The sequence below is a fragment of the Carassius carassius genome, chromosome 31 (assembly GCF_963082965.1).
Source record: "Carassius carassius chromosome 31, fCarCar2.1, whole genome shotgun sequence".
NCBI classification, from domain to species: domain Eukaryota; kingdom Metazoa; phylum Chordata; class Actinopteri; order Cypriniformes; family Cyprinidae; genus Carassius; species Carassius carassius.
Genome location: NC_081785.1, coordinates 12,591,251 through 12,663,339, shown reverse-complemented (window position 1 = coordinate 12,663,339; position 72,089 = coordinate 12,591,251). Strand labels below are relative to the sequence as shown.

The 72,089-nt window shown below is 36.8% G+C and overlaps 3 protein-coding genes across 3 annotated transcripts; 1 reads left to right on the top strand and 2 right to left on the bottom strand.

The window, feature by feature from the left end:
- Nucleotides 1-34,078: 34,078 nt before the first annotated feature.
- On the bottom strand, nucleotides 34,079-37,170 carry ctsl.1 (cathepsin L.1). The gene is made up of 9 exons (XM_059519008.1): nucleotides 37,027-37,170; nucleotides 36,757-36,857; nucleotides 35,900-36,042; nucleotides 35,445-35,642; nucleotides 35,145-35,336; nucleotides 34,886-35,051; nucleotides 34,665-34,770; nucleotides 34,454-34,556; nucleotides 34,079-34,290 (listed from the first exon to the last, which is right to left on the bottom strand). Exons 2-8 carry the CDS (start codon nucleotides 36,854-36,856, stop codon nucleotides 34,457-34,459), a joined length of 1,005 nt encoding a protein of 334 aa, XP_059374991.1. The 5' UTR covers nucleotide 36,857; nucleotides 37,027-37,170; the 3' UTR covers nucleotides 34,079-34,290; nucleotides 34,454-34,456.
- A 7,743-nt stretch (nucleotides 37,171-44,913) lies between these two features.
- Nucleotides 44,914-52,554, bottom strand: LOC132111581 (transcription cofactor vestigial-like protein 2). Its single transcript, XM_059519007.1, has 4 exons — nucleotides 52,256-52,554; nucleotides 51,039-51,366; nucleotides 46,963-47,382; nucleotides 44,914-45,801 (listed from the first exon to the last, which is right to left on the bottom strand). Exons 1-4 carry the CDS (start codon nucleotides 52,340-52,342, stop codon nucleotides 45,758-45,760), a joined length of 879 nt encoding a protein of 292 aa, XP_059374990.1. The 5' UTR covers nucleotides 52,343-52,554; the 3' UTR covers nucleotides 44,914-45,757.
- Nucleotides 52,555-59,937: 7,383 nt separating this feature from the next.
- Nucleotides 59,938-71,041, top strand: LOC132111580 (YTH domain-containing family protein 2-like). Its single transcript, XM_059519006.1, has 6 exons — nucleotides 59,938-60,183; nucleotides 60,346-60,370; nucleotides 61,946-62,025; nucleotides 63,412-65,034; nucleotides 69,586-69,648; nucleotides 70,398-71,041. Exons 1-6 carry the CDS (start codon nucleotides 60,157-60,159, stop codon nucleotides 70,419-70,421), a joined length of 1,842 nt encoding a protein of 613 aa, XP_059374989.1. The 5' UTR covers nucleotides 59,938-60,156; the 3' UTR covers nucleotides 70,422-71,041.
- The last annotated feature ends 1,048 nt before the right edge of the window (nucleotides 71,042-72,089 follow it).

Here is a 72,089-nt window from a genome sequence, read left to right as displayed (position 1 = left end):
TCCCCTATACAGTTTACCATGTTGACACAGAATGGTCTCACTCTCTAGGTTACAGATCAGATTTTGGCAGGTTTTGACAAAAGGTCACAGGGTCATGTTCAAAATGTTCTTATGTTAGTTACGCATACATTTGCATGTGGAATGAAACGCTCAGCTAGACTGGAAGTATCATATTTGTGCATGTTTATGTGTGTTTACTGTGTGTGTCAGGCAGCTGTATGTGTTTTAGCTGTTGTTCGTGGGCTCTCAGCCAGCTCACTCATAGACAGCTCCCCTGGCTTAATCTTTCTCCCGGGAGAATGTGTCTGTCTGTCCCTCTTGGCAGGATGCAAATTCTGTAATTTGTGAGTGTGTTTCTCTTCTTTTGAGGCAAGACCTGCAATTAGAAATGAAGTTGAGAATTAGTTATCATTGGTTTAATGCAGCTAGTTGCACAGAAATGACACAAAACACCTTAACACTTAACACAAAACACTAGTTCTAAAACTGAACCAAAAACAACCCTAAATCAAATAAAAATTGTTTTCGCTATTTAAAATAAAGCTTGAATAAAATTATATATATACATATATATATTGAAAATGAAAAATATGAAGAAAAGAAAACAAATGCACACACCAAAATTACTGAAACTTGAACTAAAATTTTAAAGAAAACTGAAAATGTAAAAATAAAAATTAATTCTAAATATAAATACTGTAATAGTCTACAAATAATAGTTAACAGGCTGTCAGTCTGTAGAGATTTTTCAGTGAATCTTTTTGCAAGTAAAATTGTTATGCCAGTAGGCAACAAGAGACTGTATTAAGAATGAGATATTAAATCAAACTATTCAAATGATCCATTCAAACAATCTCATTCATTCAGGAACTTAATATATGATTTTATAAAGAGTGACTAACTAAATCATTCACCCAACCCATTAGTTCTAAAGCTGATTAAATCAGGAATAAAGCATGTGACTGTTTTATGAGTAATGCTTTGAATCATTCACTCAGTTAGTTCATTCAAAGGCTGATTCATTCAGGAACAAAACAGCACCAATGTGTCATTTAGATTCTTGTAATAATAATTCTGCATTGAAAAGTGAACTATTTTCTATGGTGGAAGAAAAATAGACAAAGTAACTGGCAATATTCTATCAAAAATGTAAATTACTCAAACTGTTCATTGAATTGCTGCATAAAAACAACATCCCACTTACAATCATGCTGATGATCTAAAAATCGGGAAGTGATTGCTTGCAATAAATTGTGCTCTTTTAACAAATCAATTCTTGCTCTATTTATTGTCCCTGTTTGAATATTCATTTATAATTGTGACTAAACAGCAGATGCCAAGAATTCACTGACAGGCTGTTTCAGGGTGCATAAGACCAAGTAATGGATCCCAACAGGATTTTCTCCTGCAAACTGTGTAAGAAGACAAAGGAAGAGAGAGTGAGACAGAGAGTGAAAGAAAAAGAGAGCTCCTTGCAGATTTGTCTGCCTTATTGAATGCTTGAATGATAACTGGCATTATCCTCACCAGTGAGGATAACAGACTGTATTTGATCCATGCTACATACCCACACACAATCATATTCAGTGCCTGCCTGAGTCCAACTAGTCTTAGGTGGCACATTTTGTCAAAGATCTGGCTTCATGAGACTAGAATGGATGAGACAGTCTTTAAGTAAACTGGTCAGGGAAATAGAGAAAAACAACCAAAAAACAACACAAATGGAAAGAATCAGACAGAATAATTGTACAACTGCTACCATGATGATCAGATAATTTGTGTTTCTACAATCTGCAGCAGTCGGTCTCTGAGCAGGGGTCCACTAGAGCCTCAAATCGCTCGGATGGCGTGTTCATTTCGGTTGAGCACCGCTCTAACATATGCTTTGAGCTGGAGAGAGCACACACTGCTCTCCTGGTGTCAATACGGGAACGTTCAAGCGATGCATTCAACAACGCCATTATAGACTTGGCTGCAACATGACAACGGACAGACTGAACACATGACGGGTAAACACATGAGATTACTCATTGTGCCATAATTGTGAGCCAGGTATCCATTTGCAGGAAACTATTGTGAATACCAACTGTGGCAGTCATCTAAATTGGACAACATTTTTCTAGCACTATTTTAACTACACATTCTATGAATACAATTCAATAGCTAAATTAAACATTTTTAATTGCATTTAATAGGTAATTTGCATTTAAAGCAAATTACCACAATAATAGCTCACTGAGGCTTTCATAGAATATCCCAGACATCTCAAAGGAAAGATACATACCCATTCTGAGGCTGCATCCTCCTAAAGGCTGCAAAGGTTGAACTGAGCGTTGTAAAAATGAGACTGTCTAGCCCAGCGCCGTTGTTGTTTTTTTTGTGTTGGTGTTGTTTTTGCAGGCAGCCTGCAACTTAACAGAATAACATGTTTTTGCAACACTGTTCTGTATATTTGGATTCTCAATGCACATATTCTGTTACAACCCAACCCTGTCTATGCTATTGTATCTGCTAGTATATCTATTATATCTGTAAACATGAGTACAATTTTGCAGATTTTAAACAAGCCAAAAATACAGATGATTCACCCTGAAGATTTTTGAGTAATCAAATGCAAATTTGTCAATTCATGGGGTCTTTTAAGGTCCGCTCCCCCCTTTTTTGTAGCAGTTTGCTTATTATCCCCTCTATAGAGCCCAAAGACTGAATCTTTCCAACGCCCAATGGACTAGTGCTTTTATTGTGTTTTCCTTATAAAATGAAAGTGCTGACAGGGATTTAAAAACATAGCTCTTATTGTTCTCGCTTGAGATGCGCAGAGATGTTTGTCCTCCAGGAGGATTTAGAGGAATGAGCTAAATAAAATTTATTCTCTTTAAATAAGGAGAATGCCAACATGCATGAGTTGCAGCGAGGTCAATATGACTTCTCTGAACAAAGGAATGTCCTCAGTGTTCAGATGGAGAAATGGAATTTGTTTCTATTTCAAAATTTCATCATAGACTCCAAAAACCAAAAAGGTTTTAGGCCAAAAACTCGGTCAAGCAAACCTTGATGATATGGTATTTTTCCAATTTTCTCACAGTGCAACGAATGTGGTCTTAGTGCTCCTTAGGCAGTTTCAGATTATCTGGGGATGTTTGCAGTGCTGGTCTAACAATTCTGGGTTTGCTGACCAAAACTTCACCTGTGAGAGCCAAAACTAATCGGAGAAACTTCTTGGAGTATTAACAACACTGTTCACACAGACAGCGAGAATGATTCTCTCTTTCATTTTTTACACTGTGTGCAGAAAATATCCCTGCCAGAGCCATCGTGATGTACACTCTATTTGATTTACGTTCTACTGAACCCACATCAGAGCAGTTTAATACTTTCATTCAGCAATTTTCCAGTAAGCAACATTTTAATAAATATTGCCGAGATCAGCTGTTATGAAGAGTCAGTTAGGTTTTCCTCAGGGGGATAAATTGTCTGTGAGCATCACAGAGCTCTTATTCAGTCAAAGTCCAAGCAGGAGGATTTGCATCGAATGTGTTTTATGCACTGCCCTTGGAATCATTATCTCTGTCAAAGATGAATTCTACTCTCTATTCATAAGTTGTACTATGTTTATTCAGCATTTAATCAACCCTCAGACCTGCTTAAGAGTCATCAAGACAGAACAATCAACCAGTCCATTGAATCATATAATATCTTAAATATTATGTGAACTGATGTATTTTACAATTTAATAAGAATGTAACGTGGATTTTATGTTTAATGTGGATTTCATAGCCAATGCTCTGCTTCACAAAGCAGCCTTTGAATTAGCGTGGATGCAGGTAGACCCATTCCATCATTCTCTCCCTCTCTCCCTCTCTCTCTTTCTCTCTCTCTCTCTCTTTCTCTGGCTTTGGCAATAAGAATATCTGTGGCAAAAAATAGACAAAATGTTGGTGAGAAAACACTACTTTCAGGCACCTTTCTGGTTTCTAAAAATTTCTCCATGGTTACTTGCCAGGAAAAGGGCCAAAGGCTTCACTTAAAAAATTATTGTCTGAGGTGTTTGTGGTGTAAAGGTATAAAGTTATTTTTCCCCCCTTACTTTCAGCTCTTCACAGTGTTTGTCTTTAAACACTTTTTGCAAAAAGTATTTTAAATATATGCAATTTGTTAAAAAAAAAAAAAAAAGAAGAAGAAGAGGAAGAAGAAGAATCATTTGATATGCTTTTTTTAATATATATATTGCATTGTAATATTGCACTTAAAATTGCATTTGTTAAAATATCATATATATAATCTTGCAGTTAACAAATATGAAGTTTAGAGAGATACTGATGTGTGAAAGTGGAAGATTAATTCAAAATATATTGTGTGTTTGCTTTGGGCCGCCCAAGGCACTTATCCACTGAAGCAAAGCCGTGAAGAGTGTGCACACTTCATAATGAAAATGATTATTAAAACTTTTAAGAGTTCCCCTCAGGTGGCTGTATTTCAAAATTGAACAACCAAACCCTGCAGCTGTTCTTTAAAACTAAAAGGTTAATTGCTCCCTTTGGAGCTCTCTTCTTAAAGAGATTTGTTAAATTTATCCATTTGTTGAAGCTTTGTACAAGCCATGTTTGCATCTTCATCGCTTCACTCAGTAAACACACTTCACAAACGATTACACAGATAAAAGGGCCTAAATTAATAAACCTTCACGTCTCATACGGCTGCTTTTCTTTGCCTTGGCATGAACTCAATACAGCGTTTCCTATGTTCTCTCTTTCTCTTTCAATTCCTGCCCAATACAATCCCAGAATGCTTGGCTTCCTCTGTTTTTATTTATTTATTTACTTCTTGCTGCATCATGAAGTCTTTAAAATATTAATTATCATTTCTGCAAAAGACTTTTGGGACGCTGGACTGATTCCATTATAATAGCTTATTTGCTGAGATAAAACCTCTTGTGTCTAGACGCATACAATTTAGAAAAGTTCAAGACACATTCCTTGGAATAAAATGATTAGGATATTGTTTGTTTTGGTTTTTATGCTGAAAAGACAATCACAAAATACAATATACTATGCTGTATAATAAATGACTGTGTCAAAGTGACACATGGCCCTTTTTGAGGTTAAACTGAGCATTTTACCATTATTATTAGTAAAGTATTTTTCACACATTTAGTGGGTTTGATTTGTTTATTATATAATGTAACTAAATGTATGATTATACAACAGTTAGTTTGGGTCCTTGATTTCGATTGGTGAAGGTCTTTGTGAGTGAATTATTCATTCAAACAAGTGAATTTCAGGAATGGCCTTGAAAATATTTTCACTGGCGGAGCAAAAATACATGAATTGCAATATCTAAAATGTATATTACTCAATATTAATTTCAATCTCCAATCACAATCATACTGTTAGTCTTCTCTTCTCCAAGGGATTTTATTAGCTCCAGTGAAAGGCTGTAGCTACACCTGTTTTATTCAGAACATCTGTTAAATAATTTGCATTCAGACCTCAGGCATTTTCACTTCTGTCAATTTTATAGATAGAGATAATGGGTCACACCTGTTTGAGACTTGTTAAAAGATGCATGTAGAATTGCTATTCCAATCACATACCCTTTTATTGACGTGTTTTCCTCTGTTACTGATTTAATTTGGTGGATCCATCAGAAGACACCATTTAAAAACATTATTCCGCTGTTGGCTAGGCTTTTACTGCTGCAAACATTTTAATTGTTCGGTTTAATGGATGCAATTTGATTAACTTCGTGCATTTACTGTATCAACAGTGTTTTGTTATTCTGGTTTCATTTCAGTTGCTTTTGTTGGCTTCGGATAATGGCTTTGTATAAAGTGCATATTTCCATTAGAAAGATTTTCAACATTAGCAATGTAACTGGGTAACTCAATATTTATATTTTCAGGATTTGCATTATAGATTTTGTAAAAAATAATAATAATAATAACCTTTTGGCTTCTGTACATCTCTCTACTTTCTCACACACACACACACACACACACACACACACACACACACACACACACACACACACACACACACACACACACACACACACACACACACACACACACACAAGAATGGCTGTCAGCTTAGAGTGTTTTTTTTTTCAGTCCTTCAGCTACCCTTATGTCTAACCCTCTAAGTTTTCAGTAGCTATTGCTATTTCATTTCTGATCTACACCTCATGGGGCTCAGGGCCATGGGCCGGATAAGATAGTATCTTCCCTGATCCTGCTTTTCTGTCCCAGAATCCTCTATCCCAATGCCACTCCCAGCGATTAATCTCCTTTCTCTGCTTTGTTTACAGCGGCCCATAAGTCAGACCACTGCCTGACAGGGTCATCCCTCTCCTTCTACAAGATAAAACTTTTACAGGGCTGCAAAGATAACAAACTGCAGCTACTGCCATGAGAAGACAGGGCAAGCGAGAGAGGGAGAGAAGGCGGAAAGAAAAGGACAAATAGCTGCTTGCAAATTTGTCCTGGCAGCCTGTCTTCTCTCAGAGTTTCAGCTAGCTTGAAGCTGTGCTGAATATGTTTCGCAGTCGGTAGGCTCAATATTGTTATAAAAAAGACAGATATGTGTTCTAAATGTGTCCCTCAAAGAAACAGTTTTTTCTATTTTAATATTTTCATGACCACATTATTTAAAATGTTTATTAAGCCTTTTCCCCACAATATGCATGATTTGATGCTTTACTATATTTCTGGAGACACAATATAAGCAAAACCTGACCCAAACACACACACTTTATCCCTTTGGTATTACTCCAGTAAAGTGCATTAACATGCAAAGTACTGAGTGGTTTTGGGTTGCTCTGAAAACAGACATTTGGGGGTGATTATCTTTTTCATGGCCCAATAAAAGCATTGGTGTTCTTGTTCTTTCCATCTGCTAAAATGGCATCTCAAATCTTCAGCACTGCATTGTACTAAAATAAAGCTCAGTAAATACCCATAAAGCTAGTTTTGCCCACTACACTCATACTAAATGTGTACCCACAAGGCAAAATACGAAAACAACAGCTGAGCTTGTGTTGTAATTAAATCTCATTATCATAACCACGCTGTTATCATGTGTTTTCGAGGGCATATTGGGAGTTGGTTTTCAATCTCTCTGCACTTTTTTGTCTTTCAGATCGCCCAGTGGTGCACTGAAACGCTGCCCTGGCCCATGCAAATATTCCAATTTGGACACAAACAGATCAGTTTTTCATGGAATTTCTGATGAAGCGCTAGCCTCAAATAACTGCTTTGCAGAGAATTGAATGTAGATTCATAGCATGGGACATGTGCCTCACCTGTAGCAGAGTCTACTGGGGTGCGATTCCCAAAAGCAACTATGGTCGCAAGTTATATATAAAATTGGCCGTTTTCCTATATTATATGCACATATAATATAGGAAAACGGCCAATTTTATATATGTCACATATATTAAAAACCTATATCAAAACCTATATTAGGTTATTTCCATGTGGGTGGACTTTTCTTTACTGGAGTGCCGAACCTCAGAGTTCGTGCAAACATCCACATCACTGTAATCAAATGTGTTCTTATGAGCTGCTTTTACATAGTGGTCCGTTTTTGTTGTGTTTATTTAGTTATTGAGAGGAAGGCATGCAATGTATATTTACATATTCATCCAAACGCCGCTCAGCAGCCTCAGGAATAGACAGTAAAAAAAATGGACACAGCGACCACATTGGATTCCACGGAGACAAGTGAAGACAATTAGAAGCACGCACTTCCTGGGGGTCGAGCGTACTGCGCAGACTTAAACTGAGCTTGATGACGTAGATGCCACGTGAGCAACCTGTCTGACAATTGTAAGTCTTCTAATAGCTGTGCCAAGAGAAATCTGAATCACCCACCGAATCTTGCAGAGAAGGCGAGCGTGAACAGGAGCAAATTTTGGTAAGTATTCTGATTAATTATAGCACTTTACTTTATGCCTCCGCATCCCCCGATTGCCTCATAGACAGTAAAAGATTGTCTGCGAGCTTCTCCTCCAGTCCATACGGTAATTTCTCTACTGTGCGACAGAGAGTTGCAGGTTATGATGAAATCGTTAGCCTATTTTTACAAAAACTGCTTCTACGGGACCATAAGATACAAGGTAATGGAGCCTTTTATAGATTTTCGTGTTTCTTTAGAAATAATTAATGGACAAATGGAGTCTTTAAACGCCTCAGATGTAAAGTTATTTGCTGTCAAAATGACACCAAAATGAATGGGAGTCAATGGAATGCTAACAGCAGGTGCGGGTCCGCTAGCCAATGGCGGTGCCCAGGGCTGCTTCAATAAAATATGAAACCCTGCCCCCCTGGCCTCAGGTTAACTGAAGCTCTGTCTTCTTCTTTTGAACTGAATCAGGAGAGCTGTAATACAGTCTTGAGCTACAGCGCCACACTGGTCAAACCGCATTATTGCATGCTCTCACATTAGGTAGATACGAGAGCATACCACTACTCAAAAACATTTACCGACAATTGGTGTCGATAATGTCGACTAATTGTTTCAGCCCTAGTATATATATATCAACCGCTTAAAATAATCTATTAGCGGCGCAATAAACCGATTACACAATACTAGAATGCAAAACAAAAGCACCCCAAAACAGAAACTCAAAGAGAAATTAAAGATTTTGACTTAACACAAGGAAAACTTTAGATTTTCTCACCTGACTGGTACTTCTTGCTCTGACTGATGCGATTATGTGGCATATATACACATATATGCAGCATATCTACATATATATACAGTACAGACCAAAAGTTTGGACACACCTTCTCATTCAAAGAGTTTTCTTTATTTTCATGACTATGAAAATTGTAGAGTCACACTGAAGGCATCAAGGGCTATTTGACCAAGAAGAAGAGTGATGGGGTGCTGCGCCAGATGACCTGGCCTCCACAGTCACCGGACCTGAACCCAATCGAGATGGTTTAGGGGTGAGCTGGACCGCAGACTGAAGGCAAAAGGGCCAACAAGTGCTAAGCATCTCGGGGAACTCCTTCAAGACTGTTGGAAGACCATTTCAGCTGACTACCTCTTGAAGCTCATCAAGAGAATGCCTAGAGTGTGCAAAGCAGTAATCAAAGCAAAAGGTGGCTACTTTGAAGAACCTAGAATATGACATATTTTCAGTTGTTTCACACTTTTTTGTTATGTATATAATTCCACATATAATTCCACATGTGTTAATTCATAGTTTTGATGCCTTCAGTGTGAATCTACAATTTTCATAGTCATGAAAATAAAGAAAACTCTTTGAATGAGAAGGTGTGTCCAAACTTTGGGTCTGTACTGTATATATATATATATATATATATATATATATATATATATATATATATATATATATATATATATATATATATATATATATATAACACACATATTAGAATTTTACCTTTATTCATTTTCATTTTCTTTATTTTTTTACACTTTTTGTTTAGTTTTGTTTGTTTTTTTCTCTCTAGTATAGCAGTATGTATTCCATGATGTCCAATCGATCGGTTCAGGGAAATCATATTTCCCCCCTCTCCACTTTCCTTCAGCAATTTAAATTTGCTCCTAACTGTCCCAATGCAGATAATTAGCTGCCTGTGGTAGCAAATAGCAAATTTACATTTTTATAGTTTTTCAAGTTAATTAGCCTGCTCACTCAGCCAGACATTTCCTGTTTATGTGTCTTCTGTTTTGAACCGTCTGTTTCTAAACTATTCTGGCAAAACAATGTCTCTTGATAACAGAGCTGTGACAGACCCTCAATATTTACAAAATGTGATATCATGAATGATATAATAACATAAAGGAAATCTTGTTTAAAACATTGATTAACAGATGGATATTAATCTCATTTACTCACCTGGCTCACTCTTCTAAATGCCTGTTGCGTTTCACTGTAAGCACTCCAGTTGGTCAGTAGGATAAAAATATTAGGGAGAGTTAAGGGGAAACCTTGACACTGAATCTGTTGGTCAAATTCTGAGTTTGAATATAAATATAGCACCAAATACCAAACTGAATGACAAAAATAATTGTTTAAAACTGCTCAAATCAACAGAACAATGTGACATCACCCCTCTGCAAGCCCATTTCAGCACAGTCAGAATGTGTCTGTTTATCACTGAGGAAAGAGAAAAATCCCTCTGCCTAGTCACATGAACTGTCAACCCAAAGAACAGTGAGTGATGTGCCTCTCGGTGACGGATGCTTTACACTTATTGTACACTCATTTCATCTCTGTTTTACAGTACTGTCATCTTTAATTAAACATTAAGATGCCCTATATTTATTTATTTTTATCTTATCTTTATATTTTGATATATGTGTGTGCATACTATATATATATATATACAGTACAGACCAAAAGTTTGGACACACCTTCTCATTCAAAGAGTTTTCTTTATTTTCATGACTATGAAAATTGTAGAGTCACACTGAAGGCATCAAGGGCTATTTGACCAAGAAGGAGAGTGATGGGGTGCTGCGCCAGATGACCTGGCCTCCACAGTCACCGGACCTGAACCCAATCGAGATGGTTTAGGGGTGAGCTGGACCGCAGACAGAAGGCAAAAGGGCAAACAAGTGCTAAGCATCTCTTGGGGAACTCCTTCAAGACTGTTGGAAGACGATTTCAGGTGACTACCTCTTGAAGCTCATCAAGAGAATGCCAAGAGTGTGCAAAGCAGTAATCAAAGCAAAAGGTGGCTACTTTGAAGAACCTAGAATATGACGTATTTTCAGTTGTTTCACACTTTTTTGTTATGTATATAATTTCATATATAATTCCACATGTGTTAATTCATAGTTTTGATGGCTTCAGTGTGAATCTACAATTTTCATAGTCATGAAAATAAAGAAAACTCTTTGAATGAGAAGGTGTGTCCAAACTTTTGGTCTGTACTATATATATATATATATATATATATATAGAGAGAGAGAGAGAGAGAGAGAGAGAGAGAGAGAGAGAGACACACACAAACACACTCAGCGGCTACTTTATTCGGTACACCTGTTCAATTGCTTGGTAACACAAATTGCTAACCAGCCAATTGCATGGCAGCAACGCATTGAGGCATCTAGATGTGGTGAAGACAACTTGTTGAAGTTCAAACCAAGATTCAGAATGGGGAAGAAAGGGGATTTAAGTGACTTTGAACGTGGAATGGTTGTTGGTGCCAGATGGGCTGGTCTGAGTATTTTAAAAACTGCTGATCTACTGTGATTTTCACACACAACCATCTCTAGGATGTAGAATGGTCCAAAAAAGAGAAAATATCCAGTGAGCGAAAATGCCTTGTTGATGTAAGAGGTCAGAGGAGAATGGGCAGACTGGTTAGAGATGATAGAAAAGCAACAGTAACTCAACTAACCACTCTTTACAACCAAGCTATACAGAAAGCACTTAACGCACAACACGTCAAACCCTGAAGCAGATGGGCTACAGCATCAAAAGACCACACCAGTTGCCTCTCCTGTCAGCTAAGAACAGGAAATGGAGCCTATAATTTGCACAGGCTTACCAAAATTGGACAACAGAAGACTGGAAAGACATTGCCTGGTCTGATGAGTCTCAATTTCTGCTGCGACATTCAGATGGTATGGTCAGAATTTGGTGTAAAGAACATGAAAGCTTTGAGCTATCCTGCCTTGTCTCAACAGTTCAGGCTGCTGCTGGTGGTGTAATGGTATGGGGGATATTTTCTTAGCACAATTTGGGCCCGTTAGTACCAATTGAGCAGCATTTAAACACCATAGCCTACCTGAGTCTTGTTGCTGACAATGTCTATCTTCTGATGGCTACTTCCAGCAGGATAATGCACATCATAGATGTGCTATTATGTCAGTATGTACCAAAATCCCTGAGGTATGTTTCCAACACCTTGTTGAATCTATGCCACAAAGAATTCTGAAGGCAAAAGGGGTCCAAACCACTACTAGCAAGGTGAACCTAATAAAGTGGCCAATTAGTGTGTGTGTATGTATGTGTGTGTATATATATATATATATATATATATATATATATAACCCCTCTATCCCAGGTCCTCACCGCCACACCTCCCACTCGCTCCGAGTGGGCCTCGAACCTAGGTCGACGGCATGGGAGGCGGATGCTCTAACAAGGAGGCTAAATGACTGCAGCCACTAACGTCTGTCATCAGTGCATCTCATGAGACCGTTATATATATATATGCGTGTGCGTGCGTGTGTGTTTATTCTCTTCAGCATCACATTTTTCACCACTGTAAACCTCAGTGCATCAGTCTGTCAAATGCATCCCTCCTGCTATCTCATGGGCTTTGCTATGGGATGGGGGGGATGTCTGTTTTAGACTTGCTGTTCCCCTCATTTCCCTTCTCTTAATTAGCAGCATTCACAAGCCAGCTGTTTATAATTAAATTTATACGCAGTGGTGAATAGCCAAATAAAGGGAACAGATAGTTCTGTGTGCTCTAACTAAAATGCAGAAAGAAAACAGTGCTACTAATTAAGGGGTGCAGGGTGTTATAGGAAGGGAAGGGAAAGCTTCAGGTGAACTTCCTATGTAAACATTGGTAGGCTGTACTCTTTATTTCTTCCCAAATGTTTGCTTTATTATACTATATTTATATGTGTGTGTTTCTCAGTGCTTTTGTAAAATTATCAGAAACCTCTGAAAAGGAACCGTGCAGATTGAACAAGCTTGTTTTTGGTGTACTTTTATTACTTGTTGGCTCTTTGGCTCTTTTTGAGAATAGTAAAGATAGACAGAGTAAATTTTCCCTGTGTGATGTTGCTGTAAAGTCCCTTTCCAGCATAGGTGTAATGACTCATCAATGGGTAAATAAATTAGAAATATTCCTTTTTAAATCTAGAGCATAAAAAAGGGAAGAATTTAATGACTATGCAGTGAATAAAAGGTAATTAAACATTAACATGGAAATCATTGTCAACTTGAGGGAGAAATTTGACTTTCACGTCAAAATCTAAAAATTTTCACTTCACAAGGTTAATTGATGGATTGGAGTCGCGTGTATTATTGTTATGTTTTTATCAGCTGTTTGAACTCTCATTCTGATGGCTTCCATTCACTATAGAGGATCCACTCTTGAGCAAGTGATGTAGTGCTAAATTTCTCCAAATCCATTCTGATGAGGACACACACTTATCTTTTCTCCATAAATGTTATCTATTCAAAATAAATCCATTTGTTAGCATGTGTGCAGCTGCATTACAGAATCAATTACAGAATTACTTTAATGCTTTATCTCTGAGGACAGAGATCAATAAAAATAAACATCAAAGTGTAAGCATGCTTACCTTGGGGATGGTCTTCCATATGGTTCGGTCACACTATGGTGTATTCAAGCTGAAATATACTTAATAACAGCTTTAATTAACTTCTGTATGACAGATTGAGACTTGAGACCACATACAGTGCCCCACCCCACAATCATCTGAGCCCCTAAAAATGAATTTAATTGGTTTAGTTAAAATATACCAAACCAAGTGCAACAGAAAACAAATGATGCTTTTAGACTAACTTTTCTGAAATATTTGCAAGGACATTTGCCCAACTGTTGTCAAGGTGATTTTTCAGTGGATATATGTGTAGCTCCTCAAGTTCACAGGTGTCTTTGCAGAATAATCACAGGTGAAGTTCAACACATCAGTTATGGACTGTGTTTCATTATTGTTTTACAGTTTTGTCTTAATTTTAAACAATATATCGATTATTTTAGAATGTGAAACTACTGTTGCTATATTTCTTTAAAATACTGCATGTTCAGTCAGGCTGAGCAGCAATGCAGATGTGAAAATGTGTAACGATCGATCACAGGAAACGAGAGATCCAAGTGCATTGAGACAAAATGCTGGTGGTCCAGTCTCTCACTGTGAAAGGAGAATCTGGCATGGGCATGTGTCCTCTGTTTCTAATCATCAGACACAGATGTCAGCACTCCTTTTGTCCTTGTCGTTGATGAGCATCAAGAGACTGCAGCTGTGATTGGTTGACATCCAGCCAGCCAAGCTGCTTTAGAGTGGCGCTGTCCATGGTGCTGCAGCACAGTAGACAAGAACTAAGGTCTTAGGGGTTTGATTTCTCTTTTGCTAATCTGGTCATATTTGCACTGTTAACATTTTTACATTCTCTTCTTTCAATTAAAAACACATTATATATTAAAATGTGTTTTGCTATAAAGGTCTGTGAGTTGAGGAAAGATAGACTCCTCCCCTTCCTCACACTAAATAAGTATTGACCAACCAATAAGAGAAGAAGAAAAGATTCAAAGTCCAATTTCAAAGGTTAAAGTTCAGGAGTGTCATTTGTTTCTTTAAGATCTGTTGAATGATGGCAGACTGTCTATATATCAGTACTCATTGCTAGTATCAACTTGATGACCTCCATAACCTCTGCACCTGACTCCTCAAAAGTAAAGCACTTCACAACTAATTCACAGGAGAGTGTGGCAAAGAGCATAATTTCACAGAACAATCAGACAAGCAGAACAACTTGAACAAACAAAATTGAATGAAAACCTGCCAGTTCGAAACCTGAATTTGTATGAATTTTGGATATACAGTCAGACTGAACAGCTGAGCAGCAGGAGTAGCCATGAAACTGGAGTGGCCCCCAGGCTACAGTATGAACTGCTTATAAATTCATTGGACTTCACCCCATCTGATAGAACAAACAGCGCCAGACCTATAAGCCAAACTTATGGGCCTATTAACTCCTCTCCAGGTCTGTGTTTATCGCAATACTGGTAGTGCAGGATAGTCCCCATGGACACCAAACAGCAGCATAAATCCACACTTGAAAAACTCTGTGATATTTGACAGCTCATTCTCATGCACTAAACGGCTTTATAATGGGTGTTTAGGAATTAGTGCACTGGTGAATGAAACACCCCCACAGTCCCCCCGCAGTATGGAGCGTCCCAACCAATCTCATAATATGAGGTAATTACATTATGTTTAATTTGCCTATTTAGAGATGGCACATCAAAGCAACAAATATACAGGAGTCACAATCACAGAATTTTTTTCTAACTTGCTCATTACTGATTTGCATGCACAGTGTAAATTACACACCCGCTGACAATGTCTTTTTTATAGGTGACATAAATTAAATCATTAACTGGATCTATATAACCAAAATAAGTAGTTACATGTTCATTCATTTATTTTTTTAAATAATGATACTATTAACAAAACTCCTAATGTGCATTGCAACATCCAGTCAGCAACTACAATACTTATGAAGTCTCTTATTTTGTTTCATTAACAATAACAGATTCATTTGAGTTATTTGTTTGGGAATCAGACTACACTTGAACTGTATGATTAATGCTGTAGATTTTTCATAGTTTTTCAATGTAAACATGGGCAAGACGAACATAAATGTGTTTTTTGCTGTGTCTTGTGCATGACACAGCATTCGAAAAAAGCAGATAACCCTCAATAATTTATTTTTTTAAATCTGTAAAACACAGCACTCATCAATAGCTACGTTTCCATCCACCTACTTTTATGTGAATTTCGGGATATTGTCTAAAAAATGCTTGATGGAAACACCAAGATGTGCATAGATTTAAAAAATGCACATGAAATTTATTCAATGTTATCAACACCATTTTAATCATTTTAAAATGCCTGAGCCAATGCCCATCCTCAAAATGATTTGGTATAATCACCTCCCATAACTGTTTCACACGACTGCTGTACATTTCCAAACATCAGGCATCTGAACACAAAAGAACATGACAATGCATTTTAAATGCAAAAACACATTATTTGTCAATGGCCCCTAAGTAGAGCAGTCAGAGAATTTTATTTCAGGGTTCTGTCTGCACTGGCGAGAACCATTAACATAACCAAACTTCATTCAAATTGTACATAAAAAAAAAAACAATGTGAACATCTGACTTGTAGTCTCTTCACATCTCAGTTGTGATTTCATCTCTAAAAGAACATGCCCTCAATCTCATACTATCATATCAAGCGTTCATGCTCCCTTCTTGTGCATTTAAATTACACAGAGCAGCTCAAAATCCTAATTTTCTGTCAGTTATCAACGCACAAACACACATCCCTGCAGTGTCACAAGTGGAACTCTGCTGGTGGGTTGAAAGTGCTAATGGGGGTGAGTTATTTGTGCCTGATATTGTGCGTCTGTATGTGTGTGTGTATGTGCATCTGTGTGTTAAGGGGATTTATACTTCCTCACGTCTAGATTTTCATGGGAGAGAATAATAGCAGATCAGATATCGGAGTTAATCACAGCATTTCTTCTTTATATCACCCCTGAGAATTCAACATGGCTCTCTCTCTCTCCATTTCTGTCTCACTTTCTCTCTATGTCTTTCTCCTTCACCTTCTCTGTTGTCATCTCTCCTTTTTCCCTGTGTAAATGCCTCATAAATCAGATTCATAAAGCAGCCATCACATTGGGGCAGCTGTTGTCCCCCAGAAACTCATTAAAGAAAGAAGAGAAGCACTCTTCCTTAATGAAAGTGAAGTGATGTCTAGGTCTTAACACACATTATTCTACAAGGGCTTATTGGGACAGAGAAAAGGAAGGGGAAGTATATGATGAAGAGGTATGGAAAAGAGAAGAAGAAAGGAAAGGAAAGGAAAGGAAAGAAAAGGAAAGGAAAGGAAAGGAAAGGAAAGGAAAGGAAAGGAAAGGAAAGGAAAGGAAAGGAAAGGAAAGGAAAGGAAAGGAAAGGAAAAGAGAGGAGACAGATATTGGAGTGCTATGATGATTAATATGATTTTATGGGGTAGAGATAAGTCAAGCTGAAAGCTAGTGATACAAAGCCATCAGATAATTCACAAGGGATATACACAGCGTGTCTGTAGTCACATATGCTATAAATACTAACACAATAAAACAGATGGAATAAAAATATAGCAACTTGGGTTTTGTGTTGAGAGATATATTAGCATGAATATTTTTGCTTTGTTTAGCTAGTCAGATGTTTAGGCTGTTTGTAACCGCTTCATGTGCAGCTGTTTATAATTGTTCCTTTGGTGAAGACTGTTCTTCATAAAGGACATAAAGCTGTTTAGCACACTACATCAAATGTGTAGTGTTGTGCAGATCAAATGCAGATGTAGTTAGTGGCGGACTGGGACAGTAAATCAGGCCGGGAATTTGACTCCACCCCAGGCCACCTCTGTTGCTGCAGTCACCACCACCCAATTCATGTGTCCACCAGACTGCTAAACTCTTTGGTTCTTTCAGTTTTTTGAATTGGGTTATATTTAAAAAAATAAATCAAAATCCTTAGACTGTGGACGGGCAAAATAATCAAATGTACTATCAAGAAGTATCAAGGCATTCACTGTCTCTATCATCTTTCCCTTAATCCCCCTCTCTCTCACTCTGCACATTGAGTTTCTCTGCAATATGAAATAACCACTTTCAATAATCTATATTAATTATGCAGCTATCAGTTGTATGTCCCAATGATCTCAGTCCTACTACTGATGACCTTATAAATAATAAAAGCACATATTTTTAAGAGTATAGCTAGCATGTTTAGTTTTGCTAATAGCTTAAACTATACCTGAAGGATCCTGCCCAGACTCAAAAGCTGAACTGTCCACCCTCTCTTGTTCAACAGCAGGAGTACTGTGTTTATTTTTTATTATTATTATTTTTTTAAATAGATTTTATCTATTGTAAGTCGCTTTGAATGAAAGCGTCCGTCTGCCAAATGATTACGTAAATATAAGGGTGGAACAGTTCAACTTTTTCACAGTTCGGTTTGTTTCACGGTTTTAGAGTCACGGTTTCGGTACTGTTGTATGTGCTATGTTTATGGAAAAACTATACTGTCAATATATATATATATATATATATATATATATATATATATATATATTATCATATTATTAAGAATATTCTAACTACAAGCAACAGCACAAATAAATACAATAGAGTAAAGATACAAATAAAATAAACTGAGTTTCAGGGTTTTTTAGGTAGGTCTTGCATTAGTTTTTAGGTACAGAAATTAAATAAAGTAATCAAATGTAAAACAGCATTGCATTTTGGACTATGAATTAATGATTATTATTTTTTAAAGTTAAAAAAGATTTTTAATCAAGAGCAGTGAGTGATTTCTTTGTTGCTGTTCGATTAATATAAAGACTGTCACTTTAAGAGAATGCACTGATACAGTGTTCGTATTAGTATTGAACAAGAGTGAATGATTTGTCCAGGTTTCTTTTTCTCATCGCTGTTGTAATGTCTGGGAATCCAGAATGCGCTTCCATCAGCAGAAACATATATTAGTTGATAGTTGATATTAGTTTGTTTTTCATTTTATTTATAGTAAACCATATTACATGCTTTGTCAGATTTAAGTTGAACAGCGGTCCCAGCGCATGCCGAACCTTGTGTGGAGAACTGAACGTTTTTTTTTTTCAGTGAACCGTCCCATCCCTAGTAAATATAAATGTAATTCTGACCGACCTGCTCCCTTACTGGCGAACATGGCTGGGATTTTGCAGTAACTTGCTGCGTCTGTGGATAGGACTTTTCTCATTTTTATACGTTCCGTCTCTGCTCCTCCTTTGCTTTTACGGCTCTATCAAAGAAACTCTAACAAAGAAATCACTCACTGCTCTTGATTAAAAAGCTTTTTTAACTTTAAAAAATAATAATCTTTAATTCATAGTCCAAAATGCAATGCTGTTTTACATTTGATTACTTTATTTAATTTCTTTACCTAAAAACTAATGCAAGACCTACCTAAAAAAAAACCTGAAACTCAGTTTATTTTATTTGTATCTTTACTCTATTGTATTTATTTGTGCTGTTGCTTGTAGTTAGAATATTCTTAATAATATGATAATATATATATATATATATATATATATATATATATATATATATATATATATATATATATATATATATATATTGACAGTATAGTTTTTCCATAAACATAGCACATACAACGATACCGAAACCGTGACTCTAAAACCGTGAAACAAACCGAACTGTGAAAAAATTGAACTGTTCCACCCTAATATTTACGTAATCATTTGGCAGACGGACGCTTTCATTCAAAGCGACTTACAATAGATAAAATCTATTTAAAAAAATAATAATAATAAAAAATAAACACAGTACTCCTGCTGTTGAACAAGAGAGGGTGGACAGTTCAGCTTTTGAGTCTGGGCAGGATCCTTCAGGTATAGTTTAAGCTGTTAGCAAAACTAAACATGCTAGCTATACTCTTAAAAATATGTGCTTTTATTATTTATAAGGTCATCGGTAGTAGGACTGTGATCATTGGGACATACAACTGATGGCTGCATAATTAATATAGATCATTGAAAGTGCTTATTTCATATTGCAGATAAACTCAATGTGCAGAGTGAGAGAGAGGGGGATTAAGGGAAAGATGATAGAGACAGTGAATGGCTTGATACTTCTTGATAGTTCATTTGATTATTTTGCCCGTCCACAGTCTAAGGATTTTGATTTATTTTTTAAATATAACCCAATTCAAAAAACTGAAAGAACCAAAGAGTTTAGCAGTCTGGTGGACACATGAATTGGGTGGTGGTGACTGCAGCAACAGAGGTGGCCTGGGGTGGAGTCAAATTCCCGGCCTGATTTACTGTCCCAGTCCGCCACTGGGTCATGTGGTGGTGTCATTTTCACTCCGAGATCGCCTGATTCGTAGATTCATAAGTCCGTCAGTTAATTCGCAGTTGCATACCAGCTTACCAACGTCAGCCTGATCGACTGTACGTACAGCGGCAGCCGGCAGGGCAGAATGACCATCAGGCCACCGGGAAATGTCCCGGTGCTCCCGATGGCCAGTCCGCCCCTGGATGTAGTAAGTCTGTGTGTGTATAACGAGCTTCCATTTTGCATGTTGAAAAAACCTGATCTCATGAGAAAACATAACTATTTTACGAGGTGCAGATTTTTTTTTTTAAAAATGCAAGCCTGAAGGCCCATCTGTAACACAGTAGATCTATAACACAAGTGAATTGTGTGAAAACATACTGTATGAATAAGATCATACGAATTAGCCACCAATTCGCCAAAGATTGTGTAAGATTGCATAAAAAAAACATAATAAAATTAGCAAAAAAAAAAAAAAAAACTGGTTCCAGCACCTGCTAGTTTTTCAAAAATTCTGAAAATGTTCGTGGAAGACTATAAAAAGACATCCACATCAGGAAAAGGCTAAAGGGACTCAAAAAGATCTTAATTTATATCTAAATATCTTAACAGTTCAATGCTAGTATGTGTTTTATAGGCTACCTATGTGTCTGTGTGTATCTGGGAGTGTATGTGAACGACTTAATCGATTTTTGTACTTGTTCTTCAGTGTAGCAGATATAAGTCATGGTAAGTGCTTTGAAAACATATGCTGTAAACAAGAGGGCAAGAGGTGTACTACTATCAATAGAAATGTTTTATCTGTGTGTGTGTTTTTGTGTGTAAGTGAGACAGAGAAAAAGAGACAATGGCATAAATGTGTTATTCTCTAGAGTGATGCCCTGCCAGCCTGTTGTTTTGACACTTGTCAGCTCCACACCTCTACAGACATGATTTTGTGTGTGTGTAAATGCACATTAGTGGGCCATTCTGACAGCGTAAGATGAGCTCTTATGGACCCTGTTGGAGATAAGGTGACAGACTGGTCAGTGTGTGAGTGAACAGAAACATTTAACCAAGCTGAATCAAACTCAGATGAACAGGTATATGGAGCATCCACCTCTACCTCTTTACCTCACTTCATTAACTTGGAACGATCACTTAAATATATGGTTGCAGATTGTTTGAGGGTGTTGCCATGTTTCCTGCTGGATTTTCAGTTAAAAATAAATCAAATGTTAATTGTAAATATAAGATGACAGTCTGTGAATGCTATGCAATAAAAGCAAGATAATAAAAACATATTTTTATTGAGTTGTCCTCACTGAATGTAGGCAAATACAACATGCAACACAACTACTAAAATTCACCTTAATCCCATTAAAAATAGTAATATCTGTTACTTTAAATAACTGTTAACTGAAACAATTTTTTTTATTTCAGCTAGTTGCCAAGGAAATATTTCAAATTTTTATTTTGATTAACTTGACATAATAAAATAACTAAAATAATCAAAACTATTAAGATACATAAAAAATAAAAATAAAAAACTAGTAAAAATTACAAAACACAGCAAAATTACTAAAACGTACATAAAAATAAAAACCAATAAAAAATATTACTAAAAACTATATATATATATATATATATGTATATATATATATATATATATATATAATATATATATAACCCACTTAAGTAATACAAGTATAAATGTTACTTAAATCTGAGGAATGAACAAATGATTCATATGAGACGGTTCTTAATCAAAAACATATAGAGCAATCGGTGTGGTCTGATTTTCAAATGATGGATTACTGAATCCAGCAATGGAGAATCTGAATACTGAATCAACAGTTTTCGCTCAGACTGTGATTCTGAGTTGACCCACATGCAATGGAATCATTTTGCTGAGTGGTAGTTTTAGCAACTGCGTGATAGTGGTAATCTTTTGGTAGTCCTGCCTGCATGCATGTTTTATATGACTTGAATACACCTATGTTTAATGAGCAGAAATCCATAGTGCCTGGGAAGACAGAAGACAAAAATAGTAAAATAATGAAGATACAGGTGAACGGAAGGCTGGGAAAGTAGTGTGAGACTGATGTTCAGCACTCCAGAGGACTGAAATGTTTTAACTCCGCTGGCATGCAAATATAGATAAAACAGGTTTCCCTCATTTAATACCAAAAGAATTATGCACGCAAACTTTATTAGTTATGCAACACAGTTTGAATAACGTGAGCAAATGATCATTTAAAAACAAAAACGAAAACCATTAAAAAAATCATAACTTCACATAAAATAAACCTTAAATGATATAAAAAAAAAATTAAAAAGACTAAATTAATGACAAAAGTAAAAGGACTAAAAAACTGAAGCAAAATTAATTTAAATAAAAATTAAAATGGAATATAAAACTGTTACACTTTATAATAAGGTTCAGTAGTTAATGTTAGTTTACTACTACTTTATTTAACATGAACTAAGCATGAACAATACTTCTACAGCATTTATTAATCTTAGTTCATGTCAATTTCAACATTTACTGATACATTATTAAAATTAAAAGTTGTGCTTGTTAACATTAGTTAATGCACTGTGAATTAAGAATAAACAACTATATTTTCATTAACTAACATTAACAAAGATTAATAAATGTAATTAAAGTATTGTTCATTGTTTGGTCATGTTAGTTAATACATTAACTAACATTAACTAATAGAACCATATTGTAAAGTGTTACCATAAAAACTAATCCAAAATATTTAAAAAGCATTATAGTAATCTCAATGATATTAAACAGTTATTATTTACAAGTCAAAAAATAAATAAATAGAAGAACGCAAAAGGCCTTATATGTCTTTACCACAGAAATATAGGCCTATATGTTACATGCAACATGAATCTAAACTGGACTGAGAAAAATTAAATGCAAAATGAGGTCTGGCACACACCATTGTGATCAGTCTAGCAGTAACTCGTTGACATTTATCTGCTGTTGAGATACTGGAAGAGCACTGTAACACATCCACCCCTCTACACTCCTGTCTGTTGACACATCAGTTTATGATCTCATTACACAGTCCATTAATTAGCAGTGAATTAGTAAGAGAGAGCCAACAGTGAACACCTGTCCACACACACTCATGGGTCCTCATGTATGCTCAGCTCATATGTTAGACCTGTACTGCCGTTCTTTTTATTTTAACATCTGCCTAATGCCATGAATGTTAAGAGCACTGTGCTACACCTTACCTCAGTGTGAAGCTATGCAGCTTTTTACTCAGGCACCCAAGAGTCCACCTAATTGCACTGGCAATACAGCACAGCCTATCACTGAACTAGCATGTCATTCATCACCATGGCGGTTAATTGACAGGCTCTCCTGTAACTGAAAGAACTGTGTCCGCATGGATAAATGCAGGATGGGCAGGCAAATGAAAGACGATGTACAGGTTCAGATGTTTAGCAATGCGAGGCACACCAGAGGTGTACTTTATTGTATACCACTTTAAACAGAAAATTGTAAATTAAAATATAATACTAGAGAAGGTGAAGGCCATAAGTAAGACACAATACGGAGATCCTATAGCCAAATATAGGATGCTAGCTGTCATTACATTTGCTTTCTCCATACATCAATGACCCAAAAATAGAAAAGTGGTCATCTTTTATTCACCCTCCTGTCTTTCTAAACCTTTATGACTGTATTATTTTCTACAAAACAACATATATAAACTGGTCATATGATGTTGCTAAAAATAGCATTATTTTGTGTATTTGGTGTAATGAAATGTGTTTGTGCGGTTTAAGGTTCAAAAAACACATTATTTTCCACATACTGTAGATTATTGTTTTTCCTCTATGCCCCGCCTTCTGAAACGCATCGTTTTGTACAAAGCTCATCGGTCTGAAAAGTGAGGTGTGCTCTGATTGGCCAGCTATCCAGTGCATTGTGATTGGCCAAATGCCTCAAGCGTGTGACGGAAATGTTACGCCCTTTACTGTCATGCCATGTCCCGGTCAGAATACCGGCGTGCCAAAACAAAAACAATAAAACCCATTATAAACTAGGTATTTGTAGCGTCCAGTGGGGACATAATTACTGATTAAATGATGTATACTGTCTTTTAAACATAAAACAATGTCTGCATTTGTAATCGGAGAAACATCAAACTCTACTCTACACTGCTGAAAACATGAATCATCAGTGGCAAATCCTTTAAATATGTAAACGTACTTACAGACTGTGAGTCAGAACAGCCGGCATTGTAGTCTTCTCTCCCAGGATCAAGAAACACTCCTCCATAAAATAAGATGCACACATCTGAATATTTGGCTTAAACTGTTCTGGAACTGTGTTGTAAATACAACTTAACCAATGATTTCTAGTTGTGTGTCAGTCATATAATGGAAGTAAATGAGAATCACGGCTTTGAGAGCCAAGAAAACATACACAAACAAAACTAAATGAAACCCTGCGGCTAGTGACTCAGATAGATTAGTCCCAATGTCAGATCAATAAGTGGTCAATAGCCAAACCTGCTGGAACAAACACAGCAGGCTTGTCTAAGGATGAGACAGGTGGAGGTGACGCTGAGACTTCAGACACAGTGCTGGGCTGAGACCTTTCATTAGCAGCCAAAGGTCATAAGGTCAAGTCCTGCCTGAGGGAGTTCTGTGACACAAGCCTAAAGAAACGAGGGGAGGATTTGGTGAATCTCTCTGTCTGTTTGAAGCACAAAGGTCTGTATAAGAACAGGCGCCGAGGGGAAAGACAGAAAGAAAAGGAGATGGGTCAAAGCGGGTTCAGGGAAGAGGGAGTGAATAGTGAACTTGGATTGTCAGGGGGAAATTAGAAACAGTAGATATCTGCCTGCTTTTCACACAGGGTCAGACAATGTACAATGCTGTGACATATGAGGCACAAATCATTTGCATATAATAACTATAATAAATTTCACTTTAGCCAGAATGCACACCCTTTTCATTTTTTCCTGTTAATAAGATGAGTGTGTGCTAAAGACATCTTCCTGTTTAACTAAAAGTCTTCTCTTTGTGCTCTCAGTAGTTGATTTCATTTAAGTGCTCCAATTAAATGCTGTTTTGATGAGGCTAGCATGGAGAGACGTGCACCAAAAAAGGATCAAAGCGTATTAAGGAATCTTCCCACTTCTCGGGAGGTTAATATTTCATTTTCAGCCTAATTTGCACCAAATCAAAAAGACACGGGAAAGCCGGGCGACAGCAAGCAGGGGCTGTGAGCTTGGACCAGGCATGTCTCATTCCCTCTAATTTAGCGGAGGAAATTATATTTACCATCTATCTGAGAAGAATTTGACCAGTGTCTGGCAACGGTGTTGTGCATGGTATATGCATTTGCTGAGTGTATTTCATAGTTTTGTCTTCTGTTACCAACAGCTGATGAAAATTCTACTTTATTACAGGAATAAATTACATTTTAAAATATATTCAAATAAAACAGTTATTTGAAATTGTGATAATATTATATATAAATGCAACCTTGGTGAGCAAAAGATACTTCTATCAAAAACAAATCTGAACGGTGGTGTTAATACAATATATTTAAGCAACAAATCATTACAGAGTAGGAGCAGAGTTGATTTTGTCTGGAGCAAAGAGCAAGTGTTTTGAAATTCTGAGAGTCTGTATTTTCTCTGGCGTTCTCTATTCTAGCGTTGCTTGGCAACACATAACATTTGATGCTTTGGCTTCTTTTGGAACTATTTCTGTTGGCAGAGAAGTAGAACTAAGTAACTGGCCAGATTCTATCTGAAACATAAGTTACTTGATATTAACTTCTGTGTCACAGCAATACTGACGTTGTTTCCAGCATCCCACCACCACTCCAAGTACATCTCATTCACATTTAGGCATTTGGAAGATGATTTTATCTAAAGTGACTTGGATTGGACAAATATTATTAATCCCAAAAGGCAGAATTACATGTCACAGCACACAATAATCAATAATAAGTAATAAATAAAATTAAAAACATTCTCCAACAAGTATTTCCCTGTATCAATTTCACAAAGCATTATGATTACACACAACAGAGTGATTCTATAATACAGTATAACATCTTAACATCTTGTATAGCACTGATTGTACAGTTCCAACAGCAGTTGGTAAAAACGACTTTCTAAATCACTCACTGTGACAGCGGGGTTGAATTAATCTTGAGCTAAATGTATGAAGAGGGTGGCAATGATTCATCATAGAGACCAATTAAGCCCCGTTCACAACAAGAACGATAACTATAAAGATAACTATAAAGATAACGATATTAGCGTCCACACCAGCGAACGATAACGTCTGTTTATTCTGAGCGCATGTGTGTCTGCCGCTTTAAATCCTCGAGCTCGTTATAGCAGAGTGGATTCTGATTGGATATCAACGTTTGTATCGTTCATCAGCTGGAAAAAAATCGTTATGAAAATGATTCCAACGATACCGTTTCTCTGTGCCTTTATCGTTATAGTTGTAGTGTGGACTCTGATATTCTTTAATATTGAGAACGATTTTTAGAACTATATCTTTATCGTTATCTTTATAGTTATCGTGCTTGGTGTGAACGGGCCTTTAATCATTCTATCTCCTCTATGGTGGGTAACACACTCCCCTAAACAAAAACCTGACTTACATTGCTTTTAAAGTTTAGGCCAGGGGTGTCAAACATATGGGCCAAACACGGCCCACAGAGCAATTTTCTATTGATTTCTATTTATATATTAATATTTTAGTCTTCATGGATTCAGCAGTCCATGGGGGTATTTAGCCCTAGACCTTCATCTCACACAAGCCTATTAAATAAAAATGTGAACTCATGAAAAAGAGAAGAACGGCTCTCAAAAGGATTCTCAAGACCAAGGGACCAAAACCAGTCATTGAATTTTGCCTTTAAAAGGCAAGTCAGTTCATTTTATAGTGATTTATACTATTTATATTCATGCAAGTACAGCTCATATCTACCTGAAAGGGGAAATGCCAAAATCTTTGAAATTCAAGATTAAATTAAAATAACATATTTTAAATCATAACATCGAACAACTGTAATACCATAGACTGCTTAGACAATTGGCTTTTTTTAACCTCAAAACAGGGACTCCAGATGGCATATTGAAAATTATGATTTCTCTCTCACACACAAACACACACACTTCTGGTTCACTATCCTTGTGGGGACTCCCAGTAGGCGTAATGGTTTTTATACTGTAAAAACAGTTTTTCTATCGCCCTACACATAAACCTACACCGCACAGAAAACTTTTTTACAATCTCAAAAAAATGTACAAATAATAATAATTCTGTATGGTTTATAAGCTTCTGTACCCATGGGGACCTCAATTTAGGTCTCCACGGTGACACAAGTCCCCATGAGTTGGTGTGTATCAGGTTTAAGTCCCCACAAGTACAGAAACACATGTATAAACACATACACACACACACACACACATCTCCTCTCATAATGTATCTGATCTTGTCACAATGTAAAATAATCCAAAACATCTGGTTTGTAGCACCCCCAAGAGGAGTGTGTTTGCATGTGTATTTGAAAGAGGCAGATGATGGTATTCAGATTAAAACTCTTGACTTTATGTCTGGTAATCTGGATTAAATCCCGTAAGGACAGGACTAAACAACACTGGCTGAGGATCTCTATATGTGAGTGTGGGAGTGAGTATTAGTTTTGATTGGATTAAGGCTGGGGATTTGTGTATTTAAACTGAGATTACCAATGCGATCCAGCCTTTGAAAGCTCTCTACACACTGAGACAGGGGAAAGAGGTCACTGTCTCTGGCCCTGCTTGCTGTAACTTTCTCTCTGAAGTGCTCCTGCTAGCATAATCTGCCCTGTGTTTTATATGTGCACTGAAACAGCAGACTGTGGCAGTTACAGAAGAGTCTAACATTTCTACAACCTGACAGCATTTGTGTGTGTGTGTGTGTGTGTGTGTGTGTGTGTGTGTGTGTGTGTGTGTGTGTGTGTGTGTGTGTGTGTGTGTGTGTGTGTTCATACTTGTATGAATTTAATTGTGTGTGAGTGTGTCAGTCTGGTTTAAATGCTTGCGCTACAGTGTTTTAACAGTGCCCTCTGCTGATAACATATCAATACATAAATGCTCATTCACACACTCCATAAACAGAATCCACAACAAATGAAAAAAGTACAGTACATTTAAAGAAATAATGAAGTCCTTGAGAAATGTTGTGATGTAGACCGGTAACTTCAGTGCTGTGGTGAGCTCAGTAAGCAGGATCAGCCAAGTGTGTGTGGTATACTCATTGATTATATGTCAGTCTGATCTCCACTGAATGCCCATTAGAGCAGACCAAGCCAGATGAATGCACACACACTACCACAACACACACGTACCAGGTTACGTCAGTTTTAAGTCATATTTTTCTTCTGATTTTAGCATGCTTTACTGACATCATTTAGCATGAAAAGAATCATGGTGTTGTGATATATTAAGGGTTTTGTAACTATCTCAAGGAAACATTCATATTAGTGTTAAGGAATAGCTAGATAAATTAGCAGAGCCAACATAGCACAAAGTATGCATCAGCCTATGCTAGGGTACGGTTACAGAGCGTGTGGCATAAATGTCATCATTAGCATAATTAATAAATATGTACTGAAAATAGCTTACAACAATCTAGTGTGCTAAAATGCTGTAACCTACACAGAAATTAATATTTAGCCAAATATGTTGCTGTTACTTACTATAGTTCTATAATTATGCTTCTTTAGTTTTAATAGTTGTATTTGCGTGATTTAAATAGATGCCATTAGGAAGTTTTAATTACTTTTTGTTGGTAGCTTGTTTAGCTAACTGCTTTTTCAAAAAGATAGCTTGACCGTAGCTACTATACTGAACTTTACTTCACACACACAATGGGGGCATCTGCTGTTTGGGTAAAAATAGAATGAGGCTGACTGTCAAAAAAAAAAGTTTGCAGAAAAGATGATGAGAGAAAAATATAAGCTTGATGACAAAATTCTACATGACAGTTAGCCTGCAGAATTAAAAGAGCTGGTGGAAAAAATGAAAAGATGACAGAAAATGTATCAAAGGCAGATCAAGGATGAGAGGATGTATTTTCTTGGCTCTTGTTTGAATTCTTTTTGTTTAATCTTTCATAATAGATGATCAAAACGAATCACAATGGAGCCTGTCATCAACAACTGAATGAAGCCAAAAATGTTAAGTTTGTGTGTGATGTGCTCGTAAGACTACTAGCCCCATAACAGCTTGAAGGGAAACTTAAGTAATTCATTTATTTATTGGTTTATTCGTAATTGATATTCTTCTGCATTTAGAATGCCACCAAACAAAAGGATACAAACTGAAAATCAGGGTAACACTTTTTTTTAGGATTTCTTGCATATTACTAGAATATTAGCCATTTATTAGTATTAAGCACATATTAATGCCTTATCGACATGACCGTATTCTATATCCCTAATCCTACCCAATACCTAAACTTAACATCTACCTTACTAACTATTTATAAGCAGCAAATTAGGAATTTGTTGAGGAAAAAGTCATAGTTAATAGTGAATAAGTGTTTCCTATTCTAAAGTGTTATCAAAATCAGATTAGCATGAAATGAATTCATCTAAATGCATGTTATCATATGATATGATTTTTCATGCATGTTTAATTTTAATATTTTATCAAAATGTCTCCTCTCTGGTGACGTAAACCTAACTCGCATAAACATTGCCCTTTTATACAATCAACTGCAAGTTAAAATTCACATCTTCCTCCATCCAATCAACAGACAATAACTGGAAAAATAATTCTGCTTTTTTCTTTTCTATAGTATGTTTCATTTGCATGTATGTCACAAAATACAGGAATAGATCTTTCACTTCTTCCACTACATGGCAAATTTAATATTTTACTGGTTCTTAAACTGAACCGATGCTGTGTATTAAATTGTGCTCTGACAATGTCGTCTGTTCTGACTGACACTGTTTTTCCACTCAAGAAACATGCTGTGAAGTTTCTGTTCTGACAATCACATGCACCATTGATCTTCATTCACTTCAGCTCTATTTGAGAACAATGCAAAGCCTCTGTCTTTAAGCCATGTGGGCAGAACTTTACATATTTGCCCAGTAATTAACCATAAGCGTCGTCAGGCAACTCTGGCAGTCTGTGGGCACAGCAGGGATGGGTCCTTTTCTGACTAACAGCTGTGTGTATTTGTTTAGAAGGAGGTATAATTGGGATTACAAGCTGTAATAGGGAGTCGTGCTGACTGCCCCAGTTTTTGCTGTTTATCTGATTTATTTACTGAGTGAAAGAGCCTCATCATGGTCTTGGTCTCAGTCAATAATGAGAAGTAAGGAGACAAATAATTACTCTCTTTATAGTCTTTATAGTCTTAATTCATCTACATTTGACTATGTTCACATCAAACTCCCACTTCATTGTTATGGGAACATCAGTCAATCAGTCTCATGTTGTGCACTTATATATGTCCATGAACCTTATTGGTTTACATTCACATTTACTAAATATGACAATATTTCTGTCTTTTTTTAAAGGCCAAATTAAAATCATATTACACAGCTCTGTAATAATACTCTGGAACTGAAACAGTCAGTTACTGTGAGCTATGAGGTTGTTAATTAATGGAATATGATTTCTAATAATCATGTCCAACAGCGGAACTGATGAACTGATTCCTGATTATTTAAAAAAAAAAAAAAAAGACTTGACCAAATAGAGAACTGCAACAAGCAAATTGCACCACAAGAACATTTTAGCGTTTGCCCACTCACATGAACCACTGTGAATGATGTTCAGTTTCCCTATATGCTCTCACACTACTTAGATATTTATATGCATAATATCCATATTTTGCAATAAAAAATCATATTGCTTCTATATATTTAAATCAATAGTTCTATAATCCTCAATTTGTTTTAATTCAGTCATATTATTTGCAGTGCTTAATGGAACGTATGTATTAATGTATTCATTTATTTTATGATAATGGCCTTGTGTGTCCAATGTATGTTCCCATTTTGTTCCTGTTTGTTGTTATTTGGTCATGTTTCCAGTTCCTGTCCACATTTAGTTCTTTTAGTCCCAGGTGTTTCTCTTTATTAGTAATCCTCCTCACCAGTCTGCCCCTCGTTATCCACCCTATTTGAGTTCGAGTCCATTCTGTTCTCCCTTGTCTGGAATTGTTCATGTCTACCCCTTGCTACATGTGTTTTCCTGCTCCCTTGGATATGATTAAAAGTTTGTATGTTTGAAATCTCCTATGTCTCCATCGCTTCGTGCTCCTCACAGTAGCATAACCCGTGACATTGTGACTGGTAATTGTGTCTTATATTATTCTATTTTATTATTCTATTGTATTTTATTCAGTCCTTTACAGAATTAGTTTTAACAGCAAGGGGGAGGAAACTAAATGAAAAGTAGAAAAAAAATGCTGATCTCATACATGCAGATAAGTTTAATGAAAAGTAAATATTTTCCAGCTCATAATTAGTTTTAAAACAATTAATGGAATTTATTCTGTTGCATATTTGGGGGCTGAACTAACCTTCAGTTCTAGATTACTGTCTCAGTGTAGCTACAGATACAGAAAATCCTTCCTGCCCACCCACATTAGTTTGGGTCATTAATCTTTTCTTTTTTTCACTCACTACAACAACTTTGGCTCAGTATTTTTGCAGAAGAAGAAACATCATTTTCATGACAAAAACCACTAAAAATGAGTGATGAGAGTCTCATTAACCAGCAGCTGTGGTGATGATGAGATTCACAGAGAAGAAAAGAGGAAGGAAGGAAAGAGAGATGGAGAAAATAATAGAGGATGAATGGAGTAAATCAAAGCTGTGTAAACTGTATATGTACAAGGTTTCATGATGCAAATTCTTCTTCATTCAGAGATTTATTTAGCATTATGAAGGCCTGCAAAATTCAGTGAATTCAATATGGTTGCATTTAAAAAATCCTAATAATTCAGTAATTTAAATTTAAATTAATAGCATGAATCGTTAAAAAGGAAATATAATTTCTACTCCAAATACACATGATGCATAGCTGTGACATAAACCATGAAATAACCCTCTTCCTAGTAAATACCACTCCTGCTTGCTGGTTGTCTTCCTTGATTTTTGGCAGTATCATTATCATTAGCTCAACATCAAACAAAATAAATCAATAGTGAGTCCCCACCATGACAGAAAAACAAATGCACGTGTGTGTTTTTGATCCAAGAGTGAGTCAGTGTCAGTGGGTGTTAATCCCACAATAATCTTGGCATGGGTGCTGCAGTTTTTCATTCCCGCACAAATACTAAGAACACCAGTTTGAGGCTGAATGACTCTGAACCTGTATATCAAGGACAGCTACATTACAGAAAGTTGTTTAGTCTCTTTTTCTGTGTTTGATCCATCGCCACTTCCTATGGTTATCAACAGAAGAGAGGGGATCATCATCATTATTATTGCATGTGGTACTCTAACGAGACACTATCATCAATCTTCTAACTGCTTCTCGGGAGCACTTCAGTTTATAGCATTTAAATATTGTCAAACGTTGGACTAAACTAGATAGTCAAGGCAAAAGTCGATGCATTATATATGTTTTTCCTGGATAGAAATCCATTATTTATTTCACTTGTTAATAATAATGAAAAAGGACTCTTTTTTTCAAATTTGCATGCTAATATTAGGGTCCAGATTACAGTACAGAAGCAAAAACTCACCATAAAACCATAACTTAGCAACAGCAAGTTACAACGTTTCTGCAAGTTTAGCACATTCTCGCCATCCAGTGGCCAAAACTATAAACTGCATTTAAATTGGCTTTCACTTTTCCTTAATTTATTTCATCAGGCTTAAGTTAACTCCAGAGTTCAGACCTAAATAAAATGTAACACAAAATGAACAAAACCAGAAATAAAAAAGAACAAAACATGACCAACATAAAGTGAACGTGTCTGTGGTTCTCTGCCTGTGGTTTTGGGCATTGTGTTAAGTATAGGTTTATTGTTTCTGAAAGACCAGTGATCATGCATTCAGATCAATTTCTTTGTGCAAAAACATACATGTCTCTTTCGTTTTCCGAGAAACTGTCATGTGGCCTATTTTTCTTATGGATGTATATAAGAGACATACCACTGACTGAAGAATGAGCAAGACAAAAGGCATGAACATGTCAACAAGACCAGTGATTTATGACTGACACCTGTGAAAAAATATGTTTAGTTTATTTCTATATCTCACAATGAGCCAGAGAAATGAGAAAGAACGTCTATTTAGAAAAGAAGTTTCTTTAAAAGAAAAAGAAAAATGAAAAAGAAGTAGAAAAATCAAGATTTTAGTAGAAAACTTCATACCATCAAGCCTTTTAATTTCATTTTAATTTCATAATTATTTTTATTGTAATTTGGAAAAATCTTTTTCTTTGTATAAATATTGATGTATTATTGTTATTGTAGGGTATGCTTTGTTAAACTGGCTTTAAAAATACACAAAATTCAAATTCAAAAAGTCAAGCAACCTATTATACACTTCAAAACTTTCACGTTTAAAGGAATAAAAAAACCTACAATTAATTCTACATTATGTATAATAATGATAGATACATTTCTAATGCTTTCCAATTGTGAATGAAATTGCACATGAACCAGTTCTCTTATAACGTCTGTGTGGGATACAATCCAAATAAAAGAACCCATGACCTCTGATATTTTCTATAAACACAAACTGAAGTACTGAACAGATGCACTGATGTGTATCTTTGAACACATGAGCACACTCTATCTTTGAGGATGAATAAAAACCACTAATTATAGCAATCAATAAATAATGAATGTATGCAGAAATCCTTCGAAGTCATATCACAGGGTCTATTTAAATCTGTTTATTTTAATAAAAAACAGCCTCTGAGCTGTAATGTTTTACTTTCAATTATTGTATTTTCTTGAATTCTTTCAATCACTGACAGATGGGAAAGAATAGAGGTCTAAGTGACCTTCTCTCTCTTGAAATTAATAACATACGCATGCGATCCAATTATCTTAAATTTCAAGTGGAAGCTTCCAGCAGATTCTCAGGCATCTCACAATGGAAACTTGGTTTCACGATTTGGATTCCTGACAGTTTTAAAGAACTTTTTAGTTAAAACAAACAAGACACTAGCGTTCAAAAATGTGTATTTAGTGCCTTTTAGCAGATGGAGAATTGGTTCCATGATTAAAAATAAAAGTCATACGATTTGGATTCAAGAACTGTTTAGTTAAAACAAGCAAACACAGACATCTACCACACTGGCATTTTGTTGTCTTTTAAAATATGCTATACAGAACATTGTGGTGATTATGAATTATGAAAAAGAAATAATCTGCAAGGATTTTGAATTCTTATTTTTGATGATAAAATATACGCCACATGTTAATTTTCAGACATTTTTATTCCCATACTTCACAGCAACAGTGTTTTTGTTGTCGGGGGATTTGAAAATAAAAACAACAGCTGAGGTCAGTTTATTTAAATGTTTTACATTTAAATTAAAAGGAAAGTATGATTAAGAGGTATTATTGTAGAATCATTCAAACGGTCCACATTTTCTTTCTCCCAACCATGGATGTCCACACTGACCTTTCCTGTAGAAGATAAGAAAATAATTTAATTCTTAACTGAAAAGTAAACCATGAGATTGATTTATAACATTTAAGCCTATATTTTAAATGTTTGAATAAGCATGTATCTTTAGGTAAATTAGCTAAAATTAACTGCTAAAGTCATGAAATCATATGATGAGCTCACCCATTAGACCAGAGGGTAACTGGCTGCAGTAGCGATGCCACATTGGTTGTTCTTGTTCCTGGACATCATGATGTAGCCATTTTCACCCCATCCCAGACCCCAGCTAAAATCACAGCAGTTTGGGGCATTTAGTTGTTAATTGTCTCTATTCATCTGTGTTCTATTTTATATTTTAATATATAGTTTTATCATCTTGTTCTTTTTTCTTAACCTGTTCTTGACGATCCAGTAGTCCTCTCCACCCAAACTTCCATATCCAACAGCGAGGACGCCATGATCTAAGTCAGAGCTGCTGCATGCAGGCTCGTCGTAGATACCTAGGAACATTATTTATTAAATTAGCCAGCAAAATTGTAATTAAAAGCTGAAAAATAATGAATACAAATGTTACATTTAAAATCTAGCACCTAAAAAACAGGTGAAGACACTTACCTGATTCATAGAGCTGAAAGCTGCTGTGCCCAGCATCGATGGCAACAGATACAGGGCCGATTGTGGCAACAGCCTCCTGTAGTGCACTTTCATCCCCACTGGCAACATCAACATATCCTGTGCAGGTGGCACCCACAGTGCTCGGGTTATAACGGCACTGATCATCCTGCGTGGAGAATATTGATGAGCAAAAATTATTCAGATTGTTTTCAAAAATCAGCTGAAGCTGATTTATTATTCAAACATCATTAGGACTCACAATGGCTTCATACGGGTAGGACTCCTCTGTATCCAGACCCCCATTGGCTTCAATGTATTGGAAGGACTGGTCCATCAGTCCACCACCACAGCCCATGTTCCCAAAAGCACCAGAGCAGTCCACCAGCTGCTGCTCACTTAGGGACACCAGTTTCCCCGTCTTCTTGTATGTCTGACCCTCCAGGGAACCAGTCTGAGGGACATAAGAGCAAGAAAGGTTAAGAATGCTGAACTGGACTATATGGATTCAATAAACATTTTCATTTAAGATCTGTTTATAAAGGCAAAAATTCAGTCTTACTGCACTGAAGGCCCAGCATGATCCACAAATCTTCTGGTCTTTAACATCAGTCACGTAGCCCTTGTCCCTCCAGTCCACGGAATTGGGCAGCACAACGGCATCCTTCAGCCGGAAGAATGTAGCACCACCACGAGCCTTTGTGTTATTCAAGGAGCCCAGGCAGCCATGGAACGCCACCTGTCTGTATTCCTCATTGCTCTAAGAGAGGATAGATGGAAGATATGGGATGAATTCTAAAAATAAGAATTAAATGAATTAGTGCATTAATTTTATATATTATATAAAAATAATAATATAATAAAAAACATACACTACACATTCATCATCAACATTCTCACGTATTATTTTGATTATTATTATAATGAGCTGTTTGTGTGTTTTTGTGTTTTTGTGCGTGTGTGTGTGTGTGTGTGTGTGTGTGTGTGTTTGTGTGTGTTTGTGTTTTAATTTTTTACCAAGTCTGCAAAGTATGTCATGCCAAGCCTGTAGGATTTGATGCCCTGATCTGCGATCATGTTGTGGACCAAAACCAGTTTGCGATTGGTCAACCAGATCTGCTTTCGGTGAGACTCTTCCTCCACAGAAAGGTAGGATTTACCTGATACACACAAGCACAAGGTTTTGCTGTTAAAATATTTTAATAGACATTTGTTTAAAAAAAATAAATAAATAAATAAATAAAAAAAAATATATATATATATATATATATTTTTTTTTTTTTTTTTAAACAAATGTCTATTAAAATATTTTAAAATAAAGTGTTTAAAATATTCAAATAAATATTTTAAATATTAAATTAATGAAATGTGTGTACTAAATAATGCAAATATTTCGCTAATTATATTTGGTAGAACAATAAAATCTTAATAAATACATTTTAACACAATGAATTTGATTATAGTCATCTGTAATGTTTAAAATACAATGTCACCGTTTTCATTCTAAAGTTTCATGTTTAAAAAACATGCAGAAATGGTTTGTCTGTCAAATAATTTAACAAACAATTTTGTCTTTTTTATGTTCAGTCATCTCCTGAAATTGTTCTGATTCAACCAAAGACATATTTTTACATTCCTTAAGCAACCTGTGTACCTGTAAGCCTAGAAAAATTACTCTGTGTCAAGTGCTGAGTTAGATTAAGTAATTTCTCATATACACTAGAACAAAAACCTGAAGAGAGAAAGGACACAGTGAACAACTCTTCTGTCTTTGATGGATTTTCTGAATGGCTTTTGTGTCTCTGTTTCTGCCAGTGAAGAGAACCTGATGATTTTAAAGAAGATATAGATAAAACTAAAGGAGACTCTCTTACCAAATTTCATTTTCCATGCGTGAAACTCCATGTCCTCCAGAGAAAGACTGGCAGCACTGGCAACAGCCAGAAAAGCAGCAGCAACAACCAAAAACCTCATCCTGCACAGAGAAAGAGAAGAGACAAGTGTGAGACAAAAGTGCACAAGATAAAACAGAACAGACTCAGAGTGTCTAACGTTACTTTTTCATTCCTTCTGTCACACTCCCCCACATTTTTCCTCAAACAGTGTTTTTTTTTTTTCAAATATGGTAAAACCTGAGTTCTTACTTGTGATGGTATGTAGGATATATGTTTCCTTGATGTCAGTCACTCGGCCTGTCAGTGTTTACCAGAATGAAGGTCTAAAGAGTTTATATAGGAGGTTTTGTGTCTCTGATCAGGTGCCTGTCATGAACCCATTAAATAAGTTATGCTGAGTACAAGAGAAAAAAGGGGAAATTACATAACAACAATTGTTTGTGACGAGTAAGAGTGTAACTCTGGGGAACACACTGTGTGGAGGGAAGTTTCCTGTCAACATCAACTGGAGATTATTTTCTTCTTTCTTTCATCTTTTACAGTGTATTTGTTTGATTGTGTCTCTGCAGTATATGAGCTGTGTATTTATTCAAGGCATATAAAAAAAACTGTTAGCTTTCCAATGACAACACCGCAAAACATCAGTCATAAATATTTTGTTGAAGTTGCCAATTTTCCTGTACATCCAGTAACAAACTGCATGTGACACATACTTTCAGAACTGGTATGCATGTGTATATATTTGTCTATGTCTATATGTGTGCATGTGTGTATACAGGCTTAGCTATGTGGCCTATGAGGAACAGGGCCGTAGCTGGGGTCAGCGGGGCCCCGGTGAAGGCTGTAACAGTGGGCCCTGTTTGAAATTGTTTAATTTGTATGTTTGTTCATTTTTATTTATTTGTGCTATTTACACATATATAGATAGATAGGTAGGTAGATAGATAGATAGATAGATAGATAGATAGATAGATAGATAGATAGATAGATAGATAGATAGATAGATAGATAGATAGATAGATAGATAGATAGATAGATAGATAGATAGATAGATAGATAGATAGATAGATAGATAGATAGATAGAATTTTTATAAATTTCACAAGTAGTTCACTGTATGAAGATTCTGTATGAAGATTGGGTATATTATGTCACAGTTCGCTTAATTTTGCTATACTCACATACATAAATGTATTATAGTGTCCTGTACCTAGTACCTGTTTTATATATATATATATATATATATATATATATATATATATATATATATATATATATATATATATATATATATACAACCCGAATTCTGGAAAAGTTGGGACGTTTTTTAAATTTTAATAAAATGAAAACTAAAGGAATTTCAAATCACATGAGCCAATATTTTATTCACAATAGAACATAGATAACATAGCAAATGTTTAAACTGAGAAATTTTACACTTTTATCCACTTAATTAACTCATTTAAAATTTTATGCCTGCTACAGGTCTCAAAAAAGTTGGCACGGGGGCAACAAATGGCTAAAAAAGCAAGCAGTTTTGAAAAGATTCAGCTGGGAGAACATCTAGTGATTAATTAAGTTAATTGATATCAGGTCTGTAACATGATTAGCTATAAAAGCTTTGTCTTAGAGAAGCAGAGTCTCTCAGAAGTAAAGATGGGCAGAGGCTCTCCAATCTGTGAAAGACTGCGTAAAAAATTGTGGAAAACTTTAAAAACAATGTTCCTCAACGTCAAATTGCAAAGGCTTTGCAAATCTCATCATCTACAGTGCATAACATCATCAGAAGATTCAGAGAAACTGGAGAAATCTCTGTGCGTAAGGGACAAGGCCGGAGACCTTTATTGGATGCCCGTGGTCTTCGGGCTCTCAGACGACACTGCATCACTCATCGGCATGATTGTGTCAATGACATTACTAAATGGGCCCAGGAATACTTTCAGAAACCACTGTCGGTAAACACAATCCGCCGTGCCATCAGCAGATGCCAACTAAAGCTCTATCATGCAAAAAGGAAGCCATATGTGAACATGGTCCAGAAGCGCCGTCGTGTCCTGTGGGCCAAGGCTCATTTAAAATGGACTATTTCAAAGTGGAATAGTGTTTTATGGTCAGACGAGTCCAAATTTGACATTCTTGTTGGAAATCACGGACGCCGTGTCCTCCGGGCTAAAGAGGAGGGAGACCTTCCAGCATGTTATCAGCGTTCAGTTCAAAAGCCAGCATCTCTGATGGTATGGGGGTGCATAAGTGCATACGGTATGGGCAGCTTGCATGTTTTGGAAGGCTCTGTGAATACTGAAAGGTATATAAAGGTTTTAGAGCAACATATGCTTCCCTCCAAACAACGTCTATTTCAGGGAAGGCCTTGTTTATTTCAGCAGGACAATGCAAAACCACATACTGCAGCTATAACAACAGCATGGCTTCGTCATAGAAGAGTCCGGGTGCTAACCTGGCCTGCCTGCAGTCCAGATCTTTCACCTATAGAGAACATTTGGCGCATCATTAAACAAAAAATACGTCAAAGACGACCACGAACTCTTCAGCAGCTGGAAATCTATATAAGGCAAGAATGGGACCAAATTCCAACAGCAAAACTCCAGCAACTCATAGCCTCAATGCCCAGACGTCTTCAAACTGTTTTGAAAAGAAAAGGAGATGCTACACCATGGTAAACATGCCCCGTCCCAACTATTTTGAGACCTGTAGCAGAAATCAAAATTGAAATGAGCTCATTTTGTGCATCAAATTGTAAACTTTCTCAGTTTAAACATTTGCTATGTTATCTATGTTCTATTGTGAATAAAATATTGGCTCATGTGATTTGAAAGTCTTTTAGTTTTCATTTTATTAAAATTTAAAAAACGTCCCAACTTTTCCGGAATTCGGGTTGTGTATATATATATATATATATATATATATGAACGCATCCAATATAATACACATCCCAATTTTTTTCCTCAATGTTTTACTTTCACTTAAGAAATAACTGACAGTTTTTCGAGCATATTTTACAAGGCGGGTATTTTAACATATTTTGTATGTATTTGTCAGCACAAGAGCAAAAATAGGCAAACTCCGTGTTCAAGCGTTTTGAGACGCCTTTCTCTGCGTGAGCCCTGAACACCAGAACACCGCGGTACTGAATTGGGCTCTTTCACATCTATTTGTTTGTTCAAGCTGCGATTTGTATTTGTTCGTTCAGGTGCAGGAGGGACTTCGAGTAGAACTTCGCAGATGAGAGCTCTGTTCAGTGTCGCTGTTCGTGATACGCGGCTCTCTCTCTGCGTGCGCACTGAACACATCGCTCGAGTAACCAGATACTCTGTTAAGCTTTTCCGCGTCTTGTGTTTTGATGCTTTAGTGGTAATGGTAATGCTTAAAAACACGTGAAAAATATAAGCTTTCATGACGATGAGCAGCAGTGACCCGTCAACTGAAGCTAAAGCCGAGTTCAGACTGCACGAAGTAGTCGGGTCACTGTTCTTTTCACACTGCATGACTATCTTGGCCAGCATTCAGTCACTGCTGTGTTCACACTGCACGATGGATCGGTGACAGAAGGTTTCACACTGCATGACTTTACAATAGGAAGAATCGCCAACAGCTCTGTCTGGCACGCAAACTATGTTTCACAACCAAACACACGCGAGATGTGACAAGGAAACAACGCGATATCACACATGCAAGACCTGAGTTTTCACGTGAGACTGGGATAGCTCAGATGAAACGTCAAACAGACACGGGTGCTCCTGCTAAATTTATACTAATTTATCTTCCATTTCAGGGGTCCAAATAGACCGACAAGAAAGCCTATTTTCTGAAATGAAGCCATACTTGCTGATATTGTGGTCTATAACTCCTCCCCGAACTCTCCGCTGCTCTGTATCTTGCTCTCTCATTGGCTGTCGGTCATTGCTGATGTAGTTTTCAGTCAGAACACTTTTCAGACAGCATGATTTTGAATCGCCGACAGGTCCAGATATTTAGCATGCCAAATATCTCACGGGCATTGGCGACTCATCGGCGATTCTCTCAGATCGCGTCTTTGCTCATTCACACTACGTGATTGTCACTCGCGTGAACGAGCTCAGATTTGCCTGTGATTTCGGGCATTTGTCGGCGATTTCTCAAAACATGTCGGCGAGCCAAAAACTGGGCTAAAATCGTGCAGTCTGAATGCGGCTTAAGCAGAAGCTTTAAGATAAAGTTCAGGTAAGATTAGCATAATTTTAAACCAATATATCATATTCAAACATATTAGAAATGGGATAATGTTACGGAGAGGTCTGTGAAAGGAGGTTATTTTGCAATAATGACAGGCTCACTTTTCATTGTCCAGTGACAACAAAAGTCTGTTGCCCTTTTAGTAAGCATGTGAGTGATTTTTTGTAGGTTGGTATGGCTTTGTGTGCCCCTGTAACTTTCTTTAATGTATAGCCCTACAATACAGGCAATGTTTATGTTAGCACAAAAAGAATATCATCAACTTCCCTGTCAACACATTCTCATGTGCAATTTTCCACATGGATTTTCCTACACATACTGTGATGACTATATCAGGGTTTTTCTTTAACTCATTCTCTCTTCTTTGCATGTAACCATTGTGATCTGTGTGGCGTTTGATTTACTGTTAATGTGAAATACCATTTGAGTGGGAAGATTCAGCTTGTCTCGATTTCTTTGAAGTTTTACCAAACCTCAGACATCAAGTTCAAGTTTATTTTTAAAGCACATTTAAAAACAGCTAAGAGCCGACCAAAGTGCTGTACACTGCCAATAGCACAAATACAATAAGTAAAATACTAATAGCATAATGTGAAATACACATAACATGACTATAGCGAAATCAATTATTAAACGCCAAAGTAAAAAGATGAGTTTTAGACAAGATTTAAACACAGGTAGAGTGGAGGCCATTCTTATATGAGATGATAAGTTGTTCCAGAGAGTAGGACCAGCCACTTTGAACGCTCTATTTCCTCTCATCTTTAGCCAAGTGTGAGGGATCTGGTTTACTTCAGTCTTGGACTTTCTTTTGCTTTGTTAACGTATCTTCCGTCATTCTGCAACACCTGCCCTTTTTCTTATGAGACTCTTTTTCTCTTTTATATTGTCTTATAATATCTTTTTGGCACTCTCTCAGATCATGAATTCTGTGAAATATGGACTCGAGGCCACTTTAAAAATCATTAATTTGTCTCTCTCGAGAAAAAAGATTACATGACACAACAGAGTTCCTATGTTTGAAGAACATGGCAGATGTGGTTTTAGGGTAACATGCTGCAGTTCTCTTAATGACAACTGGACAATGAGCTCTTTTGTGTTAAAGAGGACAAAAGTACAGAGCTCATCGTGTTTTTTGCATGTGTTTCGTGGTGGTTTAAAATGTATATATGTAGGCATTTGTGTTTGGTCATGTGTTGGTGCTTCGTGTACATTTTATGTATGTGTGTGTGTGTGTGTGTGTGTGTGTGTGCTGTGCGTGTTTGTGCATAAACATGTTTTGTTCCTCATTACTGTCTATCATAATAATTAAGTTTGTAGTGTTTTTGAAAGAAGCCTCTTATGCTCGTTCACTAGGCTACACTTATTTGAAGGCATTATTGACATTATTGACAATGACAAGACATGATGACAAGTGTTATTATTTTGGGTAACACTTTACAATAAGGGTACATGAATAATCATGTACTAATGCCTAAATTAATACTTGATTCACCATATACTAATGATTATTAAAGGTGTTAACTAATCATGAACTAATGAAGAGTTATCGTTAACTATGTGTGTTTGATAGTTAATGCATTCATTAACATTTATGGGTAAACTACATCAAACAGCCTCTTTAAGAAGTAATAAGAATTACTCTGACTTTGAAATTAATTTCAATAATTTAATATCATAATTTCAACTTTTGAAATCTTCAGTGTTGTCATCATCATTACTGGATGGCAAAACATTAATGTGATCTTCCTCATCAAGTATAGAAAATACTAAATACACTAATAACTGATCTAGTCTGTTTTGTGTTGTTCTCTTTCCCTTTAAACTCACCCTACTGTGACTTATGTTATATCCAGCTTTAAAAAAAATTATAATAATACCTCAAAACCCACAAAGAATATCTGTAGAATGATTCCTAAAGAAATGACCAAACTAAAGGTCACAGCGTTTGGTGGGTGTCAGTACAGTTCACTCTCCATCCAGACGCAGGCTGCGATGATCCTGTACCTCCGCTCTCTGACTTCTTGAAAAGCCAAACCACATCTCATGATCAGACTCATACATACTGTGTTTGTACATGTGTTTTTGATAGAAAGTATAAAATAAATCATGAGCTGAGTTTAGTAAGTAGATTAATAACAGTAAATTAATTATGAATGGGCCCCCTAAAGAAAAGCAATGCCAAGATAATGCATTAACAAGCCATGAGTACTGTAAAGGTTAATTGTCAATGTATGGATAGTTAATAATGAATTAATTATTTTGAGTCCTCTCAAGTAAAGTCATGGGAAAATAATGCATTAACAAACCATGAGTTGATTTTAGGGTAGTTATTAATGAGTTCGTAATGATGGGCCCCCTCACAGTAAAGTCCTTTTTGGGGGAGTTATTGATTAGCTTAATTTATATGCGCAATATTAGACCTTTTTATTTTACCTCATGTGTGTCTTTACAGATATGTTTGGGCTTTCTTTTCAGCCCTCTAATAAAAGAACTATAAATAACCTTTATCTTTGTTTGTTGTACTTTGCCAGCCAGTAATGATTATGACAATGCTGAAGATGTCAAAAGTTCAAATTGTGATATTGAATTATTTAAATTAATTTGAAAGTCAGGGTAATTCTTATTGCTTCTTAAAGGGCCCATTTGATTTAGTTTACCCATAAATGTTAATTAATGCATTAAATATTAAATATGTACCTATTAACATGAATCCATCGTAGTTAAAGGTGCGATAGGTGAACCAGTTGAAAATAACTGATATAAACCAGTACATTTGAACTCAAGATAGAAGCCACCAGATGACAGAAACCACTTGCTTGCTGTATTTCTGATCACATGTTTGAAGCATACAAACTTGTGTCAAGTGACTGACAGTATCTGTGTCCTAAAAACCTACAGACAGATGACCAGACATGATATTCCTACACACAAAAAAAATTATCATATAAGCTTTTTACCATCTAACACATGAATGCCATTTAACAACAATATAACTGCTTTACCATGTGACTTTGCCAGATTTGAATGTTTTTCAGAGATTGTTTCTCAACCAAGACAAACAATACTTTGCAACTGACCTACAAATCAGTTTGTGGTTAAGTTGATCCTTAAAACTTTTTTGCATCATTTTGTATACTATAATACATTTATTATTATTTGTTTTATGCAATTTACATGTAAATCAACATTTTTATTTTTATTTTTACACCAAGTTTTAAAAAATCAATTACAATAATTGACCTATAGAGGTCGCTTTTGTTTCTGTTCATGTAAGTGTAAAAAACCTGACCAAACCTTAAAGGTCACATACCATTTAATGTGCTTCCTGAATAATTAACTGATTATGAAATGACTCTGTGTCACTGTCTCACTTCGATACTGTAAAAGTACAGTAACGTATTGAGTGAGAAACCGAATAAATGCACTTCCTTGTTTTTGTTCTAGCCTATTTATTTAAGGAACTTTGTGGCATGTATTTTTATTATTCAAAATCAATGTATTATTTATATATTCATAATCATATGTAGCTTATAACATAAATATAAATAGTTCCTGTTGACAGACAGAGATTTTGTACCAGGTGGCTGTCATGTTTTTTGGCAGGGTAGTCTTAGAGGAACCAACTATCCATACAGCCGTTTATAATTTCATGATGAGACAAGAGTGAGATTGAGCTCTGCAACATCAGTGATAATGCTGGAACATCTTTCCTTCCAGAGGAACATAAACACAGTCTGATCAGTATCAAATCTGGGCTACAAAAGCCCATCATACACAACATATGAAAGAGAAATGAAGGCTTTCTTTCTGTGACTAACATGTTAGCTGGAAATGTTTTTTTGGTACACGCTCATAACCATAGACATCGTTTAGAAATGAGAAATAAGCCAAGAACAAGGCAACATATTTAAATGCATTTTTAATATGGAAATACAAACAATTGCTTACATTTTCAGTCTTAACAGAACAAGTCTGTTCATTTTTAATTCAATAAAGTAGACCCACATAAAAATAAAAAATAAAATAACTTGCATTACTTATAACAACATTTATGGAACCTTGTCGGTTCTTTACAGTGGTTCATTAACTTGGAAAATCACATCATTTTATTTCACTCTTTTATAAAGTATGGTTTATTAATTCTTTGTGTTCTCTCAGGTTTATTGTAGCTGTTTCATACCATAGCACGTTTTCCAAGAGAAAAAAAAAACTAAGCACTGGCCGTAAGTGTATTTTAATTGAAACATAAATACTACTGTAGATATATTTATATATATAAAAATACTGTACATGAGAAGAAAAAATAATGCAAAGAAACAATAAAAACACATTGCTGACATCCTTATTCAATCAAAATATAAACAGCCAGATTTTCAGAAAATGTATCATTTTGTGTATATACTGCACCATGCAATGTTTCTTACATCTCACCGTCGAAACAAAGTACTGTAGAGGACAAGCTGGATTTTTACACCACAATAAATTAATTTTAAAAAGATCAAAATGATAAAAACGGATAAAAAAAAACAGAAAGACCATGTGATCTAGCATCTCTGCCTCCCCAAGGTGTTCTCTCATCACCCTATGTTCATATCTCCATGGTGCACACAAATAGTCTTGGAGCGTGTTCAGAGCGTGTGCTGCGCTGGTGAAGAGAGCGTCTGTGTGTGGGGGCTAAAGAAACAACAGTTCAGCTACAATGGGCCAAACTGCAGACTTTAATTGGATGGTCGATGAAGGGCTTCTCATTAAAACCAGTAGAGCTCCTTCCCTTTCTTGTGGTGCTGGAGACCTGCGGTGCAAAGCAGACATGAACACAATGGCTGAAAACAAGGCGGACCCATTCACACACACAATCTCCATGGTGGCTGCAAGCCCTCTATATAATAAGCACCAACAACTGAGGCGAAACAATCCATTTCCTGCCATTAACCTGGAGGGTGTGTGACTTGTTTGCTTTTAACTTAATTTATGCACTTTTCTAAATAGAACATTGTGGAAATTTGATCTGTAATTTGTTAGTTTGGAAAATGTTCTGTACCACATATAAAAACTTAATAGCTTTGTGTTCCAAACTGAGTTTACCAGCAAATTACTGATGAAGTTTCCTCAATATTCAGTTTAAAAAAGAAAAATAGCTCAAATGTTAGAACTAAAAACAGTTGTGGGCAATTTTATTTTTACGTATTATATTTTATGTTTTTATATTTTTACTTATTATGTTTTATTTATTGTACTCTTGTGTCACAGATTGCAACTGCCTTAAATGGTTAATCATGCGTCTCTGGGATTATAAGTACAATTGATTAAGTTTGATGAATAGCTGATGCTGACTTAGACTATTTGTTAATACAGTATAGACATTTTTGATGTTGCCAGGTTATACAGCAACCTTGCAATTTTTTTTATTTTTAAAGTGATAACGTATTCTATGAATCAATATTAATCACTAACATAATCATTTGAAGAAATACACTCTTCAGGGACACTTTTCTAAATTCCTAAATTCTCCTTTTTTATCACATTTTGTTACTTCGTTTTTTGTAGGGGCGATTTTAATATGTTGCCAAGATTTTGTTTAAAAAAAGTTGATAAATGTTCATTGGAAATATAAGCATTAGAAAATTACGAGAAGCATCTTTTAGTTTTATGACCATGAACCATGAACCATGAACCATAAACCCTTTCTGAACACAAAATTATATCTCTAAATATTAAAATGTATTAATTTCTCTTGAAATATCACAATGCAATTTATTTACTTTTATTCATATTTAAATTATGTAACATTTAAATACATTATTTATCTAGAATGTTTAAATGTTGTTTTTTTTATATCATTAAATATTAATATCAATTAAATTATTAATATTCATTAAATATGAAAAGCACACATTTTAACTACAATAACCTCATTATTTGCATTTTATTTCCCCACATTAGATCACATTACCTGGTTCCATATTGAGAGCCAGACTTTGTGCCACTTCCCCAGGCGGAAGCAACCCTGGCCATGATGGGTTGGCGTCCAGCTTTCCCACATCATAATGCCCGGGCAGCGTCGAAAGATGAGGCGGCCGGACAGCAGGCATCAGTAGGGGTCCGTAGTGGGCATCCAGCCCAGGAGGGGAGTACAGTTCGTGAAGGGACCGTGGGGGGGGATAGGGCTGGCTCTGAGAGTAGCTCCAGGACTCTGATGGGTGCGGGTGAGCATGTGAGTGAGGCAGACCCGGGTGCAGGGCCTGGGAATAGGGGTCCATAGCATAGCTAGGAATGCCTGTAGAATCACAGTGGGGTCGACTGGGTGGAGAGGGGTAGTTACTGTCCCAGAAAGATGGAGGGAAACTGCGCCGACTGCTTGAGGCTGAAGCATCTAAAGCGGAGAGAAAAGTAAAAGAATGACAAAGAGAAACAGAAAGCAAAAGGTGTAATGTAATGTTAGCATAGAGAGAAAATTCTATCAATTTTGATTTACAGTGTATTATATTTTGTTGTTTTGCAGCCAGTTTTTGTTTTATCCAGCTGTATTTACTCAGTGCAACTTATAATGTCCAAGTGAAAGCTGTAACACCAACATGTCAAAAAAACAGAAGCAGTGAGTTGAAAAAGGATCACCCCTCTCCTAAAAATGATTGTAAACTCAATCAGTTGTAGACAATCACCTTCTCAATGGCACACAAAGCTATTTGACTTTCAGCTGTGATCATCTTATTTTGATTAGATCAGCATGGCAAGAGCTGTCCAAGAGCATTTCAGTCCTTGGTAGTGCAGCTGAAGCAAACAATCAACAATGGTTGAAAAGCCACTGGCAACAGATGACCAGGATAAAGTTGTGGACAGGCACAAGTCAGGAGATGGATACAAAAAAAAGTTGTAAAAAGTCTTTATCAATGCCCTGAAGCACAGCGAAGTCTATTATTAAGAAGTGGGGGGTGTTTGGTAAAACACAGACCCTCTCTGGATCAGGATGTCGCTCCAAACTGGATGAAAGAGCCAGGAAGAAACTGGTCAGAGATGACCAAGAAGCCTACAGCAAAACTCTGATGCAGTTGCAGGAATTTAAGACAAAGAGTGATCATTGTGTGCATGTAACAATAATATCAGAAATTCTCCACAAATCTGGCTTATATGGAAGGGTTGCAAGAAACTAAATCCAATGTGCTTTGCAAAAACGCACCATGAAATTACGAGGCCACATGTAAAAAGGTGTAATGGTCAGATGAGATTAAAATTTAATTATTTGGCTCACCAAACGATATGTCTGGTAGAAATCTAATACAGTTCACCATCACCAAATCCGTGAACGAATGTTCGGAAGTGAAGTAAACTTCAACAGATTTCCACTGCTAGGGGAGTAGGAAGCAATGAACACTGAGTAAGGACCATGTCAGTCGGAACACAGTTCATGCCTGAGCTCACTTCTAATGAGCTGATTATTTGAAGTGAGACATGCAAAATACTGAACTGGGGGCATGAGGACTGGAATTGAGAACTGCTGGTATTGTCATTATAATCCATAATTATGTCCGCACTGGATGCAACAAATGCCTAATTTATAATGGGTTTTAATGTTTTTGTCTCTGTGCCCCGGGACAGACGACATCAAAGTATATTAATGGGCATAGCATTTCCGTCACATGCTTGAGGTATTCGGCCAATCACAACACACTGAATAGCTGGCCAATCAGAGCACCCCTCGCTTTTCAGAGCGATGCGCTTTGTAAAAATCTATGCGTTTCAGAAGGCGGGGCATAGAGGAGAAGCAATACTGTACAGTATGTGGAAAATAATGTGTATGTGGAAAGTAACCTTAAACCACATAAACCTTTTTTATTACACCAAATACACAAAATAATGTTATTTTTAGCAACATCATATGACCCCTTTAAAGGAAAATATGTTGAAAAAAATGCACCAGAAATCAACATATATGTCTTTCATGAAAAGTTTTTCTGTCACTGCAGTTGCTATGCTGACCTCAGGAGAATATAACCACTGTTTTGGAGCATCTCCCTTCGGTGTGCTTTAACTAACTTGTAATCTCAAGTTTGTGGTTCCTGAAATGTTGTCTGAACGCTGCTGAAACACTAAACTTAATTAGAGGGGACCGACTCCCTCAAACCCTCCTCTATTTTCTACACTGGTGTCGGTCAGTTATCATATTATTAGAGGTTCAGCTGAGATGGCATTTCTCTGTGTCCCATTTGTCCACATGTAAGCTCGTTGCACCTTGGACTTTCAGGTCAGGCTTGTCACATGATTTCACATGGTTTCCAGCCCCACGCCCTCAGATGTCTTTCTGATTGAATCATGTGGTGTTCCATTTGCTTCTAAAGAGCTTAGCACACATCACAGAAATACACATGGCCACATGAGAGAGATGAGAGACGGAAAGAGGGGGGGGCTAGAAAAGAAGAAACCCCATCAAAGAGGCACAAAAGACGAAGAGGTCAAGATATTGACCAGCAACAAAACAGCAGAAGAAAGACAAGCAAAAGGCACAAAAGTCTGTCTGTCATAAAGATCTATATAAGGCAGAAAGTTAAACCTGGAGAACCGCATGTGGTCTTCTCCTCCTTCATATCGGCCCCTCAGCACCTCCACAGACCTGCAGACCCCTGTCTCTGCTCGTGCCCCCACCTGTTGTTTTTACTAACCCTCTCGCCCCCCTCATAGAATGTGGAGGGAGGGGTGAAGTATGTTTTTAGCCGATACTTTTATATTTAGAATTCTTCTGAAAAAAGACACCGGTGATGTAGTCATGATCAGAGGAGGGGTGGGCGAGCTCCTCATAAATCTGATGCTCGGTATTGTGAGCCGTTTAAACGCGATATGGAGCTCGAGCCATTGCGCTTACCGCCACGTATAAACATAGTATCTGTTGGGAGGCAGGCAGCGTCTGAGAAACTAGATGAAGATGTCATTGGAAGGGAGGGAGGGAGGGAAGGAATATACCAAAGGTTCATTAAAGTAAACACACACATTAAGCACCACCTTGCATCGCGGACACTTGTGCAAGCTGGTATTCAACAGGCTACTCACGCTAACTCAGCTGGCGGCACAAAAGGGACAGAAAGTAAAAGACATTTGTGACTATTTGTTCATTTTCAGGGATAGTTCACATAAAAATGAAAATATGGTCATCCCTCATGATGTTGTAAGCTCATTTTCTTTCTTCTGCAGAAAATGAAAGAAGATATTTTAAAGACTGTTTCAGCTGATTGTTGTTGAGTGATATCCTGCAGCTGTTACCTTAAACCTTGATTTAACCCATAAAAGTGAGTGTTGTTTGAGTACATTGATGTAGGTTGGTTCAGTGATGTTAAATAACATTTTTGACTTCAATAAAACCAGTTAATTTAGATACTACTGTTTTTAAGTTACATTTTTTGAGTATGTATACAAACAGCTGTAACATTCTTAAAAATGTCTTTGAGGAACTCAAGATGGTTCTTTTATTGAATCAATAGGAAATCAATGGAAATCAATGTTTTGAGGTATACAAACAAAGAACTTTCTTAAATTAATAAATAAATAAAACATTGAAGAAAAGATAATTAAAAATAAAAAACTTTTTTCTTAGTTTTAAGAATATTTTAATAATCTGAACCTCTTTCCGCTATAAAAAACCTTTTTTTTATGCAAAGTTGGATATTTAAAGTTATTCGTGAAACCAATGATGCCAATAAAGAACCTTTTTTTTTACATGTGCAGAAAGAAATATCTAAGTTGCACCGGTTTGGAACGACTTAAGGATATAATGAGATGACTAAATAATGACATAATTTACATTTTGAGGTGAAATGTCCCTTTTTTATGTCTTTTATTTCTCACTGACTTTGTTCTAATAACAGCTTCAAAAGATACATTAAATTCAAATTGATTTGATTCAATTCAGTGCATTGTACTGGGGATGACTTGAGATTTGTGCACGCAAATTATTTGCAGTGATTTTAAATTCTTTTTCTTTTGCCTGTGTCGTGCATCTGTCTCCATTCAAACTGATGAGTGCTTTTGCAGCACTCTTACCTGTGCTGGGATCACTGTGCCTCTTTTTGCCCTCTGCCTCCATATAGGTGCTAAGAGCTCTGGAGAAGTGTTCGTCCACCACACTGCTAATGTCCCCTTGGTAGTAGGTGAAGAGGACACATCGTGAGCTCAGATATTCTGCCTCCCCGACCTCTTTGTCCTTCGTAGCCTCCTCTACCTGTCCAGCCGAAGGATACGGTGATAGGGGCGGACCCCCAGAGCTGGAGCTTCTTGCAGAAACCAGGACACCCTCCAAGCAGCACGGGGCCCCCACGCTGTCCATCAGATCCCTACAGCGAGACGAGGGGCTTCTCAGTACAAGGGGTGCCTAAGAAAAAGAAGTAACTGAGAGACATTGCGACACATTCTGTTTGTGTCCGGTGTGTTTGTGTGTGTCTGACTGTGTCAGTATTTTTGTATGCTTGTGTGTATGTGCATGTGTTTGACCTTGTAATTATGAATGTATTTGTATGACAGTTGTGATTAGGTAAGACCAGGGCTAGTTGTCATATTCTCAGTAACTATACATTTGTGTCAAAAATCCTTACACCAAAGCTTGTTTTCTCTAGCAGTGGTTTTGTATGTTGGTTTCAAACATATTGTTCTAAAATCTCTTAAATTAGAATTACTTTTGTGAATTTAACCTTCAAAATTACAATATCATATTTTTATTACAATATATTTGGTTGGATAAAAAAAAAACTTAGACACAATAAAGTTACACAAGTACATACAGTTAGGCTTCCACCTGTGTTGTGAAAGTTATTTCATATTTATTTGTGTAATTTATCAATCACAATAGTCGTTGACCACGTTTTTTTTTTTTTGCATTATATGCAACCTTTTTGCTATTTCATTAATTGATTTGTTGTTTCCTATTTTTTACTGTTTAAATGTAGCTGAAAAGTTCATGCAAACGATTTAATGTCAACTTGTCCCATCTAATGTGACAACATTTCCCGCGCAAAAGGTCAAAGTCTTCAGTGAACTGCATCTTACTGAATTTTATTTCTGTGTAATAATGGAAAATAAAGGTTTATGCCGATACAGCACCTAAGAAATTTTCAGTGGAATGTGGCAACTTGCCCCGCTCTAACAGACCTCACACGCAGACCAAAAACATTCGTGACATAAACATTAAAAAGTAAATAGACAATAACACTTAATTACAGTTTAAGCATGCATTACCCATATGCATTGGGCGGAAACCTGCTTACCGGTAAAGTGCTGATAAACGCTGAAGCTTTGTGCGCGTACGGTGCGTAATGACCATAAGCCGGGTACATAACATCCAGACAACTCATGATAACCCGCTCGCTCCTCTTGGATCGTGGGCAGCGGAACTGTCGCGCTCTGTTTCACGTGCAGAAGCAGAGAAACGGCTAAAGAAAAGTCAGTTCGGACTGTGCAACATCTCGGTTTCAGTAAACAGAGCGCGCGGAGACTGATCGGTGATCCACGGTGACGCGCACCTGACAGCTGCGCTCGCGGGACTGTGGTTAGGTTTATACCACAGAATGAACCCAAGAAAGAGATTCACATGACGACCCCTCCCACCCCAGACCAAGACCCCCGACCACCCTCGAAAATTTTACAGCGTAATCCATACAATGCAGAGCACGTTTGGGCTACCGGTTTGGACTACCCATTTATCTATCATGATTGATGCCTAAGCAATTACGTGTACCATTTTTTTGGAATAAATATATGCAATATAAATAGGCCTATTTTGCATAACTTGTTGTAACTCCAAATTTAAGTAATATATATATATATATATATATATATATATATATATATATATATATATATATATATAAAACTATAAAATTATATGTATATATTTTAGATATACTGAATGTAAATAAATAAATAAAATTAAATAAAATAAATAAATAATAAAGTTCCAAAAATGTATTTAATTCAATTCAAATTAATTAAAAAAAACATAATGTAGTAAACTTGCTGTTATCTTACTGTGCTGAAGAACATTGGTGGTATTTGGCTGATTCTCAGGGTGGCACAAGGTTGTGAAGTATAGACTGGACACCCAATCCATACCAGCACATGAGCAAAGAGATTCCTCTCAAATCTAGCTCGCGTTATCACCTTCACTTAAACAAACACGAGGTCAGTCAAACACACACCTATTAATTTTGTCTCTGTTCTAGTATTAATATTCCAAATCAAAACTGTTAATGCTCTCCTCAAGAAGGAACCTCTTCTAGACCCTGCTCTGTTAAATGTGTCAGATATTCTCCCAGATATTAATATGTTCACATTGGACCTTGAGTGCCAGGAGTTTTCTGACAGACATTCTAGAACGTTAAGAGAATCGTGTGGAATATTTGCAGAATTTCATCCAGCAGTGTTAAACAGAGAGGAATGTCTCTGAAGTGTTTGCTCAGGGTCGACCGAGGAGATGTGTGCCAGAACTCTGTCAGCTTCAATTGACCAATAAATTCTCTGTCTAATATAATTGTTTTCAGACCAACTGGTTCTGCCATGTAAAGTGTCCAAAATTTCAGTGCTCTTAAATAATATACACATTATTTTTCAATGAACTCAAGAACAAACGAACAAACATGTCAATCACCAAAAATTTGTTACAAATATTAAAATATTTGATAAAAATATAATTTAAGCAAAATACGATTATTTATTATCATATTTATTTTTGTTGTATTTAAATATATATAAAATGCCAATATGTTATTGTTATTAATATCTTGTATTACTTCTATAACAATGATAATAGTAATATAAAAGTAACCTTATACAATATATGAAACAGTTCCCATGTATATTCACATATACATTACTAAAGTAAGCACAGGACATTTACTGTGTCTGATCATTAAAAAAAAACACTTGCAGAACTTCATGCAAATGCAACGTATTGATTTGTTTTAACACACCCAATAGACTCAGTTATGAGGTACATTTATGGGAATGAGAGACATGGACACTTGAGACAAAGTTGGATCAAACTCCACACTGCTGTCATGAGTACATGCTTAACTATTCCTTGGTGGAGGTCAGGAGGTCCGGGACCATTAACCTCTCATTTTACATGCATTTAAAAGACTTGTTATCTGAATGTGTTTGCAGTCATGGACATGCTGTTGCCCAACTAATATCTGTCTCGGCTAAAGCATACTGTGAAACTTTACTCACATTGGTGTGGGGTTTTTTTGGGTAACAGGGGGAATGATGCAATGCCACAGGGAAAGGGGTTGAGAGCTTCAGCGTGACGGACAGCTGCTCCTGATGACACGCAGCACAGAGTTTAAAACAGACTCTGCACTGTGACCACATGTAGGATGAACCATTTAAATTAATGGCCATGACCGATTGCTCTTGCTCTCTCTCTCTCTCTCTCTCTCTCTCTCTCTCTCTCTCTCTCTCTCTCTCTCTCGCTTTTTCTCAAAGTCTTCCCAGCAACACATATCACTCTCTCCTTCCTTTTTGGAACAGTAAGTCATTTGTCATTACTAAGAAAACAGGTTGTATGACTATATGTGTATGCATGTGATGTCTAGCCCAGTCTGTATCACAATCTCTGAGCCCCAGTGTATGACCCCCAATGTAGAGCTCTGAGTGACCAAACTAGGGAACAGAGGAGAAGGACAGATGGCCCCCTCCTTCCCTTCACTCTCCTTCAAGCTCCATTTCTCTTTATTCCTGTTTCATTCACTGTCCAGGCCCTTCTTCCTAAGTCTGTATGTGTTTGTGTCTGTTTTCTTCTGCAACACTTAAGTTAACAAGGAAACACATTCAGATCTTTGTACAGATAGTATTTTGTTACAAAACACATTATGGACGTTGATGTAATATTGTGTAACATGCTATACAAAAAAATCCTAAAACAATTTGAAATCAAATATTTATATTTTATAATTATTTAAAATGTTTTATATACTTTTTAAAATGTATTTTAAAAATAAATCTTTCAAAAATACTCTATACCTTATATTTCAATATACATTTTAACCTTAAAATCTTATTTAAAAAAAGGAATGTAACACAGTTTTTTTTTTTTTTTTACTTTTAGTTAAGTATAATTATACTGACTGACTGACATGCATCTGTGATACAGGAAGCATGGTATTGAACAAGATGGTTTATATTTCAAGTACAAAACAAATAAAACAATTCAATTCCTAAAAATAAATACAAAACACTCTCTTTAGCTAGCACACTTACGGGGGTCATATTCTGTGAGGACCCTGAAACAATATTCTGATTATAGGACCTGATCTAGTCCATCACCAAAGGGGTCGTGGCTGGAGGTTATAGTGTTGTTTGTCAGCTATAGCTCAATGTGTGGTGTCCAGTTCCTCCGGAAGTGCACATGCACACACACACACACACACACAAACACGTGTGCTGTCTTACCACAACAAAGGACACAAGCAGTCTAATTCTACATCATAACAAGGGCTCTATAATGTTGGTTTAACTTTACCCCCCAAACACACATGAGCTAAGAGCAGGAACTAAAGATGCATGATTGTCATCTAAGATTATCTCAAGCTTAACAATTTGTTAAATGTTAGATTTTTCCCTTGCCATGTATTGCAATTAAACTACTGCAATTAGATGAATTTGGTTCAGTTTGGTTCAGTATGATACCTTACACAAGGCCATTCCTTGCTTTGGAAAGTCCAGCATTGTTTGCTAAACCATAGGATCAATAACAATTACAATAACAGTATTATTTTATTATGTAAATATTATTTTTTTATAAACCTTTAACACAATAAACCTTTTATTGACTTTTAACTCAGAAGATCATATTTTATTTTATTTTTGAAGCAGGGGAATAGAAGAATCGCCATCTTTAATAGCTCACAACAAACCTTTTTTTTGTTTTTAACTCATAGGATTATATTATATTATATTATATCATATTTGGGCCTGTTTATTAAAAGCTAACCCACTCAGTATGGATAGTACGTGAACAAGCAACATGGCTGAAGTAACTGACGGGTGCTACATTCCCCCTTTGGCAGCCTGGAGTGTCCCAGCGATGTAGACAAGCAGCTGATGTCATCCTCGGTGTATATGTGTGCGTGTGTTTGTAAAGGCCTAGCAGGAGATTGTCACCCTGCTGTTGAACATTCCTGTCCCACAAGCACAGGAGGGCACTATTGTCCCCAGAGAAAGAAAGAAAGAAAGAAAGAAAGAAAGAAAGAAAGAAAGAAAGAAAGAAAGAAACTGAACTGAAGGGGAGATGTGGTTTCAAAGCTGTTGTGTCACATGCTCCAACAGCGATAATTTACTCCGCTGCAGTCAGATGGTGTTGGTTCCTCATAATGCCAGGAACGCAGATGAGTTCATTCTGCACACTATCAGACAATCACATACACAATTCACGTTAAAGGGCAGTTCCACCAAATGTTTCAGTGCTCTCCAATGCTTCATCGTGGCTTTTTGTTTCCCACAGTATTCCCTGAATTTACCTAAAACACTTTCAGTTTTGTTTTGGAATAAATAAATAAAAATTTCATGTAATTGGATAAAGTTCAGTATAAATATGTTGTTATTTAGTGTATTTAGGGAATTCTGTTTTACTGGTTCTACATGAATGTGCTGATGTACTGCTTTGAATTGTGGGAATTCTGCACCATTTCATATTCAAAGTGATTTATTCAGTGGTGACATCATAGAGTTTACAGCTATTTTTATTGGCTGGTAAACTGGCAGATCTGCCCTCAGTTACAACAGCTAGCCAATCAGAAAGGGTCAAGGGGGGAAAATGCTTTATGCTGATAATCAACCAGACTTCCACATGGAAAATCTGTGGAAAATTATGCAAGAATATACAAATGACATTAGAATCAAGTGTCTGTAATTGTTGACTCTTTTTCTGTCAAATAAAACCTGTCTCTATGTTAAGAAGGTCATTGCCCTACCAACTGCACAACTCCAAATACTTTATCCCATAGTTTTCCCTCTCTTATTTCTCACAGGACCCTGAAACTGAGATGACAGTACCATCATCCCTGTGCAATCTGAGTGCAGGACAGTCTACTCAGATCAGTGCCATCATTTTTAAATATAAAATTCACCCATTGTTGACCTGTCACATGCAGCAATGAGAGGCAGAGCTGTTATGACATCGCAGACAAATGTTGGAACTTTTACTCTTCAGCAAATGAGAGAACGTGTTCTTTGAAACTATGTAAATGTGGGGACAAGTGTTTTTTCTTCTTCTTCTTTAAATGTAAATAAATTAAATAAATAAATGTATGCATTTAGCAGACGCTTTTATCCAAAGCGACTTACAGTGCATTCAGGCTAAAAGTTTTTACCTAACATTAACTTTATTATGAGCGTTTAAAAGCAATACCCTGTGAAATATCTCAGCTATTTATTTTTTTTTAATATGATACATTTAGTGCCCTTTTTACACTGTAGTTATATATTTAATTACGGAGATATATTAATTACTTACTGTAGGGTTAGGATCAGGGTATGGTTTAGGATTAGTTGCATATAATTATTCATGATTTACTTTTATTACTATAGTAACATCTAATGTACAATAAGGAAGGACGAGTTACTGAAAATTTGTATCAGAACATTGTGCCAGGAATCGCAAATGTGACATATGTGTCATTGTGAAACTATCAACTGCCCTTTTCTTCCTTTTTTCATGGTCATTAGATTTCAATTGGGACCCATGTGTCCTACAAAACTTAAAATCCGACAAAGAATAAAAGATAAAGTATAGGTAATTTGGAATAAACACATCCAACCACAACATTCAAAGTATATACATCAAATGCTATATTAAAACAAGATGAACCAGAGAGCTGATTACTTACACTATAAGAGATTCATTAGACCACAAATCATTTTTCCATCAGAGCAATCTTAGAAGATCTGACACTCGGGCTTTAAAAGCAAATAACAGGCCATGACTGAAGCTTGAAAGGTTATAGAGCACAGGTCTCACATCTCTTAAATCATTTACAAAATGAGTTGCTCTGACACAGTCTGAGACTCACAAATTGGATCAATACACATTCAGTAAACAGTAAAAACACCATCTTAATTGGTCATTCATTAATGTCACTCCTTGCAGGTTTTAACAAGTTTATTTGTGTTAGTGTGTGTGTGTGTGTGTGTGTGTGTGTGTGTGTGTGTGTGTGTGTGTGTGTGTGTGTGTGTGTGTGTGTGTGTGTGTGTGTGTGTGTGTGTGTGTGTGTGTGTGTGTGTGTGACTAAGTGATCATGCCTTGTGCATATGTTTATTATTATTAGTGGTATATTTTGCATTATTTTTTTGGCTTCCACTGATCTAAAGAAGAAATTATTCATAAGACTTCAGAATAGGTCTCATTAGATAATGCATTAACTAACATTAAAAGTGAGCAGTACATTTGTTAAAGTAGGCAATTTTTTTCTTTTTTTAAAGTGTATTAGCAAATAAGTGTTATTCGATTTTATTACATTTGTTAATAATTTTCTCATTTTATTTTACATTTTTATTTTACACTTGTATTTTTACTACGTTTACTCTCTGTTTTTATTCCTCTAGTTTGCACTGCTTTAATAGGCTAATACAGTTGTACAGTTTTTGTAAAAACTGAGAAAGAGAGAGGGGTTAGGCAACTATTGTTAATTTTCTAGCTTTTTATACAAACAATGGCAGGTGTGTTATTTAAACACAATTATGCATTATTTGCTAGATCATTCAAGTGCTGCTCGCCACCTGTGTAATAACTCTTCTCACGCTCAAACCAAAGAATATAGAATACAATAAATAATACATTTACATTTATCTGACGCTTTTATCCAAAGCGACTTATAAATGCTATATATGTCAGAGGTCGCACGCCTTTGGAGCAACTAGGGGTTAAGTGTCTTGCTCAGGGACACATCGGTGTCTCACAGTGGATTCAAACACAGGTCTCTCACACCAAAGGCATGTGTCTTATCCACTGCGCCAACACCACCTCTATAATAAAGGACTTTGGCTCAAACACACTACCAAAATAAGAATTAGCATATAACTCACATGTGAACACTTAAAAATAATGCATTTTTCGCTTACAAGTGGTCAATTTGGTCCACGTCTGCAATGAATTAATTGGCTTTGATAGCTTTCAGTCACTTGTCAGTGTAAGTTCTTTGTGCAAACTGCGTAAAAATAACTGGCGTCTGGCGGTCAGTGCAGCAAAGCCTCGGTTTGCCCTCCAGGTGACGTCACGTGAAAACTATCAATTGGCCAGTGGACTGACTAATATAAATTTGCTGCATAATAATAACATCTAGTGGCATACAAGTGACAGTGCAGATATTATTTCTACCGGGACTCTCATAGTTCATAAAACACGACAAACAAATACAATATAAAGCCATTACATTAATATTAAAATATAAGCAGGGTTTATTTATCTATTTCTTCATTTCTGTTCATAACAGGATGGAAATAAAGTAAGCACATGTGTGAGATAACTTACACAAGGGTGTTTCATTTTATATCAGATAAGTTTGATATTTTAGCCATTTTTTATGTTGATGATAACATACCAAGCTCTTCGATTTCAGGATGATATTTTTAAACTGAGACAAACAAGCTTATACCACAGAGTTCATAAAATCTAGCCGATAGTCTAAATCCAGATGCCTAGCACCACTGTGAGGAAAGAGCACTATCAAAAACATGTTTTATAAATATTAGATATGAATATTCGGTATATAAAAACAATTTACTGTATAAAAGGAATAACAAATTTGTATGTGTAGCACCGCAATAAAAGAACGTGTACTACTACTAAAGCATTATTATTTATTTATTTATATAAATGTCTAAATATCAGATAACCTATACACCCTCCTCCTCCCAGCCGTAGGGTGGCGCTGTACCGCCGTGAATAAACGTGCGGCTGCCGCTCGGCCATGTTGAAGTGTGGAGGAATTGCAGCCCGCCATTGTGTGTCCGATCTGCAGCTGTAGCGAAAGAGAGCGATAGAGAGCGGTAGAGAGAGGTTGAGAGAGGTAGAGAGAGAGACGGGCGCAAAGACTCTGAAAACACACACATTTCCCGTTGACTTTAACCCGCAAACAAACGCTCAGGCTAACACACAGTCTCCGGGGAGAGAGAAATGTCAGCCAGCAGCCTTCTGGAGCAGGTAAACAGCGGCACTTTGTGAACATTGAGCAGAAGTGGCGTCGAGGCGGGTTTTTTTCTCTCGCAGCGCGAATTCAGGCCTGAGCTTCATATAAACCTTCATTTATTCTCCCTCTTTCCTCTCCAAACTCACACCTTCATGAATCACCTGGACCCAATCCAGAGACCGAAAGGCCAAGCAAACAAAGGTAGGTGAAGTGCGGCTGTGCTATATTTGTGGGCTATTATGAGTCTCGTGTTGGTGCTGCTGTGTTAGCAGGCCGAGTGTTCATACCGATTCCCCTATTAATTCAACCGTTAACCCTTCTTAAAACAGTCCCACGCGGAATTAAACGACAATTTGTCTTATAGTAGAGTATGGGTTTGGTTTTAGTTTCTCACAGAATGTGCGTCTTGTGCCAACGCTAGCTAACGTTAGCCGCCTAGCACAGTAGTAAGGCCGAGTAACGTTAACGTTACAGCCTGAACACCCACCTACATTCAGCTTGAATGCTGTTTTGGGGTGTTTTCTAAAAGTTTACTTATGAAGATATCTCACTTAAACGTAAAATCATCATCTGAAACGGTGGCCAAGACGGGGGGGGGGGGGGGGTCTAGACACGCTGTCATGAGGAACCTGTTGAGGGGATTTTCAGCACCACACTCAGTGCATCAATCTTTCACAATCCAGTTGCGTGTTGATTCAGTGCATATGACCACGTGGATATGACCTGAAAGCTTTTTATTTTAGTCCATTTGCAATTTAGAAGTGTTTTTCTGAAATCGTTTGGCTAACAATATTAAATAAAGACACTAACAGACACCAAGTGATAAAAGTTGGGGAAATAATAAAACGGGGCCAGTATAAACTTCATTAAATACCACTATATAATGTGTAAGTTAACTGCAATAGAATAAACATCAAACCTTAATGACATATTTAAGATCACAGTGTTGTATTGACAATAAATAAACTAGTATGAAGTTAAGGTCATTGGCTGATTTCTGACGTTCAAATAAATTTGGCTGTGATGATTGAACATCTGACACTTTAGTAAAATAAAGTGTCTGGCTGAATAGAATTTCTGTCAGATTGTATTTTCTGTTTAAGATGAGATGCCTGTTTTTTGAGTCAAGCTATTTCCTAGAAATTTAAATTTGGTGATATTCAGTGTTTCATGTTCATGTTGATCTCAGCAGCAGGTGCATTGATCTGATGGTCTGTTCAAGTCATGATGAAAAGATTGTTTTTACAAGTTGAAAGCCCATGAACACCACCAAAGTCATAATTATGAGTGGGATTTACTTTGAGCCTCAAATTTTTAATTTGGGGTGTCAGTGAAAGAACATGGTTGACAATGGGTACAACATCTGTAACTAACTGTGTAATATGCAATGTTATTGTACTTCCTAAATTGATTAAAAGCATACCATACAAAAGCACACCTAGTGCACAATTAATTCATTTTGTAGAAGTAAAAAAACTAAAAACAAAACTATTTTGTTGAAAGTTTCCTCAGCATCTCGGGGGAAAAAAGGGATTTGAATGCACTTGATGTAATTAGGACTTCCCAACTCTTATACAAACATCCCTGGGGTACTTAAATGCACCATGACTTTTGGTTTTGTGCCTTGGGAAGCACCCATAGGTTGAAAAATTCCCAGATAAAACATAGAGTTTTGGCCTAATATTAAAATTATCACGTTTTAGAAAAAAGTAAAAAAAAAAAAAATGTAAAAAAAAAAACAATGTTCTCTAACTTTCTGTATCCTTTGCTTTCCAGTGCAAAACGGAGCTGTTACCCAAAAGGATACTTTGAATGATGATGAGTTCGAGCCTTACCTGAACGCTCAGCCCAGACAGGTAGGTCTTGTTTCAGAGCTGAACAAAAGAAGGAAACCATAGAGACAACGAGCAGGGCAATTGTTTTTGTTGCCTAGTCTCTTGAGGATTCATTATGGCCTGTAATTGCATCCTGGTCTCTGGGCTTTGTTTTCTTATTAGGGTGTCACTTTGGCACTCTATGCTGGAACCAAAGACCTTATGAGAGTTGTTTAAAGAGGTGTGTGGACTTAGTTAAGTCATTCATCATACATATTGACATAGACAGATATTTATTTGCTGTCTAAATTGTATTGCATGTTGATGAGTCATAGGAAATTGTGCAAAATGCAGAGCAGCTGTTTACCAGGAAGTAATGAAAAGTGATTAAAGAATGAAATAATTAAGTTTGTGCTCCTGTGCAGACATTCTGTAAATTTATTCAAATGAAATAATCTCCAATTTGTCAATCCCAACGCTAATACATGCTGAAATAACGGGTTTTCTGGCAAAGGATGTCTTCTGAGGAAAATGGGACACAGATGAATAAAGGGTCTAGTATTCACCCTGTAAAAGGAATGCTGGGATCTTTTGTGGGAATCTGTGCCACTGTTGCCCTCACAAAGCTGTTTGCTGGTGTTGAAAATATGAGCAGGCTGTATGTCTGGAGGGGGGGCCTGGTCCATGACCAGTCCCAAACTATCTTCTCAAACCTCTCTTCCCAGCACTCAACATGTCAGAGGAGGTCTTTTATGACACTGTTTCAGTACACTTTTGAGGTTATAGTTCACAGTGCTGAACAATAAAGTTGGTCTGCTGACCTGAGGTCACTGTGAGTTTAAGAGTTTATGTAAGTTGATTTAGGGTGTTTTTTTTTTTTTTTGTTTTTTTTTTACATTGGATCAAAAATACAGTAAAAACAGTTTATATGTGAAATTTTATTACATTTATTACAATTTACAATGACAAATAACTAGAATATACTTTAAGTTGTAATTTATTCCTTTGAAGGCAATGCTGAATTTTCAAGAGCCATTACTCCAATATGCAGTGTTTCTTATAAATGTTGGAAACTGTATTTTTGTGGAGAAGATCATTTTCAGTTTATTTTTATAATTATTTTTGATTAAAGTTCAAAAGCACAGCATTTATTCAATGTATACATTTATATTTAGCATTTACATTGTGTTGGCCAGTGACATTTTGACAGTGCAGGTAGTAATCTGAATTTAGAGCAGAATAAATCCTGTAAGTTCCTGTTGACTTTATTTCTTAGCCCCAGCTTCATTTTCTATCAAATAAGCAGTGATTGTAAGGGAAAGTAGAGAATATTTAATGACAATACAAATAATTGTAATGGTGCTTTTTTTCAGTCTGTGCAACTGACTGTGCTTAATATGAAAACTTATATATTGTTCTTTTTTGCAGAGCAATGCCTATACGGCCATGTCGGACTCCTACATGCCCAGTTACTACAGCCCCTCGATAGGCTTTACCTATTCGCTGAATGAAGCAGCATGGTCTACAGGCGGTGATCCCCCGATGCCTTACCTGGCCTCTTATGGACAGCTTAGCAATGGGGAGCACCACTTTCTACCTGATGCCATGTTTGGCCAGTCCGGGACACTAGGGAGCAACCCTTTCCTGGGACAGCATGGCTTCAACTTCTTCCCCAGTGGGATTGACTTCCCTGCCTGGGGGAACAGCAGCTCTCAGGGACAGTCCACACAGAGCTCAGGTTACAGCAGCAGTTACGCCTATGCTCCTAGCTCACTAGGAGGTGCTATGATAGATGGACAGTCTCACTTTGCAGCCAACGAGCCACTCAACAAGGCCGTGGGAATGAATAGTTTAGATCAGGGCATGGCGGGGCTTAAGATTGGGGCTGGGGACATGACGCCCAAAGTTGTAGGTTCTGGACTTCCTGGAGGGCCACTGAGTCAGGTGTCTGCAGCTCCCACCATGTCTCCCGCCTCCTTGGCTCCCGCTAAAACTGCGTCTTGGGCGGACATTGCCAGCAAGCCGGCCAAACCGCAGCCTAAGCTGAAAACCAAGGGGGGACTTGTTGGGACGAATCTGCCGCCGCCTCCAATCAAACATAACATGGATATTGGGACTTGGGACGATAAGGGGACTATGCCTAAACCAGGAGCCCCACAGCAGACTTGCCTGCCCACTAATGGACAGCCGCCAAATCAGTCATCTCCTCAACCAGGTGCTACTGCCGGTGGGGTGCCGCAGCTGCACCTCAGCAACGGACAGTTAGTGCCTCCCACTGGTCAACTCGGCCAGCACCCTCTTCCTCCAGGTGGCCAGCCTGGAGCTGTCCCACCTCCACTCTCCCAGGGCCCTTCCGCTCCCCAACCCTCCCAGCCAACCCGCTGGGTGCCCCCGCGTAACCGTGCCAATGGCTTTGGGGATGCAGCATGTGGACCTGGCCAAACCCCTCCCAATTCAGGAATTGGTGGTGTTGCTGTGCCATCAGAGCCCCACCCGGTTCTGGAGAAACTGTGCATGGTGAACAACTACAATCCCAAGGACTTTGACTGGAACCCAAAGCACGGTCGCGTCTTTATCATCAAGAGTTACTCTGAGGACGACATCCATCGCTCCATTAAGTACAATATCTGGTGCAGCACAGAACATGGCAATAAACGTCTAGACGCTGCTTACCGTTCACTAGTCAACAAAGGGCCGCTCTACCTGCTCTTCAGCGTGAATGGCAGTGGGCACTTCTGTGGTGTGGCCGAGATGCGCTCACCCGTGGACTACAACACTTGTGCAGGCGTGTGGTCACAGGACAAGTGGAAGGGGCGCTTCGATGTGCGCTGGATCTTTGTGAAGGACGTTCCCAACAGCCAACTCAGGCACATTCGTCTGGAAAACAACGAGAATAAGCCAGTGACCAACTCCCGTGACACACAGGAGGTACCGCTGGACAAAGCACGTCAGGTTTTGAAGATCATCGCAAGTTACAAGCACACCACCTCCATTTTTGACGACTTCTCACACTACGAGAAACGTCAGGAAGAGGAGGAGAGTGTGAAAAAGGTAATCTGCAATGCTGTTTCTCCATCAGGAATATGAAGTTGATTATCCAGTTCTTCAGAAAGTTCTTTTGATGTTTTTTGATTTTTGAAATGTTAGGCCCATTGTCAATATTTTCTTCGTTTGATATTGTGAATCTGAAGTCATGCATTTATTCACTTAAAAATGGAGTTGTTTACTTTGAGTTTATCTAATTCAAAAGCATTCCCATTTTCCTAAGGATAATAAATAAAAACACAATGTTTAGAAATTGCAACCTAAAATTTTGCTGCAGGTAATAGAATTGCAGTTGATGGAGATTTACCGCTGATTACAGAACCGGCTTTACTGACGATGCACATTAAATATCGCATGCTATTTATTGTGCAGCCCTATAGCAGATTTTGTGGTTTGTTGCACAAATGGCTAAACCATGGAGAGAGAGATTATAAGCATACGTAAAACGGTGGTTCATGTCATTCCAAACCTTTGTGAATTTCTTTTTAACAGAATTTTTCTTTTCCCGCAAAAGGTTAAGTTTTTCGTTGTATGGGCAAATAGGTGTATATGCATACATACACACAACTATGTGTGTGTGTTCTGTGAAAGAAAATCATAAGCCCCTTTCACACTGCCATTCCGGCAAATACACAGGAAAAGTGTTCCAGCAATTGTTCCCGGGTCGCTAGATTTTGCACTTTCACACTGCCAGTGATTACCCGGGATATGTGCGTACTTTCACACACAACCCGTAATGATCCCGTAACGACACGTGACATCAGGGCGTGACGTGTAATGTACGAGTCGAAAACGTTAGGCACGTTATACTTTCACTGAAGCAAGCGAACGATCTCGGCGTCAGCGCGTAAAGTGAGGAACAAACTGATCCTTGTTTCATTACAGTTTGCACATATTTTTTCGTCGCGAACGTTGATCTTCCTTCAAAACAGCCGGTAAAAGAGTTGCGCGATAACGTGCGTCATCACTTCGACACGGCATTAAATCTGGCTTTTGTTCACACAGCGCTCGTCCCGGGTTGAACCCGGCAATGTTACTAGGTCCCCGACCCAGGTTCAATGCCGGAATCAATCCCGGGACATGGTTGCTTTCACACAGAAGGCGACCCGGCAATGTTCCGGCAATATGCCGGGTCCGACGTGCAGTGTGAAAGGGGCTATACAAATTTTAGGGTTGGAGACACACCAAAGAATTAGCACTGAGGAAACCAAATTTGGCTTTGCCTCACATTGCTTGAATCAGGGAAAAAAGTTGCATTAGAACACACCAGACAGGCTACAAACAACGGCCAACTAACGTCTACGCTTCTCATACCAGCAGGTGGCAGTAGTCTGTATTTAACGTTCAAACAGGAAAACACGAAAAGCTAGGATATAATGTTGATAGGGCTACAACAACTAGTCGATCAAATGGATTATTATTATCAAAAATGAAAATCATCGACAACGATTCTCTATCGTTTAGGCGGGTCTGCCCACAGTGCATGTACAACTGCAGCCGGTTGCATCAAATTACAGCACTGAATAACGCATTTCTATAGACAAAATGTATCTACAGATATTGGAGGAAACAGAATTGAGATCTTGCAGGAAAATTACATGATACAATTTGATGATATATGATGATATCATTATTTTAAGTTTCAAACTGATGCATTAGCGTATTGGCTTGCCTGTCGGGCGCTTTTACAGATACTTGTATGCGTCTTCAGCACAAAAAACATTTTTTAATGGTCATATCCTTATCTGTAAATGTCACAACTTCTCATAAGCATTTCCATTTTTGCATAAAGGCCCATCCTGGCAGTCTGTGTTAAGTTGCAATCTTTACTGAAAGAGAGCCGGCGCAGCGGATGCGCGCGTTAAACAGACGAAACACGGAGAGGCGAGGGAGATGATATTCAGCGCAAAAACATTAATTTTACTTTAATATGTTGTTTAACATTGATATTTAGGTTTAAAAGTCAACATGCAGTGTGTGTAATTCATGAGAGTAGGAACTGTGAAGGGACAGCAGCGTGTAATTGTCTGAATATAAATATCATACAGGATATTATTGACAGGATAAAGAAATGACATTAAGAGGAGACTGACTGTGATCAAATTGCACGCAACGTGTTCCTGCAGAGCATTACTGTGATATTATTCAGCTTTATTGTTTTTATTTTTAATCTAGAGATTTAAACTATATTCACTATATAGCCTACAGTGATTTTAACAAATATCTGTAAGGTTTTTAACCAGTTTTGTAAGGTTTGTGCCACTGCTGCTCTTAACTTACAGTATTGGTATTTACCAAAATATATTTTTTAGCTTTCTGTATTGGTTAGACCTCCAATATGTGTAAGCTTTTTAGTAACGGTAGTAAGCTTTTTTTTTTTTTAATGCTATAATAATTATTGCTTTTATCTGTGAAAGGCAGGAAAATTGTCAAGTGTTTTAGTGTTTTTTTTTTTTTTTTTTTTCCACATACCCAATTAGTCAAAAAGTGCATAAACAAAGCCAGCAAGCATGAGCTGTTATAAAAGGCAAAGAAGTCATTTTTGTTAAGTGAATAAATACTATTTAGTTGTTTCAGTTTGTCATTTTTCCAAAAAATACAATAACACTTTTAAAACTTTGTTTTTAAACCGATTCCTAAAATATTTGTTTTCTCTTATGACAGGTGGTCTAACAAATTAAGCACTCTATGTTTTCATAGCATACAGTTGGCACATTTAAGGACATTGGGCAGAATGTGGAATAGTGTTTTTGTCAGTAAAATTCTGATTAATTGAAAAAATAATCGGCCAACTAATCGATTATCAAAATAATTGTTAGTTGCAGCCCTAACTGTGGCTATATAAAGCAGTTTTACCATTGTTTACAATGGGCTTATAGCTGACAGATTACTTCAATGGTTTGATTCCACAAAGTCATGGTATTATTAAAATGATCCTCTGGTCAAATGAGGTTACAAGAAGTGTGGCATTATTTATTTTCCCATCATTGTTTTTTCTTGTGCCCAGTTGCTAAGCTGAATAGCCAATTGGAGTTGTCTTTCTTGCTGACGAGCTCCATCACAGATTCGACATGCAGAATCATCCAAAAAACTAAAGCTGACCGACGCTCAAAAACCACCCAACTTTGCCTGACACACACCACTTGGTGTGCTGTGGGCTTTAAATGTGTTTTATTTATTTTAAATTTTTTTGCTGAACTGTCCCATTTTACTCATGGTATGGTGTTAATGGACTTTAAAAGTTTAATGAGAATTAAATAACATTTTTCTCTCTCAGCTTGAAATTTTTTTTGTTTGTTTTGTTTGTTTGTTTTTTTATAAGTAGGATGACATCTACCGTTTTGAGTCTTTGGTTTGACCTGAATGTTAGTATGTTAGTCAAATGACAAACATGGGGTTAAAACCACCTTGAAAACTTCCGCCACAGGTATGCTGGGGTTTTTGGTTTACTGCAAGAAAACATCTGTGATACATTTTTTCAGTCACATCAGTTCTCCGGTTCCTTGAACAACATTTTGATGTTGCATGTACATATTTCAGATTTCACCAAACATCGGCTTACAATTGTGTTGTTGTTTTTTTTTCAAACAAGCAAAATAGTGTGAAAACATTTCAAATAGCACATACAAGGAGTAGACTTGTTATATATGGGTATGACCACTTTTATTCTGTATTTTCTTGAATAATTTAGTGTTTTGTGCTCCATCTTTTTGCTTTCTTTATAGTATGTGTCCATCTATTTATGGAGTTGGAGTTATGTGTTGTAAATGCACAATAAGCATATAAAGTATTTTAGTGTGGTGAACAGCATTTATAGAGTTACCTGATAGCACATAATCAAGTTGAAACAATTGAAAGCCCAGCCCAGATATCCACCATTCTTTTTTGTATAGTGTCAACACTAATGCTTTTTCTTCTGTGAATGTGTGGTGCTGTTGAAGCCAAAAAGAGAGGTATTTTTAGATAATTCATTTCTTTACCATGGTTACGTGGACGAAGTGAATAACGGGTGTAAAGCTCCAGAATAGAGTTCTTATTGCAGTTGTTTCTGTATACGTGGGCAGTCATCACCAGTTGAGCTCACTGAATGTTTTTAGCAGGACAGTTCTTCTGTTTGAGTAAGATGTAATTGCTCTATTGTGTAGGGTTGCTTACTGAAATACATTATAAACAGAACCTTTGAGTTCAACTTACTTTTATTGTCCTTTTTCCTTACAAATGCTGGTACTTTGGTTCCCCCTCATCTCCCTGCAGTGAATACAGACTTGTTTATTTTATTAACAAGTTTCACAGTTAGGTATAATATGACTGGAGAAACCTAGCAAAGAAAACTTGGAAATACCTGTAATTTCCAGGCCAGAAAAAAAAAAAAAAAAATCAGGGAATTTCTAGTGAATATAGATGTTTCTGGTTATGCTTCTGGAAAAAATGTCATTACTTAAGCAATGATCACACATAATGTCCTAATATATAAATAGTCTTTCTCTGTAATTTGCATTTGTAAAATGTTTGGTATTTTAAGAGTATTGTATTAAATGGTGTATTTCTTTTGGGCAGGTGGAGGTTCAGGGCAGTGACCCGTACTCCAGTAACTCCAGTCGGAGCCACTACAGAATGCAGGTGATTAACCTCCTGCTCATATTGAAAGCTTTCTGTCAGCATGCTTGTAAATTGTGTGCCTGTGAGCTTGTAAATAATGGGTTTTTAACCAATTAATTTCAGCAGGCCCTGACCAGACATGTTATTAAGAAATGTTCATTTTAACAATGTTATAGATGTCTCTGTTTAGCAGGCAGTGTTGGCCATGTAACAATAGCTTTCAACAGTTTGGGAAGAGTAAGATTTTTTTCATCCCCCTCATTGTTTAGAGAGTAATTACTGCTTTCAAAAATAATTCAAAGAATCCTGAAAAAAAAGAGCACGGTTTCATCAAAGCTGTTAAACAGCACAATTGTTTACAACATTGATAATTGATTCTTTGAATGATTTCTGAAGGATCATGTCACACTGAAGGCTGGAGTGTTCGCTGATGAAAACTCAGCTTTGCCATCATAGGAGAAAATTACATTTTATAATGTATTAAGTTATTTTAAATTGTTGTAATATTTCACAAAGATGCTGATTTACTGTGTTTGATAATAGAAATGCAGCTCAAGGAACTACCCCCATCTTTTTGTTTGATTGTAAATAAAACCCCTTAATCGTTTGTTTGTTTTATTAGTAATTATTATTTATTTTTTTTGGTAACATTTTTCTAGGAAATGCATATAAAAGAGTTAATCACAGTTTAAGGGTCCATATTTTACATAATTTTTCAAAACATCTTCCCAGCATGCATTGTTTATGGTTTTATTCATTCTCTTTTCCAGGATCGCCAGGGACGTGTGAAGTAACAAGCACTGCTTTGGGCAAAAGACTAACAGGCCCGATTGTCTCTCCCCAGTCTTACAACTAGATATTTTCAGAATTTGTTTTGGGGAAAGATTTAACCAAGGATTCAAAAAGAGGGAAAAAAGAAGCTAAATGAAGACTCTTCTTTTGATTTATGTTGACCTAAAAGACTTACTTTGAACTTGTAGTAAAAGAAATGACACGATTATTCATAGGACTACAACTTAATTCTATAGGATTCTAATAGTGAACCCAGTACTTTTCACTTTTTTTTTTTTTTGGTCCTGTTTTTGTTCTGCTGCCTCTTTATCCCCTAAATTTAGTTTTTTTGTTTTTGAAAAAAAAACATCTGTTTTTACAGTCCAAGCACATGGCTTTGCTTCTCTCTTACTACAATAGTTTTTTTTTTCTTCTTCTTCTTTTAAATCATTAAGTTCCAGTTCCCGGATCCTGTATAGGAAGTCCCCCTCTCTTTATTGGAGCTGAAACCAACCAGTCAGGACGTGCAATGATCGTCGCCTTGTCAGTGGATGTTCCATTATTGGTTAATTGGCCACTAGTCGGTACAAGTCTCTTTACCTTCTGGTGGGAAAAAAAGTTTCAACCAGGGGAAAAAATAAAAAAATTAATTAAAACAAACAAAAAAAAATCTAATGAATGTCCAGGAATGTCTTGTTTTTTTTCTGTTCCTGTTTTTTGTTTTGTTCTTTTGTGTGTGTGTGTGTGTGTGTGTGTGTGTTGGAAATAGAGGGTGTTTGGCAATTAACGGAGAAGCCAATTTGAGTTAAGGCTTTTGCTCATGATCAGTTTTATAGTGTACACAAGGGGTCTTTGTTTGAGTGTTGTCATCTTATTTTCCATATACTCCTTTTTCTTCTGCAAGTTAAAGAAAAAATGTTGCTATGGACTGCTCTCCTCCCGTAATTTTTTATTTATTTTTTTGTTCTCGTCTTTCTCTTCCGTTTCTTAATTCTGCAATGAGGTGGGCCTTGCACCCTCTCTTTCTCATAATCAGTTCATTAAAAATAAATGTGGTATACTCGGCAAAACGTGTGTTGCATTTTCCCCTTCTTTGTCTAAATACTAGGTCAGTGCACTAACCTGTGTCCCAAACTGCCTGGTCCCCCTCCACCCAGCACCCACACTCCTCTCCTACACTAGCTGCCTGCACACTTCACCCCTTCTTCTACTTTGTTCATGTGCATTGAACGACTCCTGCAAAACTGCTGGCGTGGTTTAGCAGTGTCAGAATAAAGATGCTGCGCAAAGCTTCAAGTGTGTTTGCTTTCTGAAGAAGTGAATTGACAGTATGACCAACAATTTGGTTGGTCTGTTCTTATTTGCAGTTTGAGGGTTTGTTTTACCTGTATCCATGTCTCTATGTTTAATTGTAGCAACAACATGCTTTTCTTTTATACATATATATGTAAGTTAAATCATTCATTACCCCATTGCTTAATTTTTGAGCCAGGCCATAGAAAAAAACAGTGTTGTGATAATTCTCTAGCGATATGATTTCTCACAAGCTGAAATGTGTTCTCTGGATTGACCAGCTTTTCTCACATTGAGTCACGTAGGTTTTACAAGAAATGGTTGGATTATAATTAGTCAGTGATCGTCTGTTTGTTTGTTTTTTATACTCTGTAGTGTACTTCTCAGGAGCACATTCT

Bases quoted from the DNA above. Each gene is read 5' to 3' on its own strand.
- ctsl.1 (XM_059519008.1), bottom strand. From the start codon at position 36,856: ATGAGGTTTTTGGTTGTTGCTGCTGCTTTTCTGGCTGTTGCCAGTGCT. The intron at 35,643-35,899 runs GTAAAAAATTAA...ATCCTCTCTTAG, and splicing joins TGACATACTTTGCAGACTTG to AGCAATGAGGAATACAGACA. The intron at 34,771-34,885 runs GTAAGTGTCTTC...TAATGTTCCTAG, and splicing joins CTTTCAGCTCTATGAATCAG to GTATCTACGACGAGCCTGCA.
- LOC132111580 (XM_059519006.1), top strand. From the start codon at position 60,157: ATGTCAGCCAGCAGCCTTCTGGAGCAG. The intron at 65,035-69,585 runs GTAATCTGCAAT...TCTTTTGGGCAG, and splicing joins AGGAGGAGAGTGTGAAAAAG to GTGGAGGTTCAGGGCAGTGA. The intron at 69,649-70,397 runs GTGATTAACCTC...TCTCTTTTCCAG, and splicing joins GGAGCCACTACAGAATGCAG to GATCGCCAGGGACGTGTGAA.
- LOC132111581 (XM_059519007.1), bottom strand. From the start codon at position 52,342: ATGAGTTGTCTGGATGTTATGTACCCGGCTTATGGTCATTACGCACCG. The intron at 51,367-52,255 runs GTAAGCAGGTTT...TCTTTTTCTTAG, and splicing joins CGTTTATCAGCACTTTACCG to GCACCCCTTGTACTGAGAAG. The intron at 45,802-46,962 runs GTAATGTGATCT...TTTGCACCGCAG, and splicing joins GGCTCTCAATATGGAACCAG to GTCTCCAGCACCACAAGAAA.